Genomic DNA, 72,089 nt, shown 5'->3' on the forward strand with positions numbered 1-72,089 from the left:
TATCATTTGCTCTATAACAATGCTGAAAGGTAGGAACAATATGTGCTGTCACTCTCCACCCTTGAGGAATTTTAACATCTTTTAATTCTCCATTCCTCTTAAGTTCCGTGTGGCAGCCAATCCCATTATACTGTGTTACCTGTAGCGGCAATTCCACACAGGAATCAGGGAAAACTGACTAAAATTATTTTGAGTTGCTTGGCCTTAATAAATCAATCAATATCGGAATGGCCGGCGTGGAGCAGTGAGTGCCCTAGCCTACCAAAGTTTCAGTACTATTTTGCCTTGGAGGAAAATTAGCATCTTAGGTATTGATCGATGAGATGCTTTATCCAAGGTACTGAAATTATATCTGGGACTTCACAAATTAGTAGTTACAGTGGCAGCATACTAGTACCTAAAGCATTGAATTATGAAATGAAAATTAATCTCTACATTTACGACGACTTCATGCAAACAGTGTTTTCATTTGACAAGCTGATGAACATAAATGGCAAACCCTTGATCTATATGATTTAACAACAAGTAAATTTCTATATTGTGCCTTCATGATATCAGTATTTATCAGGTAATAGTTAAAAATCTTGCATAGTAGAGCAGAAACATTATGATTTGTTTAGAATGGCTTATGACCCTCACATTCAAACACTGCTTCATTTGCTTTGTTCTCATAAAACCATAAAAATTCATTTGTGCTGCTTGATGCCCATTAAAAAAAAAATGCCATATCATCCAGGAATGTAGAACAAGGATGCACAGCCAGCTCTGCCACTGGGGTTTCTGTCAAAGCAATACGGTCAATCTTGTTATTTATGGCTGAGTGAGAAATATAAGACTTTGCAGCTGGGAATGATTGTACTGTGGCTGTGAGTCAAGTGATAGTGCTGAACTGCAGTGATTCATCCATTTGACATCCAAATTGCCAATATCGAAGGAAAGAAATTAGTTTTTCAAGGCAGAAATGTTTCATCTGGAAGAGAAATTAGACATTACAAACTTACTCATCAAAATGTCCAGGCTTATAAGTCTGACTGTGGCATATTTTGAAGAAAACCGAAATTGTATGTTGTTAGTAAATTATGAGATAGAATTGCCACAAAGTCAAGGAATACATAGGATGCATAGGATGCTATGCATAAATAAAGATGTTAGAAACTAATTAAAGTTGAATAAGTACTGACACGCCCACACAATCCGAACTTATGAACTATAAAATGAACTTATGAAGTAAATCTGAAATGGACACGTTTCTTGTGAACAAAATGGAGTATGCAGTCAGGTGACCTTTCCTTTCCTGCCAATACACATAGAACTGAGCTAATTTTCATGTCTGGACAAGTCTTGGAGAAGTCATTAAAATACAAATGACCTTTCTGCACACATCCTGAGAAATCATTAAAATGCAAATGACCCTTTCTGTGGCTGCTTCTCTCCAACTGATTGGGTTGATAATACTTTCGAAGACTTTTTGACCGTAAAATCAAATTCCAAAGAATGTGCATGAAAAGCCCTACTTTATCAAGGTGAGATGAGGATGAATGACACCTGGACTCCATTGTATAACAATGGCCTCACCATCAGAAACCATTTATGAGGACACTGGAAAGAGAAACTGTGATCAGATGACAGAAACTAGATTTCTGATAAGGAGCTGTAATAAAGGTATATTCCCGGCAGATAAAGGAGATCCATTCATGCCTTCAAAGAGAAAGGACCTTGCCTAAGATTACCAGTTTTGAACTACTGGTAGGCAGAAATGGGAGTTGCCTTGAGCTCACTATCTGAGAAATTGTAACAAGACTTCGCCATTGACCATTGGCTGGAATATAACAAGAGCAGTCTGCAACACCACAACCTTCTTCCTGAACCTCCCAAGTCTTTCTTCAGTGAACGAGGGAAAAGATTACAAGCCTGCACCATTCCAAGTCTTCACCCTGGGGTAAAGCAAGTTTAACAGAGGATTCTTTACCAATCATCAGACTTGACACATCTCATCTTTATAATTTCTATCTTTTCTTGACTGTACGTGTATCTATATGAGTGTGAGAGTGGGTGTTGTGCATATTTCGGGTGTTGTGTAATAAGCATTTATCTTTCTTTTAAACTTAACGAAAAAATCTGTCATTTGTCTGTTCTTGACAATTAAAGCACCCAGGGGTTAAAAAACACCTTTTTGAAAAACACACTGTCTTCAGTGAGTTGAGAGGTGGAAAAGATGGGGAAACCATCTCTATCATCTCTGACTTATCCGTAACATTACTGCAAAACAATAACAAAAAAACTAAAAGTGAATATGAGAAAATAATAAAAAGAGATTAAGAGCAGGATAGAGAAAGCTAAGAGGGAGAATGAATTTTAAAATAAATGAATATCAAACAGAATATTAAAAGAGTAGACATAAATATATTAGAAAGACTTTTTAAAAATGATGTAGGACACTTAGAAGAGAGGATGATAAAAAAAATTATCATTTGTAATGACGATGAAAAAATGACATTTAATAAGAGTCTTTACGAAAGAGAAGGATGTAAGAGGAAATGAATTCTGAAGGGGTTGAGAGTGAGATGAGTGATATCATGACAGAAGAAAGGAAATTTTAGATACATTAGGTTAAAGGAAGATAAAGCACCAGGGCCTGATGAGATACATCCAAGGATCCTGAGGGAGATAAGGGAATTGTCAAATTCCTGGTTTCCCTGCTTAGGAAGGCCACCTTTCATTTTGATTTCCCAGTGCAAGCACTCTTTGAAAATTATCACTACTTAACAGTTGGTGATCAATTGCTCCGTTTCTCAATGAACACTATCAATTGCTTTGAAGATGATTGCAAGGTTTCTTTCTTCAAACCATCTGTTCACAATATCTCAAGTAGAATCAGTTCTGAATTACATTGAGAAACTAAGATGCCATGGTATTTGTTCAGGATATTTCTGAATTAATTTGGATTAATTTTTCAATACCAAATTAATAGGATTTTGCATGTTATTAACATAGTGAGCCATGTGAGCCGCAGGGAAGATGGCAGGATCATTGTACAACAAGCTCGCCACTGGTATCAGACCCACCGGCCGTCCATGTCTCCGCTTTAAAGACGTCTGCAAACGCGACATGAAATCCTGTGACATTGATCACAAGTCGTGGGAGTCAGTTGCCAGCGTTCGCCAGAGCTGGCGGGCAGCCATAAAGATGGGGTTAAAGTGTGGCGAGTCGAAGAGACTTAGTAGTTGGCAGGAAAAAAGACAGAGGCGCAAGGGGACAGCCAACTGTGTAACAACCCCGACAAACAAATTTCTCTGCAGCACCTGTGGAAGAGCCTGTCACTCTAGAATCGGCCTTTATAGCCACTCCAGGCGCTGCTTCACAAACCACTGACCACCTCCAGGCGCTTATCCATTGTCTCTCGAGATAAGGAAGCCAAAGAAGAAGAAGAAGAAGAAGACTTCAGTATACCACAGAGAGATAATATAAATGTTAATGCGTCATCAACATAGTTCATGCCACCAGGAGTGTTCAAGGGATATAGGGCTAAAAATTCAATTGCTCCGTTTTTCAGGCGTGTGCCGATTCCGGTGGAGGCAGACAGTATATAAATTTTGTGCTACCTCCATATTTGAATGATTGTGGCGTGCAGCCCAGTACGACCCGTGATGTTAGCTGACTGCATACACAACAGAAGGCCTAAGGGTGTGCAAGGCTGGCACATATTCCAGTTAGTCTCCATTTTGTAAAGGCAATCATTTCACTTAAAGAGAGGCTGCATTGCAGAACTGAAGGCTGCCAAAAAATCATATTTGAAGACTGAAGTTGAAGAAAAATGGAATACCAGCCCAGGGGCGAGGACTTCAAAATTCAGTGATGTCACACTGGAGACACTAGTCACAGAGGTGGACTCAAGGACAGATGCCATTTTTCTGTGGGATCTAGGAGGCTCTCACACAAGACCCCCCCCCACTAAAGAGAATGGGACAGGTGACAAAGGGGTAATTGCCCAGAGTCTGGGCCCGAGGACACAGCAACAGTGGCAGAAGAGGTTTAATGCCCTCACACACATGGCCAAAGTCATTGAATGTGTCTTCAGATCACCTCTCATACCCAACAGAACATCAACCTCTGCTCAGTGCACCATATCCCTATTACTCACCCAGCAATGCTCTCTAGCATTCGGGACTCATGCCTAACATTCACATATTCCACCTTACCCACATACACCTTGCAATAATGCCAGCCTCACACCCATTTCTATGTCCACATACATCCAGCTATTCAGCTATAACAAGAACACCACCCAAAAGCAGTGCCGCACAATCACGGACATACATACCATACTTCTACAGGAGAAGGTCATACATAACAGGAGGGATTCTCAGAGAACCAGTGAGGATCCACCACGACTCTATCCCTGAGCCTCAAGTAGGAGATGGTTCTTAGACTCATGGGGCTAGCCACAACAGAGCCCTATGGAATCCGATGTTGCCGAGGCCATTGAGGTTGAAAGCTGCAGATGGTGTGACCATGGACCTCCCCTCCTTCGCCTAACCCTCCCCTTCTGCTTTTATGCTTTCAGATACACAAGAGCTGCTCTCTGGCCAGCTGCAGCACATAGGAGGAAGAGGAAGAACAACCTCACGCCAATGATGTGGAGACAGCATCACTTGATCTGAAAGTCACAGATGGCAGCTCAGATAGCGGTACTGCACCTACCTTAGAGGGTAATATATAGTCACAACATGCATATGGCGAGTCACCTGTCATGCATGGGCTGCAGCCAGGTCAGAGGAAAAGGGTAGCTTGTGTGCCAGCTCCCTGGAGGGCGAGGTTGCTGATGAGTTCTGCTGCAGGGGTCCCAGATGAAGACTTCAGTAGGGTGGCCAACAAGAGGCTGATGAGCATACACACAGAGATGCTTGGTGCACAGATAGACCTGCCAGACAGCCTCCTGTAACTGTTAAGGAGCAGGGAGGAGTCTAGCTCCAACTTGGCACAGGGCAGCATGCAGAACTTGGAGCCCATCCCTTCCATCATGGAAAGGGTGGCCATCTCCATGACAGAACTAGAAGACCCAGCCATGATGCAGCGTCTGGTAACCAATGTTTCAGCTTCCATTGCAGAACAGACAGAAGCCACTCAATGTCTCAGTGCAGCAGTGGCAACTCAGAATGAGGTCATGTGATCCATGCTTGTTGCCAGGCAAGCAAAACTTGTTGCTGTACAGGATCAGACTGCTGCCACCATTGCTGCGGACCTCACTGCTCAAAAGGGCATGCAGGCTCTCACAGCAGTCCGGCAATGTGTGCTCAAATAGATTACTAGGCCTGAGGTGGTGCCACCACCTGGGAGTGCCAGTGGCTCCATGGAGCACAAACTTGCTGTCTTCTCTCAAGATGACAGTATTCGTCCTCCCACCACGAGGCCACTCCGCCTGTGCACTTGCTGTTGCCTCTCAGACAGCCAGCCTAGATTGCTGCCACCTCTAGAATGTAAGAGCAGGGAGGTTATGATGGATCTGTATAAAATGCTAGTTAGGCTACAGCTGGAGTACTGTATACAGTTCTGGTCGCCACATTATAGGAAGGATGTGATTGCACTGGAGAAGGTGCAGAGGAGATTCACCAGGATGTTGCCTGGGCTGGAGCATTTCAGCTATGAAGAGAGACTGAAAAGGCTAGGGTTGTTTTCCTTAGAGCAGAGAAGGCTGAGGGAGGACCTGATTGAGGTATACAAAATTATGAGGGGCATAGATAGGGTAGATAGGAAGAAACATTTTCCCCTAGCTGAGGTGTCAATAACTAGGGAGCATAGATTTAAGGTAAGGGGCAGGAGGTTTAGAGGGAATTTGAGGAAAAATGTTTCACCCAGAGGGTGGTTGGAATCTTGTAAACACTGCTTTAAAGGGTGTTAGAGGCAGGAACTGTCACAACATTTTAGAAGTATTTAGATGAGCACTTGGAATGCCAATTCATACAAGGCTATGGGTCAAGTGCTGAAATATGGGATTAGAACTGATTGGCTTGATGGTCGGCGCGGACACGGTGGGCCGAAGGGCCTGTTTCTGTGCTGTATAACTCTATGACTCTATGCCAAGGTTGTGCTGTCCAAAGCTGTGTCCTTAGGCCCAGAGCTACACAAGGACGTCCTGCAAGGCCATCTGCAATCTCCCCCAGTGAAAGCCAGCAGCTTTCCACCAGGTAGCACTATGTAGCTGGACAGGCAAATGCACATGTAAGAAAGGCACTAAGGGAATGTACAAGAGTGGGGAGTTCATTGTTGTTTGCATAATTAAATGTGTTTTTGGTTTAAGATTTTATGTAAAGGTTTCTGTTAGTGGCTTTCATTGTTGGATGGTGGCCAAGAGAGCATTGTGATGGGATGTAAGAGTGAGGAATGTTGGGTCCATGTTGTTCAGGGGAGGTTGTATCACTGAAAATGGAGCAGGATAATCTGCTCTCTGACAGTCTGTCCAGTTACAGGTCGTCCGGGATGTCTCCTCACTGCCTCTTCCTCTTCCTCCCTCTTCGCAGAGTTTTCCTCTCTGCATCCTCTGCTCCATTTCATGCTCATGTTGCAGACCAAGAGGCACTGCCACCACAGCTCCCATTCCTGGGTCAGGTATTACCCTGACTTTAAGTGCAAACTTTCAGAAACAAACTCCCAAAACACTCCAGAGTACTTGCAGACACTTTGCAATAGCAGATATTCTTCCAATTTACCCTAAGTGCAAGTAGAGTGCCTGGCCCTCTAAACAATGCTAGTGTGGGGCCTCTCTTGCAGATGACAGACTGATACATGGTGAGTGATGGATGATTTCGTTGAACGGACCCGTATAGTTCAAATTAGGAAAATGGACGTCACATCAGTTGGTAGGGCTGTGAGACATCAGCGTAGCACCAGTTCAGCTGCTTCTGGCACATGCAGGGGATGCCCATGTGATCGCCCTTCTCAAGAGGGCGCTACTTGGGTTATACCAGAAGTGGCTGGTGGCGCACCACACCCCCCTCCCCCTCCCCCAAGGTGGACAAACAGCTTCAGCAGTGCTACGCATATGAATGTCATGCCTACACTTTCTCCCCTTTTATTCACTATTATTCTGATTAGTATTCCCATTAAATATTCAACCAAGTTTAATTAAAATAAGCAATTTGGATGTGGCAGCAATCGCCCATTTGGCAGCACATTCGCCTCTGAGTCAGAAAGTTGTGATTAAGTCCCACTCCAGAGTTGAGCACGAAAATGTTGATTAACATTCAAGTGCTGTGGTGTTGTCTGTTGGATGAGATGGTAAATCAAGGTCCCATCTTCTCACTCAGGTAAATATAAGAGGTCCCATACCACTGTTTTGAAAAACAGATGGGGAGCTATCCCTTGTGTCCTGGCCAATATTTATCCCATAATCAACATCACTAAAACATTATCTGGTCATTATTGCATTGCTGTTTGTGGAGCTTGCTGTGTGAAAATTGGCTACCGGATTTCCCACATTACAACAGTGACTACACTTCAAGTACCTCATTGGCTGTAAAATGCTGTGGGACATCCTGAGGTTACGAAAGGTGCTATATAAATGCAAATCTTTCTTTTTGTAGATAATCAACAAATTCTATTTTTGAAACTGCATCAAAGAATTAGTCAGATGAACACAATAATGCTTGGTAATCAGAAATTATGTAAATATTAGGTAGGTCATGGTATTTGTAAAATAAGTTTCCAACTTGGAGGCTTTAAGCGTGAAATAGATTGTTGAACTTGGCAGACTTTGCTTGCCAAGCTCAAGCCGAGGAAGGAATTTTATGGAGGCGACAGGTGTCTCGGCCATCGGTTGGTGAGCCAGCAAGAGACTCGTCTTGCCTCCTTTGGGGAAGGCCATATACTGAAACAATTAGGTAATGAACAGGCCACCAGTGGGCCTTTCCTGGGATCAGGACGCTGGGGGCGGGAAGTCCCACACGCCAAAAGCTGCCAGCCAGTCAGAGGCAGGCAGCATTTTTGCTTGGCAGCGCCGCAGCGAAGGCGCTAGCTGCTGCCGGAACGACACCCCACCGAAGGCCTGTGGAGCGACCCAGGCCAGAGGTAAATGATGGTGGAGAGGGTTTCGCGGAGTGAGGGTCACGGGGGAAGGAAGTGTAGGGGGATCGGCAGCAAGGACAGGGGGATGGCTCTCAGCAGGCTCCCCCTTCCCGATGCCAGGTCCCTCAATCAGGCACCGAGTGCCTTTGAACAAGGGACACCCTTCCTCCCAGAAGCCGGCAACAACCCGCACAGGTTTGCATGTCGTGTTCCCCACATGGTGACAGGCCCGCCCTCTGCTGGGTTAATACCAGCAGTGGCGGGAAGAGGCCCTTAGTTGGGCATTAATTGCCCCTTGAGGGTCTCAATTGGCAGTAGAACAGGAAGGCTGTTCATGGGCCTTCCCACCACAAACTTAATTGGGGTGGAGGTGGGAAGGTGGTAGGGTCCCCACCTGCCACCATCCCGCCGGTTTAAATGCCTTCCCTATGTCCAAACTCCAAACTCCCCACAGGGGACAGCATAAAATGCTTCCCCAAATCTCATGAATTGAAAACCAGCCTCTTGAATCTTGTCTTAGTGGACTATATGCTAAAAGAGATTCTTTCTGTATCGCACACTTGTTACTGATAATTTCGCGGCAGAACGATCTTTTCATCAACTGGAAGTGCTTGCTTCTCTGGAACTCTATCACAGTGGGCACCGAATCCTGGATGTACAAGGACACATTCCCTTGCCCACTCTCCTCATAAAGCTTTCAAGCTGCTATCATTCCAAGTCTCAAAGTTGTAAGAATGTTGGCATCAATACTCTGACAAGAATATTTATCCATGTTATGAGACGAATCCTTAATCTTTTGTCTTAACTCCTTGTCAAGGAGCTCCTCTGGAGTTTATCACCCAATCAATACCTAAGAGTTAATGATGCCTAAATTTGGTCCGCCAATCTGCCTTACGTTAACCAGTTCAGATTATATTAGCATTCACAGTACCATCCTCCCATTGGGACCCACACAGGCTACTGAGCCAATGAATCAACACTTTCTTGCCAATTATCAAAGAGGTCAGACAACAAAGTCATGAAGTACAAATTGTTTATTAACTTTAGAAACAGAATTAGCAGCACTTGAACATTGAGTATACTGATAATTAGTAGATAGAGTTAATTGACAAAATAAATAATGGGTTATGAAGAGATTTCAGTTATGTTACAGTAATTTAGCATTAACTAGTTGCTGATTATAAATTTTCAGTTGAGATCAGAGGTTGATATAAATATGCTATGATTAATATAGGATTAGACTCCTTCGATAGCTTACAAAAGAATGATATTACATAGCCAGTCTATCGAATAGATTAAAGTCTATATTCTTGTAGTAACCAATGTTTCCAGAACTTCTATAATTTTGTCTTTATGAGATGGTGTGGATGCACTGGGTATCGCGCCGCCTTCTGGGAGGATGGTGTTAGCTTTCTGTAGAAGTGCCAGTGGCGCAAAGCTGGCCCATTTTACACCACACCCGATCTTCATTTCTATTTGGCTGCCAATTCACTATGGCACCATAACAAAAACAGAACGTGCTGGAAATACTCAGCAGGTCAGGCAGCATCTGTGGAGAGAGAACAGGTTCTGATGAAAGGCGACAGACCTGAATCATTAACTCTGCTTCTTTATTTCAGGTTTCCAGCATCTGCAGTATTTTGCTTTTATCACTATGATCCCATATCACGCTACTGTTCTCTGGCATGTGTGAACTACTTTATTTAAGAATATAGGTGCATTTGAATCTTAGCTAACCTGAACTGAGGAAACTTGAATATTCCCTAAATAAGAGGAGTGATGGAATCACTATCTAATCTAAACTGCTACTCTCATTAAATTCTTTTCAGTCTTTTGAAAGAGGTAAATGACATCTATTTAGTTACTTATCACATGTCTTAGGATGTCCCAAAGTGCTTTAACATTCAATGCATTATTTTGACGTGCAGACAATGGGAGTGGGATTTTTATTCCTTCGTGAGGGCAGGAAAGGGAGTGACTTAAACCCACCCCTCAGGTCGGCGTGCTGGTTTCCCAATGTAAAACCGGCAAGCTCCGAATTTAAAAGGTCAGGGCGGGAGCTGGAAGAGGAAATTTACCTGCTCCGTACAAATGGCCACTTAAGCCTGTTTACGAGCTTGTTGCCAACACATTAAAGGGACAGTTCAGGAGTTAAGGTGTGGGTTTGGCACACTGTCAGAACCACGGCAGACAGGAGGCAGTGATGCAATGGGGAGCAAGCTGCAGCAGCGGGACAGAAGCAAGAGTTTGAAGGCTCTCATTCACAGGCAACCAGTTGTGCTCATTGGGAAGAATTATCTTTCATATAGGGTGGCACAGTGGCGCAGTGGTTAGCACCGCAGCCTCACAGCTCCAGCGACCCGGGTTCAATTCTGGGTACTGCCTGTGTGGAGTTTGCAAGTTCTCCCTGTGTCTGCGTGGGTTTTCTCCGGGTGCTCCGGTTTCCTCCCACAATCCAAAAGACTTGCAGGTTGGTAGGTAAATTGGCCATTATAAATTGCCCCTAGTATAGGTAGGTGGTAGGGAAAATATAGGGACAGGTGGGGATGTGGTAGAAATATGGGATTAGTGTAGGATTAGTATAAAATGGGTGGTTGATGGTCGGCATAGACTCGGTGGGCCGAAGGGCCTGTTTCAGTGCTGTATCTCTAAACTAATATCTCTGCCCCCTTGACAAGGGCATTTTGAGAGTTCAGGATAGGAGGTGGTGTTGGGGTGGAGATGGCTCCTTCTGCGAACAGGTCTCATGAGTTCATGAAGACTGCAAATTCCATTGCCAATGAAGAAAAGGCCTTAGATTGGTGTGCTGGAAATAGGTTTTGATTTATGGGGCACTGGCACCATTCCTGGGGAAAGTGGGAACTGTACCATTGGGACAGTCTTTCACCTGAACTGTGCTGGGACCAGTAGTCTGGTGAGTCATATAACTAGGTCGGTAGAGAAGGCTTTAAACTAAATAGTGGGGGCGAGGGATCAAATGAGAGAAGATGTGATAAGAAGAAGGCAAGAGAGCAAGATTGCAATAAAGGAATTAATAATCTGAGTGTGGCAGGAAGTGAAGATTGGAGGGAAGCAAAACTGGGAACAGGAAGTAGAAAAGTAGTAAACAAAATTAGAAGACAGACAAAGCAAGGGCAAGCATCGAATAGAAATCAGAATGCAGAATAATGTTTAAAACTCAAAGTTAAGAGCACTCTATCTGAATCCACACAGCATTAGTGATGAGGTAAATGATTTGAAGGCATATTTAGAGGTAAATGGGATAAAAGCAAAATACTGCAGATACTGGAAGTCTGAAATAAAAGCAGGAAGTACTGGAAATATTCAGCAGGTCTGGCAGCATCTGTGGAGAGAGAAACAGAGTTAATGTTTTAGGTTTGTGACCCTTCATCAGAACTGGCAAAGGTTAGAAAAGAATTAGGTTTTAAGCAAGTGAAGGGGGTGGGTGATGGAGTGGTGGTGAAGAGAACAAAAGGGATGATATGTGATAGGGCAGAGGGCAGGAGAGATTAAGTAACAAATATGTCATGGGACAAAGGCAAAGAGTGTGTTAATGCTTGTGGTGAAAGACAAAGCATTTGTCCAGAGAGAGTGTTAATGGCAGAATAATGGGCAGCTCTGAGCACATGAAAACCAGGCACATGGTTAAAAAAAATAAAAATAGAAAACAATTTTTAGAAGGCCAGTCATGCTCTGAAATGGTTGAACTCAAGGTTGAGTTTGCAAGGCTGTAGAGTGCCTAATCGAAAGATCAGGTTCTGCTCTTCAAGCTTGCGTTGATGTTCACTGGAACACTGCAGCAGGCCAAGGACAGAAATGTGGGCATGAGAGCAGGGGTGTGTGTGAAATGGCAAGCAACCGGAAGCTTGGGGTCATGCTTTCAGACTGAGTGGAGGTGTTCTGCAAAGCGGTCACCCAATCTATGTTTAGTCTCCCCAACATAGAAGTGACAGCATTGTTGCTACCCAGGTTAATAGGGCTGTTAAGAAGGCATATGGTGTGTTAGCCTTTATTAGTAGGGGGATCGAGTTTCAGAGCCACGGGGTCATGATGCAGCTGTACAAAACTCTGGTGAGGCCGCACCTGGAGTATTGCGTGCAGTTCTGGTCACCGCATTATAGGAAGGATGTCGAAGCTTTGGAAAGGGTGCAGAGGAGATTTACTAGGATGTTGCCTGGTATGGAAGGAAGGTCTTACGAGGAAAGGCTGAGGGACTTGGGGTTGTTTTCGTTAGAGAGAAGGAGGAGGAGAGGTGACTTAATAGAGACATACAAGATAATCAGAGGGTTAGATAGGGTGGATAGTGAGAGTCTTTTTCCTCGGATGAGGATGGCAAACACGAGGGGACATAGCTTTAAGTTGAGGGGTGAAAGATATAGGACAGATGTCAGAGGTAGTTTCTTTACGCAGAGAGTAGTAGGGGCGTGGAACGCCCTGCCTGCAACAGTAGTAGACTCGCCAACTTTAAGGGCATTTAAGTGGTCATTGGATAGACATATGGATGTAAATGGAATAGTGTAGGTCAGATGATCGGCGCAACATCGAGGGCCGAAGGGCCTGTACTGCGCTGTAATATTCTAATTCTAATTCTAATTGTGAGTAGCGAATACAATATACTAAATTGAAGGAAGTACAAGTAAATTTCTGCTTCATCTGAAAGGAGTGTTTGGGGCCTTGGATGGTGAGGAAGGAGGATGTAAAAGGGCAGGTATTGCACCTCCTGGGATTGCATGGGAAGGTGCCGTGAGAAGGGGATGAGGTGTCGGGGGTAATGGAGGACTGGCCCACTGTGCTGCAGAGGGAACGATCCCTTTGGAATGCTGATAGGGGAGGGGAAGGGAAGATGTGTTTGGTGGTGGCATCACGCTGGAGGTCATGGAAATGGCGGAGGATGATCCTTTGGATGTGGAGGCTGGTAGGGTGGAAAGTGAGGACAAGTGGAACCCTGTTGAAGTTCTGGGAGGGAGGGGAAGGGGTGAGGGCAGAAGTGCAGAAATGGGTCGGATATGGTTGAGGGCCCTGTCAACCACAGTGGGGGGGGGAATCCCTGGTTGAGGAAAAAGGAAAACATACCAGAAGCATGAGTCTAGAACAGAATCACAGAATAAGGGGTCGGCCATTTAATACTGAAATGAGGAGGAATTTCTTCACTCGGAGGGTGGTGAATCTTTGGAATTCTCTACTCCAGAGGGCTGTGGAACTCAATCATTGAGCATGTTCAAGACAGAAATTGATGACTATCTGGATACAAATGACATCAAGGGATATGTGGATAGCGCAGGAAAGTGTGTTGAGGTAGATGATCAGCCATGATCTAATTGAATGGCGGAACAGGCTCGATGGGCTGAATGGCCTACTCCTGCTGCTATGTTCCTACGTTCCTATGTTTAGAGGAAATGGAATTATGCTTCTCCAAACTTGCTCTGACCAGCAATAAGGAGAAGTATGTACCTGAGCAGAGGCAGACCCCTGATCAGCTGGGGTGAAGGGTTGAGCCAGGAGGGGCAGGAAGGCTCCAGTCTCTCCAGGTTACACAATCTTCAGTAGTGCACTCCATCTCTCTGGCAACCCTCCTGCATCTCACCAATATGAAATGGAAACACACAAGTTAGCCTTAGTGCAGCATCTTTGCCCCTGCTTTATCGCTTAACATTTTGCTATTCTTTACATAAGAACCACCCAAGTGACCCGCAAAGTGACATTACTGATACAGTGGCCTCAGCTGATGGCCACTCCTACTAGCTGCTCCTCTTGTGGCTGTGGATGAGGTGGAGGCAGTCTTCTCGCTTGTGGCTGTTGGGAACAGAGATGCCCATTGTAATTGGCCTTGGTGTGGAGGTGCCAGGATGCGCCTCCAAAGGCTGCTGCACTGGCAATGCTGCAGAGGCAGCATCCATCACACAGCGTGACTCTACAGATGCTTCATCCATCGGAGGGGCCAGGGGGCTGATGATAACGATGGAGCCCATCTGGCTGGCACTCTTATCATCTGTCACCTCTTCAGCCCTTTCAGGGCACCCTTGATTGCTGGAGGGGATCACCAGCTAAGATACAGTTGGCATCCACTCCATGCTTCTCTGTGCCATTTGCACCACTGACCAGTCAATGCTACTGAGCCTGGCATGCATCCTGTGCATGCCAATGTGCTGCTCCCGCATCCACTCTGAGTGATGCTGCATATAGCTCTCACAGAGGTTGGCCACTCTCTCAATGGAGGTGCTCATACACTCAAAGCACTGACTCATTGTGGAGCCATGAGATGAATGGACTCCTCCATTCTCACCGTGACTCCACAGAGCCTCAGGTAACTCTGACATGTGGGCACACATCTCGCGCTGGCTCTCCAGGTACAGCTGCCAGTTTTGTGACTCCCAAAGCTCTGCATCTCTGCCCCGCCAAGCAGGGTTGCACCTATCCTCCATCCTCTGAACGAGACTAGCCACAGCCGAATCTGCCTCCTCCGCATCCTCCTGCTCCTCTGCTGCCTAAAATAAAGAGGTGATCACTTATGCATTGACAACTCGTTGCATGGGGAGCATTGGCATGCATCCCCTGAACCTGGAGATGTTGAGATGTTTTCACCCTGACTATGGCGGATTTCCATTTCTCCATCCCCAGCGTCCCTGTGGCTGGACACTTTGGCCACATCATGTGCCAGCTCCTCAAAGCACAACAGCGCTGTAAGCTGGTGCACCTGCTGTCCATGCATGCCCTCGCCTTCCCTCTGGCGTTCAACTCCCATTTGGCCTGCCAGGTGAAGAAAAATGTCATTCGTACAATGCGTCTCTCCCTTACCACTGACTGCTTTCAATTGCATATGCTGCTGCACTCTGCACTCCAGCCTCTTGTCCCACAGCACTCGGGTTCTGACGTATGCTTATGGGTCATCAAGGCTGCTGAGCACACATCTCTCCCATGGTTAGGAGAACTCTATCCGGCCTCAGGAAGCTGCTCTGTTTTGAGGTTTGGTGACTGCTGACCTGGAGGCATGCCATCTGAGTCTATCTTTGAACTCACCTTTCCAGACATGAGAAAGTCATGGAAACGTTTTGTGCACTGCACCCAGTTGCTCCTCACCACTCTTCCATTGCTGACCTTATGTGCCACCTCCAGCCATGCCCTCTTGGTTAGTCTAGCAGGCTTTCTGTTGACACCGGCAGAGAACAGGATGTTTCGGCACTCAGTCATTGCCTCCCGCAGCACCTCCAGCGAGTCATCAGAAAAACAGGAGAATACCCTGCCATGGGGGCCCTCCCTACCCACTGCCCTCCGCTCAGCTCCTCTTTCCATTTTTTGGAGGAACAACAGCCTCAGCAATGGTTGCCACCCACCCTATAAATCGGGTCTGCTGTTGCCTAAGTCATGCCTCCTTCCGGCTTCCGCCTCTGCTAATTGGGTGGCAAATCCAACTCTGGGCCAATTAAGTGATTTGCAAATTAAACTTGCAAAATGTGTGTGTTGCCATAGCAGTGTGGGGTCAGGACACGGAAGTCATTGCAACATCCGGGTTCCGACCCCAGAATTGAAATTCCGCACTGGATATCAGCAGAAAAGTCCAGGCTGCTTCTAGGCTTTTTAAGCTCCCCGTTTAATGAACTTTAAAATGCTGTATAGCAGGGGTTCCACAGTTCCCTAAGGGTCTACATGAAGATTTCAAGGGTCTGTCAGTGGCTCCGTGTCTTCACCACTCAAGCGCATAGAGTTTTACCTTCCAGCCCCAAGTCTCAGATCAAAACCAGCACAGTATCACTTTAGTCCCTGGCCCCAGCCTTACATAGGATATGAGGAACCGAAAACTGCCGCTTGGACTCATGGTCATCGGTCCGGTGATATGTTGACAAGGAGACGGCATCCAGTCTCAGCAGACATATTCTGCTCAACTTGTTAGTAATGGATAAATGCGAGAGCCAGTACGGCCCTCAAAACCATTGGACTTATCAGCTCCAATGACAGTCTACCAATCACACAGTGACAGTGTACTGAATAAGTAATCCAGAAGCCCAGGCTAATGCCCTGGAACGTGGGTTCAAATCACTCCATGGCAGCTGGTGGAATTTAAAATCAATTAATAAAAAAAAAATCTGGATTGAAAGCCAGTCTCGGTAATGGTGGCATGAAACTGTCACGGATTGCCATAAAAGAAACCCATCTAGTTCACTAATGTCCTTAAGGGAAGGAAATCTTCCGTCTTTACCTGGTCTGGCCTACATGTGACTGCAAATCCACAGCAATGTGGTTTACTCTTAACTGCCCTCTGAAATCGCCTAGCAAACCACTCAGTTGTCAGGGGCAATTAGGGATGGGCAACAATGCTGGCCTTGCCAGCAGCGCCCACATCCCATGAAAGAATTAAAAAAACAAATTGACAGTCTACCAACCACACAGCGACAGTGCACTAACCGCACAGTGATAGTGTACTAAGCACTCACTGACAGTATACCAACCAAACAGTGACAGTGTACTGACCACACAGTGACAATCTACTCACCACACATTGGCAGTCTACTCACAACAGAGTGACAGTCTACCAACAACACAGTGACAGTCTACCACCATACAGTGACAGTCTACTCACCACACATTGACAGTCTACTCACAACAGAGTGACAGTCTACTCACCACACAGTGACAGTGTACCAACCACACAGTGACAGTCTACTCACCACATAGTGAAAGTCTACTCACCACACAATGACAGTCTACCAATCACACAGTGACAGTGTACTGACCACAGAGTGACAGTCTACCAACCACACAGCGACAGTGTACTAACCGCACAGTGAAAGTGTACTAAGCACTCAATGACAGTATACCAACCAAACAGTGACAGTCTACTCACCACACATTGACAGTCTACTCACCACACAATGACAGTCTACTCACCACAGAGTGACAATCTACCAATCACACAGTGACAGTCTACTCACCACATAGTGTCAGTCTACTCACCACACAGTGACAGTCTACTCACCACAGAGTGACAGTCTACCAATCACACAGTGACAGTGTACCGACCACAGAGTGACAGTCTACCAACCGCACAGTAACAGTGTACTGACCACACAGTGACAGTCTGCTAACCAAACAGAGACAGTCTACTAACCACACAGAGACAGTCTACCAACCACACAGTGATTGTCACCACGTGGTTTGTACACTATGTATGAACAACATACTGACAATCTACCAATCTACCAAACTCCTACTGACAGTTGACTAACCTCATAGTGACAGTCTATAAGTCACACAGTGACAGGACTAAAGTGGACAGATTTTTAAAAAACGGTTGCTTATTCACTCTTTATATATATATATATATATATAAATATATTAATATATAGGCGGGATGGAAATTACATTGTCAAGGGTTCGTTCACTGTAGAGTTTGTGGTTGTAAATTAAAATGTCAAAAATAAAAATAAAAATGTGAAAAAAAATCACGCAATGACAATATATCGACCACATATTGACAGTCCACCAACTTCTATTAACCTAGGCAACACTAATTTAAGCATAACTGAGCCAGGATGAACATTGACCGTGACATGCATGTGTGCATGTTGAACTCCTGACAGAATAGTTGCTCAGCACCAGCAATAAGTTTCACATTAAGTAAATAAATCAAAATAATAACTATATGTAAAAACAGAAAGTGATGGAAATACTCAGCAGGTCAGGCCACATCTGGGGAAAGAGAGGCAGAGTTAACGTTTGACCTGAAACGTTAACTCTGCTTCTCCCTTCGTAGATGCTGCTTGACCTGCTGAGTATTTCCAGCACTTTCTGATTTTATTTCAGATTTCCAGCATCTGCAATATTTAGCTTTTATAATAAATATATATGTTCAATTGTATAATTACTTTTTAGACAGTAAAAATACTTGAGTTACAGGGGGTCCGTGGAATATTTATAACCTGAGAAGGGGTGTCTCAGAACCAAAACAGTTGAGAACCCCTGCTGTACAGGGTGGAAACGGGTCTGTGGGGTACTTCTAGTATCCGTAATTAAAGCAAAATACTGCACATGCTGGAAATCTGAAATGAAAACAAGAAATGCTGGAAATACTCAGCAGGTCTGGCAGCATCTGTGGAGAGAGAAGCAGAGTTCTTCTCTTTCTTCTCTCTCTCCACAGATGCTGCCAGACCTGCAGAGTATTTCCAGCATTTCTTGTTTTTATTTCTGGTATCTGCAAGTTCTGCCTGACTTGATGGCAGTGAAATAGGTCAATCCGCATAAGGTAGAAATTTTCAGTCAGCTGCTAAAACCAGGTTTGACCTAAATGTGATGAGGCTGTGTCACAGCTGATTCTGAATCTGCTAATGGCAACTGTTATTAGGAGTTCTGCAATGTGCCAGCGGAGAGAGGGTTGACATATGCAGGAGTGTCTTCAAAAAGCGGCAGACCATCTTCTAGGGCTGTCAGCTATACTGCAGAGTGTGTGCAATCCTCCACTAACTTTGTCTGATGGTCTCTGAAGTGAAAGTGGCACAGAGGTTGGTGTTAAGGGGGAAGAATTGGTTTTCATGCCCTAACAGGAATTTTCTGGTAGTGTTCCAGATGGCAACCCCTTAGAGGTCATTTCATTTTATAGTTTCTGACATTTTTTGTGCAACAACACAAAAAATTACAACACAGTGCCACACTGTAATTATTATAAGCTGTCATATCTAATTCCAACTATACTTAAAGCCATAATTGATGTTGACACCAGTGTTTTTTAGCACATTGTGATAGTTTGTCTGGCTCATTGATGTTGACACAAAAATAATGTATTTTACCTGAATCCTGACTGCCTGTGGTCTTGTATGACATCACACAGGAGTCTCTAGGTTTACAAAATGCCATAAAGCCCTCAAATCTTCAAAGCAATGGATTGTTGTTACAATTTGAAAAATATATATTTTCCTGCATGATTGTTGCAACAAAGTGTATCAAACAAGCTATCTGGTCAAGAAAAATATTAAAGAGAATGAAGGAGGTAAAGCAAGCAACAACTCGCATTCTTTGTGGTAATTCCAAAAAGGAAAAGTTTCTTCTGCTAGGTATCATTCCAATTTTGAATTTTTTTCTAGCTCCGATAAAAATACCATCTGCAGATCATGCTTCCTAAACAATTATAAATGATTCAACTGCATTCCCTAAATGTATGTATAAGTACTTACTATCTCTTCCATTGTAGTAACAGTCCTTAAAAACCTATAGAGCAGTGCTGACCTACCTCCCTTCATCCGTGGACCCTCCCCTATGTGGTTCTGGGTCTCTATTATGACTGTCAGCATTGGCATGTCAAAGAAACTTGGGGCCAACTTTGCACTTTGGGGGCAGGAAACAGGAGCCGGCTATGTTTCTGGGTCCCGCACCTGCCCCAGGGGGAAACAGTCCCACATTGGAATTTTGACCAGGGTGCCTCGTTAATTGCTGTGGAGACAGGTTGCCTGACCAATTAAGGCCGATGGGAGGAGCAGTGAGAGGGCTTCCAGCCTCAAAGGAGCTGGAGGGTCAGTGAGAGGGCTTCCAGCCTCAAAGGAGCTGGAGGGTCAGTGAGAGGGCTTCCAGCCTCAAAAAGAGCTGGAGGGTCAGTGAGAGGGCTTCCAGCCTCAAAGGAGCTGGAGGGTCAGTGAGAGGGCTTCCAGCCTCAAAAGAGCTGGAGGGTCAGTGAGAGGGCTTCCAGCCTCAAAGGAGCACAAAGCTGCATTAAAAGTTAAGTAAATGAGAGGGCACTTCAACGGGAATGTGTCCTCTCAGCTACTTTTTAAAATATTTAATTTAAAACCAGAAAAAAACAGCCAGGCCACCACTGTGAGGTGGAGAGGGTTGGGGGGTGGAAATCCCTCTATAGGGTGGCCTTTGGCTGCACCTCTACCCAGGCAGGCATAGAGGGCCTATAGGCCTGCCTGAAGTGCTGGCATCCTGGCCTGCTGCTGGCTGCCCTCCTTTAGGCAGCTAAACTATATCCTTTTGTGGCGAGAAACTGGAGGCTGACTGGAAAATTCCATGTGGATTCGGGGCCAATGCCGCCCACCCCCATGAGGAGGGCAGGCAATTAGGCTCATTAAGAGCCTTGTTAAGGGTAAGGAATGGAGGTTGACTGGGATTTCCCGATGTGAAGGGCTGCCGTTTAACTGCCTGGAGGCAGCCACCCAGCAGCAGGCTGTGGTGCCAGCATTCTAGGCAGGCCTACAGGCCCTCCCTGCCTGCCTAGTTGAGAGTGCAGCCATTGGCCATCTTATAGAGGGATTCTCTCCATCACCCCCACCCCCTGCTCCACCTGCATCCCCCTCCCCTCACCCCCACCGCCAAGAGGTGGACTGGCTGCTTTTTCAGGTTTTAATTAAAATGTTAAAGAAGTGGCTGAGAGGGCACTTTCCTGTTGAAGCGCCCTCTCAGTTACTTACCATTTACGGCAGCCAGGTGCTCCTCTGAAGCTGGATGGCCACTGATTGGTCCTCCAGCATCAAATGCCTGCCCACCTGCCTTAGTTGGACAAGGAACCTATCTCCATACCAATTAACAGGGTACCTGGTCAAAAGTTCAATGAGTAACAGGTTTCCCCCCAGGCTCAGGACCTGGAAACAGACCCAGCTCCAGTTTCCTGCCCCCAAAGTGAAAATTCAGCCCAAAGGCTCTGATCTTGAATGGGAACGGTTTTCTGAGCAGGGGTTGCTGTGCTTACTGTGGAGCTTTAACTCCACAGCATGCCTCATTCCTTTCCTAGCAGGTTTCCCTGCCCAGAAACTATCCTGATTGGTAGGCTCCGTGTTGGGTAGGGAACACTCTGGAGGAGGCCGCATGCCAGTACCAGGTAGGAAGCCTGCTGCTGGGACAGAAGCATGTGGGAGGTTGGGGGGGTTGATATGAATCTTGGGGGTTGGGGAAGGGCCCAATCCTGAGGGGGTTTCAGTGATATTGGAGGGTGGAGGCATTGGTGATCCTGGGAGGGATATTGGTAATCCTGAGCTGGAGGAGCATTTACAATTTTGGAAGGGTGTGAAGCAGGCAAGCTTGTTGGGCCGTGGGGATGTTCTCCTGTTCCTCCTGGCACACAAGCATTGCTGGAAAAGCATGCACATTTTCCACGCTGCAGCAACCCCCCCACCCCCCCTCCCACCACCCTGCCCCTTCAGCTTCCTGGTTTCCTGAGGCCTAGAAACATGGCCGACCAGGGTTAAATCTGGAAGGCAGATAAAATATGAGCCAGATAGCCTCATTATAATATTGAAATGACCAACTTGCCTCCTATGAGTGTGTTGGTTGCCTGATACCATCTCCCATCTTCCCTTCAGTCCAAGTTCCATTGAATACAGAAGGAGGCGGGTTGGGGTTGAGTTTGAAATTTTTAAAACTTTCAAATCGTGCCCAACACAAAGCCACCTGTTTTTTTTTGGGGGGTGGGGGGTTGGTTAAATTTTCCCCTGAAACCAAACCCCATGTTTCAGCATTCTCGAGTGTGGCCTTCAGAAAATATATCAATTTGGATTGTGTCCTTTGACAAAAAGTTAGTGGCGATACTGCTTTATGGAATGCTTGAAGGCAGCCCTTCAGAAACATCAACAGGTATAAGGCAGGATGTCGGGGAGCTAGCTTATTTTGCTTTAAGCCTCTGATGATCAGGAGCAATCCTAAATTCTACTGGATGCTTTGTGCCTGATTTTGACGCTGTGTAAGTGAATGAATCTTGAGTGTGTTGATATCGGGCACAAATCTGTATCTGTTTCTCACAATTATCCAATTTGACCATTTTTCTATGCTGGATATCATGACAAGGAGAGACCCAGACATTGAATTGCATTTAATATCAGTTATACACTGGCAGCATGACAATGGTCAGGATGTATGTTTGAGTAGGACTTCTTGATGTACAGTTGAAGAGGTCAGTTATGTAAAAGACAGAGGTAACTAACACAATGAGAAAAGGAGAACCTTGAAGGTAGAATAACCTTTCCCAAAAGGCCCCCTGAATAACCGTCAGATGAGTTACTGCCCTGTAAATTAAGTATCATTTAATAAATTGATATAAGCAGGCAATTCCTTTTTTACTTTATAAGTACAGTGCTTTGATGTCCTTAATTAAAATTGTAAGCAAAATTGTTTTGTATTGAAGGTAATAGTGCTAAAATATTGACCTGGCCCAGGGTCTCAGGAGTAACAGATAGTGTGCTGAAAGTATGCCAAACACCATTGATTTGTTTCATTATTGAAGAACAGGGAGTACGTTTGGAGCACAAAAGTAAATATTTGAGGATTTTTACATCTTTGGCAGACATATTTCAAATAATTTTCCTGTCTTGCCAATTGACATATGAGACATTTGGCAAATATTTCAGTCAATAAGTTTTGTTTGAGGATGATAATCTTGATTAAGATTTGAATTGCAGAAACTAGGAGTATTTCATGACAAAACATCCAGTAACAGAACATTAAACCAGCTCAGAAAAATAATTTAAAAAAATCCATAAACAGGATCCCACTTCTCACCTCAATAAAAATACAGTATGGACCTTAGTACAGGAGTTAGGACCTTGGCTGTGTCTCCTGAAAATCTATCCTGTATATTAAAAGTTGTGACTTGCAACAACTTAAGACATTTGGATTCCCTCATCGAATTATGCCAACAGCAATTAAACATGTAAACTTGTCAATTTAATAACAATGTTTCAAGCCTGAGTTTTTAGATCTGAATCAATCATGTATTGTATAATCGGACTTTTTACAGCAAGTCTATAGGCAGAAAATTGTATAACAGAAAGCAACTATCATGTTTATATATAGCAAGAATTTATGGATATATTTCAAAATCTCATCTCACAAAAATATATAAATTTTGTTCTGTTTGTTAAAAATTATTCTGTATTTTAGATATTTGGAGGAAGAATTCCTCTAGGGACTACATGTTAATAATGTGAATCACAAGCTAAGTTTAAATAAAGAGGGTCACTGACATAAAACATTAACTCTGCTTCTCTCTCCACAGATGCTGCCATACCTGCTGAGTATTTCCCACATTTCTTGTTTATATTTCAGATTTCCAGCATCTTCAGTATTTTGCTTTTATTTAATAAAGAGGTTCTTTAGTCATTTGATCTCATCTCTCCAGAATACCAAGATCACAAGAAAGATTTGCCAAGTTTTGGATGATTTTTTTGTATGATATTGCTAGAAATAGCAAACATATGAAACCTTCCTGCAATGTTTACAACAACAAAACTTGCATTTATATAGCGCCTTTAATGTAGTAAAACATGGCAAAGCACTTCACAAGAGCGCTACCAAGCAAAATTTGACACAAAGCCACAGAGGGGATGTATTAGGACAGAAAACCAAAAGTTTGGTCAAAGACGTAGATTTTAAGTAGTGTCTTCAAGGAAGAAAGAGAGGTGGAGAGGTTGAGGGAGGGACTTCCAGAGCTAAGGATCAGGGCAGCTGAAGGCACAGTGCCAGAATTGGAAGAGTGCAAAGATCTCAGGGCTTGTGCATCAGGAGGAAGTTACAGAAATCGGGAGGGGCGAGGCCAAAGAAGGATTTGAAGACAAGGATGAGAATTTTAAAATTGAGGGGTTGTTTAGGTCAGCAAGCACAGGGGTGCTGGGTGAATAGAATTTGTTGGCAGTTAAAATGCAGGCAACAGAACTTTGGATGAGCACAAGTTTGTGTTGTTATGAAGGCAGGATTTGCATTTAAATGCGAGGGTGGGAACAGAGGCGGGAAGATGCTTAAACTCGCCCCTTGGGTTGGTCTGGTGAATGCGAAACCGAAACACTGAAAGTTTAACTGTCTCTGAGGAGAGCGGGAAGAGGCAACCCACCCGAAATGTATAAATGGCCATTTAAGGTTGTTAACAAGGTTGTTATCAGTTTGTTAAGGGCCAGTCTGAAATTTTCTTACTAATGCACGGGACCCAGAATCACAGAATCACAGAATAATACAGTGCAGAAGAGGCCCTTCGGCCCATCGAGTCTGCACCGATGCATTAAAGACACCTGACCTGTCTACCGAATCCCATTTGCCAGCACTTGGCCCATAGCCTTGAATGTTATGACGTGCCAAGTGCTCATCCAGGTACTTTTTAAGGGATGTCAGGCAACCCGCCTCTACCACCCTCCCAGGCAGTGCATTCCAGACCGTCACCACCCTCTGGGTAAAAGAGTTCTTCCTCAAATCCCCCTTAAACCTCCTGCCCCTCACCTTAAACTTGTGTCCCCTTGTAACTGACCCTTCAGCTAAGGGGAACAGCTGCTCCCTATCCACCCTGTCCATGCCCCTCATAATCTTGTACACCTCGATCAGGTCACCCCTCAGTCTTCTCTGCTCCAGCGAAAACAACCCAAGCCTATCCAACCTCTCTTCACAGCATAAATGTACCATCCCAGGCACCATCCTGGTGAATCGCCTCTGCACTCCCTCCAGTGCAATCACATCCTTCCTATAATGTGGCGACCAGAATTTCACACAGTACTCCAGCTGTGGTCTTACCAACGATCGATACAACTCCAACATGACCTCCCTGCTTTTGTAATCTATGCCTCGATTGATAAAGGCAAGTGTCTCATATGCCTTTTTCATCACCCTATTAACCTGCCCTTCTGCCTTCAGAGATCTATGGACAAACACGCCAAGGTCCCTTTGTTCCTCGGAACTTCCCAGTGTCAGACCATTCATTGAATACTTCCGTGTCACATTACTTCTTCCAAAATGTATCACCTCACACTTTTCAGGATTAAATTCCATCTGCCACTTTTCTACCCATTTGACCATCCCGTCTATATCTTCCTGTAACCCAAGACACTCAACCTCACTGTTAACCACGCGGCCAATCTTTGTGTCATCCGCGAACTTACTGATCCTACCCCCCACATAGTCATCTATGTCATTTATAAAAATGACAAACAATAGGGGACCCAGCACAGATCCCTGTGGTACGCCACTGGACACTGGCTTCCAGTCACTAAAACAGCAATCTGTCATCACTCTCTGTCTCCTACAGCTAAGCCAATTTTGAATCCACCTTATCAAGTTACCCTGTATCCCATGTGCATTTGCTTTCTTGATAAGTCTCCCATGTGGGACCTTGTCAAAGGCTTTGCTGAAATCCATGTAAACTACATCAACTGCACTACCCTCATCTACACACCTGGTCACATGCTCAAAAAATTCAATCAAATTTGTTAGGCATGACCTCCCTCTGACAAAGCCATGCTGACTATTCCTAATCAAATTTTGCCTCTCCAAGTGGAGATAGATTCTCTCCTTCAGAATTTTCTCCAATAGTTTCCTTACCACTGACATAAGACTCACTGGTCTGGAGTTCCCTGGCTTATCTCTACAACCTTTCTTAAATAGTGGGACCACATTAGCTGTTCTCCAGTCCTCTGGCACCTCCCCCGTGGCCAGAGAGGAATTAAAAATTTGGGTCAGAGCCCCTCGCCTCCCACAGCATCCTGGGACACAAATCATCCGGACCTGGAGATTTGTCCACTTTTAAGCCTGCCAAAACCTCCAATACCTTGTCACTCCCTATGACAATTTGCTCAAGAACCTCAGAGTCTCTCTCTCTGAGTTCCATATCTACATGCTCATTCTCTTGGGTGAAGACAGATGTGAAGTATTATTTCAACACCCTACCAATGTCCTCTGGCTCCACCCACAGATTTCCCCCTTAGTCCCTAATGGGTCCTACCCATGCAGGGTCTCAACAAAGACAAGAAGGAGGAGGCGGTGACACAGCAGGGAGCAAGTCGGGATGGTGGGATAGCAGAAAAGACACCATTAAAGAGGGAAGGCTCAGAGAAGGCCCTCATTCACAGGCAACCAGTTGTGCAGCGTCAGGAGAATTATCTGTAATATCTCTTCACTCTGGACAAGTCCATTTTGCAGGGGGTGGCTTGGTGGGGGGGGGGTGTAAAGGGGGGGATTCAGGAAGACTCGACATTCCAATTGAAAGGAAGGAAGGACATAACAGGAAAAAGGGTTAAGTGACTGCAACATAAGATTGACTAGCAATGAGGAGCAACATCTGCAGGAGCAGGCAGACCCCTGAGCAACTGGGATGCAGGGGTCAGGAATGAGGGGTATGAAGGCAATATCCTCAGCAGATGGTTTACCATGAAAGGAAAAGCTATCTGGACATGTTGGAGCATTAGTGGCGCAGAAGGCTGTGCTTGTCCAGGCAGATGGTTGCTGACTTGTATGCCCTTGTTGAGAGTCATATGAGGGTTTGCAGGAACCATCACCATGGCCTTCCCATGGCTAAAAAGTAACAGTGGCCTTGCACTTTTTTTGCAACTGGTTCCTTCCAAGGAGTGGCAGCAGACAGTGGTGGCATCCTGCAGGCAGCAGCACATCATTGTATCATAGAGGTGACAGATGCTTTGGTCGAGAGCACAGGGGATTACATTGAATTCCACATGGATAGCAGCACTCAAGCTCGAAGGGCAGTGGGATTTCTCTCCTTCACTGATTCCTTCAGGTGCAGTGGATCATCAGTTGCAGCCATGTGGCCATCAAGGCACTGACTGACCAGCCATGGAGATTTCTCAATAGGAAGAGATTGGTTCGCTAAACGTTCAGCCGGTATGTGACCACAGCAAGTGCTTTATGCACACTATCCTAGAAGCTGCCATGACACCTTCATCCTCCAGCATTCACAAGTGCCGCAACTGTTAATACAGCCATTGGAAATCCATGGATGGCTGATCCGGATAAGAGTTATGTTGTGTGAAGATAGCTGATGACTCCGGTGTGTTACCCCACCATGGAGGCTGAGACGCTGCAACCAATGCCACCTGAGAACAAGGGTCATCATTGAGCATAAAAGCAAAATACTGCGGATGCTGGAAATCTGAAACAAAAACAAGAAATGCTGGATTCACTCAGCAGGTCTGGCAGCATCTGTGGAAAGAGAAGCAGAGTTAACGTTTCGGGTCAGTGACCCTTCTTCGGAACTGACAAATATTAGAAAAGTCACAGATTATAAACAGGTGAGGTGGGGGTTGGGCAAGAGATAACAAAGGAGAAGGTGCAGGTTGGACCAGGCCACATAGCTGACCAAAAGGTCACGGAGCAAAGGCAAACAATATGTTAATGGTGTGTTGAAAGACAAAGCATTAGTACAGATTAGGTGTGAATATACTGAATATTGAACAGCAGCAAGTGCAAACCTGAAGAAAAACAACCTGAAAAAAACAGTGAGTAAGCAAACTGAACAAACTAAGATGAAATGAAATAAATGCAAAAAAAGATTGTAAAAAATGTAAAAAGGAATGTAAAAAAAAAGGAAGTAAAAATGACTAAAAATGAAAGTAAAGTGGGGGGCTGTCATGCTCTGAAATTATTGAACTCAATGTTCAGTCCGGCAGGCTGTAGTGTGCCTAATCGGTAGATGAGATGCTGTTCCTCGAGCTTGCGTTGATGTTCACTGGAACACTGCAGCAATCCCAGGACAGAGATGTGAGCATGAGAGCAGGGGGGAGTGTTGAAATGGCAAGCAACCGGAAGCTCAGGGTCCTGCTTGCGGACTGAGCGGAGATGTTCCGCAAAGCGGTCACCCAGTCTGCGCTTGGTCTCCCCAATGTAGAGGAGACCACACTGTGAGCAGCGAATACAGTATACTACATTGAAAGAAGTACAAGTAAATCGCTGCTTCACCTGAAAGGAGTGTTTGGGGCCTGGGATAGTGAGGAGAGAGGAGGTAAATGGGCAGGTATTACACCTCCTGCGATTGCAAGGGAAGGTGCCCTGGGACGGGGACGAGGTGGTGGGGGTAATGGAGGAGTGGACCAGGGTGTCGCGGAGGGAACGATCCCTTCGGAATGCTGACAGGGGAAGGGAGGGGAAGATGCGACTGGTAGTGGCATCACGCTGGAGGTGGCGAAAATGGCGGAGGATGATCCTTTGGATATGGAGGCTGGTGGGATGAAAAGTGAGGACAAGGGGAACCCTGTCACGGTTCTGGGAGGGAGGGGAAGGGGTGAGGGTAGAGTTGCGGGGAATGGGTCGGACACGGTTGAGGGCCCTGTCAACCACAGTGGGGGGAAATCCTCGGTTGAGGAAAAAGGAGGTCGTATCAGAAGCACCGTCATGGAAGGTAGCATCATCAGAGCAGATGCGTCGGAGACGGAGAAACTGGGAGAATGGAATGGAGTCCTTACAGGAGGTAGGGTGTGAAGAAGTGTAGTCGAGGTAGCTAATTTCCACCCTTCTCTCACCTTTACATGGTCCATCTCTGACACTTCCCTTCCCTTCCTCGACTTCTCTGTCTCCATCTCTGGGGATAGGTTGTCTACCAATATCCATTATAAGCCCACTGACTCCCACAGCTACCTCGACTACAATTCTTCACACCCTACCTCCTGTAAGGACTCCATTCCATTCTCCCAATTTCTCCGTCTCCGACGCATCTGCTCTGATGATGCTACCTTCCATGACGGTGCTTCTGATACGACCTCCTTTTTCCTCAACCGAGGATTTCCCCCCACTGTGGTTGACAGGGCCCTCAACCGTGTCCGACCCATTCCCCGCACCTCTACCCTCACCCCTTCCCCTCCCTCCCAGAACCGTGACAGGGTTCCCCTTGTCTTCACTTTTCATCCCACCAGCCTCCATATCCAAAGGATCATCCTCCGCCATTTTCGCCACCTCCAGCGTGATGCCACTACCAGTCGCATCTTCCCCTCCCTTCCCCTGTCAGCATTCCGAAGGGATCGTTCCCTCCGCGACACCCTGGTCCACTCCTCCATTACCCCCACCACCTCGTCCCCGTCCCAGGGCACCTTCCCTTGCAATCGCAGGAGGTGTAATACCTGCCCATTTACCTCCTCTCTCCTCACTATCCCAGGCCCCAAACACTCCTTTCAGGTGAAGCAGCGATTTACTTGTACTTCTTTCAATGTAGTATACTGTATTCGCTGCTCACAGTGTGGTCTCCTCTACATTGGGGAGACCAAGCGCAGACTGGGTGACCGCTTTGCGGAACATCTCCGCTCAGTCCGCAAGCAGGACCCTGAGCTTCCGGTTGCTTGCCATTTCAACACTCCCCCCTGCTCTCATGCTCACATCTCTGTCCTGGGATTGCTGCAGTGTTCCAGTGAACATCAACGCAAGCTCGAGGAACAGCATCTCATCTACCGATTAGGCACACTACAGCCTGCCGGACTGAACATTGAGTTCAATAATTTCAGAGCATGACAGCCCCCCACTTTACTTTCATTTTTAGTCATTTTTACTTCCTTTTTTTTTACATTCCTTTTTACATTTTTTACAATCTTTTTTTGCATTTATTTCATTTCATCTTAGTTTGTTCAGTTTGCTTACTCACTGTTTTTTTCAGGTTGTTTTTCTTCAGGTTTGCACTTGCTGCTGTTCAATATTCAGTATATTCACACCTAATCTGTACTAATGCTTTGTCTTTCAACACACCATTAACATATTGTTTGCCTTTGCTCCGTGACCTTTTGGTCAGCTATGTGGCCTGGTCCAATCTGCACCTTCTCCTTTGTTATCTCTTGCCCAACCCCCACCTCACTTGTTTATAATCTGTGACTTTTCTAATATTTGTCAGTTCCGAAGAAGGGTCACTGACCTGAAACGTTAACTCTGCTTCTCTTTCCACAGATGCTGCCAGACCTGCTGAGTGAATCCAGCATTTCTTGTTTTTGTTTCATCATTGAGCATGCCTCGTGAAGATGAGGTTCAGGTGACTCTCTTCAGTTCACTCCCTCAAGGGTCTCATGCATTGTGGTGGTCTGCTGTGCTCTCCATAACATGGCCCTCCAGAGAGGTGTGAGCCTTGAAGAGGGAGAAACACTGGAACAACACAGCTCCTTGGAGGAGAAAGAAGGGGAGGAAGATGAGTAGGCTGAAGGAGAACAAGAGAGTGGTCCCAACGCTTTGCAGGGATGTCACCATGGTAGGTTCAGTAGGTGGAGCGCTCATTCAGGATAGCAGGGATGCTAGTGCCACTCTGATCCAGACAAGCTTCACTTGAGCAAGACTCAGTCTGCAGGACACTTGGAGAAGAGATTTTCCTTCATCTGAGTGAGAGCAAGCATCCATGAAGAACAATGGTACAAACACTGCAAGGCTCCAGAGTCTCCACCTGACATATTCTTCCCCAAAACACTCCTTTGCTTTGCTAACCCTTATTTCCCCTGTCCCCTGCCTTTTGCCATGATGAAACAAAAACTTATAATTCTGCCTTAAAGCAACAACATGCAAAGTGTTCTATCCAATGTTACCATCCCGTTAGAGACGAGGAACTTTCTGGAAAAGAAATTCAAACTCCTAGTTATGACTGAAAGAATTACACCACAGATTTCACATTTTAAACAAATGAACAAGAGTTAAACAAAGCAAAACACTACTAACTTAATACTACAGTTTGAAATCACTTATACTTTAAACTTAAAATCTTAACAGAACATGAAGATGTATACTTTAAACTCTAAATCTCAATAGAACACTTCCATTTGATTTTTACTTCCACCCCAATAGTTCCACTATACCTTACAGGATCTTGGCAGCTCATTCACTTCTCCTGGGACCAATACAAAATGTACCACAGCTCTTAGGAATTCACTTCGATTTCCTTAATTTCTCAGCAATCTTCCAAGGCACGAGATCTCCTGCAGATTCTCCCTCTACTATTCAGCTAGGCAACACTCTAACTCTCATTCAACACCACATGGATCTGAATTTCCCAAACTGAGCTTGGGCCTTACTCAAAACAGGAATACCCCTGGTTCCCGATGGCCCCCCCACTGCTCCTGAGTCCAGCTTCTCCCAAAACCAACAGCTTTCTGAGCCAACTGCCTATTTGTGAGCCAGCACAGACATAAAAACACCTGACCAACAGGCATACCCCTGTATTATCTATCTTCATAGCAATGTTATGCATGTGGGATCAGACCTACTGATTCCTGTGACAGGATGTTGCCTGGTATGGAGGGCGCTAGCTATGAAGAGAGGTTGAGTAGATTAGGATTATTTTCATTAGAAAGACGGAGGTTGAGGGGGGACCTGATTGAGGTGTACAAAATCATGAGAGGTATAGACAGGTTGGATAGCAAGAAGCTTTTTCCCAGAGTGGGGGATTCAATTACTAGGGGACACGAGTTCAAAGTGAAAGGGGAAAAGTTTAGGGGGGATATGCGTGGAAAGTTCTTTACGCAGAGGGTGGTGGCTGCCTGGAATGCGTTGCCAGCGGAGGTGGTAGACGCGGGCACAATAGCGTCTTTTAAGATGTATCTAGACAGATACATGAATGGGCAGGAAGTAAAGAGATACAGACCCTTAGAAAATAGGCGACAGGTTTAGATAGAGGATCTGGATCGGCGTAGGCTTGGAGGGCCGAAGGGCCTGTTCCTGTGCTGTAATTTTCTTTGTTCTTTGTTCTTTGACCCGCGACTGCCACTGCTTATGCTATGCTTGCTTACTAGTGCTGTTGGGCAGGGTTTAAACTTGTTTGGCAGGGAAATGGGAACCTGAGGGTAGACTCAGATAGGGCAAAATCAGAAATGGAAAACAGAGTGAGTGAGTCTGGAAGGCACAGGAAACAAAGAATATAAATAAAAAAAAGAGTTTGGCAGTGCTCAAGGAGTACTTCAATGCAAGGAGTATAGCAAATAAAGCAGCCCAAGCTGAGGACATGTGGCAGTATGATATTACAGAAACATGGCTTAAAGAGGGACAGGAATGGCAGCTCAACATTCCTGGTTACAGGGTTTTCAGACGAGATAGAGAGGGGGATAGAAAAGAAGCAGGTGGCAATTTTGGTTAGAGAAATAATTACAGCTGTGAGGAGGGATGCTATGTCAGAAGAATAATCAATTGAGGTCATATGGATTGAGCTTAGGAACAAAAAAGGGACAGTCACCCTTGAATAGTCAGAGGGCGATCGACGAGCAAATGTGTAAACAAATCTCTGAGAAGTGTAAAAACAATAGGGCAGTAATAGCAGGGGATTTTAACTATCCCAAAATTAACTGGGATAGTTTTAGTGTGAAAGGAATGGAGGGAACAATATTCTTAAGGTGCATTAAGGAGAACTTTTTGGTTAGAATGTAACAAGTCCACCAAGAGAAGGTGGGGTTTTTGACTTGGTTTTAGGTAATGAAGCTGGGCAGGTGGAAGGAGTGGCAGTGGGAGAGCAATTTGGTGGTAGTGATCATAATTCAGTTAGTTGTAATATAATTATGGAAAAGGACAGAGATAGAACAGGAGTTAAAGTTCTAATTTGGGTAAGGTCAATTTTACTAAGCTGAGAAGTGACTTAGCAAAAGTGGACTGGAAATAGCTACTTGAAGGTAAATCAGTGTCAGAGCAGTGGGAGGCATTCAAAGGGGAGATTCAGCGGCTTCAGAGTAAACATGTTCCCACAAAGAAAAAGGGTGAGGCGGCCAAATATAGCCTCCCCGGATGTTAAGGAACTTACAGGGTATGATCAGTCAGAAAAGGAAAGTTTATGTTAGACACCGAGAACTCAATACTACTGAAAGCTGAGAGGAGTATAGAAAGTGGAGGGGTAATATCAAATAAGAAATTAGGAAAGCAAAGAGAAGGCATGAAAGAATATTGGCAAATAAAATCAAGGTGAACCCAAAGATGTTTTATCAATACATTAAAAGTAAGACAATAACTAAGGAAAGAGTATCACCCATCAAAGACCAAAAAGGTAACCTATGTATGGAGGCAGAAGATCTGGGTATTGTTCTTAATGAATACTTTGTGTCTGTCTTCACAAAAGATGGGGACAATGCAGACATTGTTGTTAAGGAGGTGGAGTGTGAAATATTGGATGTGATAAACATAGGGAACGAGGAAGTATTAATGGGATTAGCCTCCTTGAAAGTGGATAAATCACCCAGGGCCAGATGAAATGCACCCTGACCATAATTTTCCAATCCTCACTGGATACAGGTGTTGTGCCAGAGGATTTGAGGTCTGTGAACATTGTATCTTTGTTTAAACAGGGAGCAAGGGATAGACCGAATAATTACAGGCCAGTCAGTCTAACCTCGGTAATGGATAAATTATTGGAATCAATTCTGAGAGGCAGAATACTCAAGAATAGTCAGCATGGATTTGTTAAGGGAAGGTCATGTCTGACTAACTTGATTGAATTTTTTGAGGAAGTAATAAGGAAGATTGATGAGGGTAGTGCAGTTGATGTGGTTTACATGGATTTTAGCAAGATTTTTGACAAGGTCCCACATGGCAAACAGGTTAAAAAAATAAAACCCATGGGATCCAGAGAAATATAGCAAGCTGGATACAAAATTGGCTTGGTGCCAGGAAACAAAGGGTAATTGTTGACTGGTGTTTTTGCGCCTTGAAGGCTGTTTCCAGTGGGGTTCCGCAGAGCTCAGTATTATGTCCCCTGCTTTTTGTGGCATATATTAACAATTTGGACATAAATGTAGGGGGAATGATCAAGAAGTTTGCAGATGACACAAAAATTGGCTGTATGGTTGATAGCGAGGAGGATAGTTGAAGATTGCAGGAAGATATCAATGGACTGGTCAGATGGGCAGAAAAGTGACAAATGGAATTGAACCCAGAGAAGTCTGAGGTGATGCATTTGGGGAGGTCAAACAAGGCAAAGGAATACAGTATAAATGGGAGAATGCTGAGAGGTGTAGAGGAAGTGAGGGACTTTGGAATGAATGTTCACAGATCCCTGTAGGTCGCAGGACAGGTCAATATGGTGGTTAAGAAGGCATATGAATCCTTTCCTTTATTAGTCAAGTCATAGAATATAAGAGTAGGGAGGTTATGCTGGAACTATATAAAACATTAGTTAGGCCCCAACTTGAGTACTGTTTGCAGTTTTGGTCATCTTATTACAAAAAAGATGCAATTAAACTACAGAGGGTACAGAGGAGATTTACAAAGATGTTGCCAGGACTGGAAAAATGCACCTATGAGGAAAGATTGGATTGGCTGGGGTTGTTCTCCTTAGACCAGAGAAGGTTGAAAGGAGATTTGATTGAGATGTACAAAATTGTGAGGGGCCTGGATAGAGTGGATGTGAAGAGCCTATTTACCTTAGCAGAGGGGTCAGTGACTAGGGAGCATAGATTTAAAGTGATTGGTAGAAGATTTAGAGGGGAGATAAGGAAAACATTTTTAACTCAGTGGGAGGTGGGGATCTGGAACTCACTGCCTGAAAGGGTAGTAGAAGCATCTCATTTAAAAGGTGCCTGGATGTGCACCTGAAGTGTTGTAACCTGCAGGGCTACGGATCAAATGCTGGAAGATGGGATTAGGCTGTTATTTTTTTTAATCGGCTGGCGCAGACACAATGGGCCAAGTGGCCTCTTGCTGTGGCGTAAACTTTCTATGATTCTAATTGGATGGCGAACACGACTCTGAGCCAATTAAGTATGTAAAAAAAAGCTCACATATCCACAACACACCAGGTCTAGCAGACATTTCAATAATGTCCAATTGCATCTCTACATTTTAGATTTTGTTTTACATGACTTTCTACATGTGAGGATCAACATTATTCCCTTAATGGCCATTACTGATCAGGTGTGGGATCAGGACCTGGAAATAAAAGTGACATTGGAGTCCCGACCCTGAATTTGAAATCCCGCCCAAGGTCACTAACACATATGAAACCTTTTCTTGCAATGTTTGCCATCTCACTTCCAGAGTACCATTGGGGGTAATTTTAACATGGGGATTTTAAACTAACTCTAACTCACACCTCCAGCTTATTGTCTGTTGAAAATGAAAATCATTGCCATTGTCTCCTTAGGGAAAAAGAGAAAGATGAGACAAGATCAGGCACAAGGGACTTGCATGTGAATCTTGCTAATTATTTGGGGATTTACAAGATGAAAGAAGTTTAGATAAATTTAAATGACTTTGTTTAATCAGAAATATTGCTTAATCACAGAGTCAGAAAACTGTAGTTCATATTTAACTATGGTACTTCTTTGCTTGTTGAGTGGTGCTGCTGTAGGTGCACAAGTTATAAATCCCTGTGAAATTTAAGTTACTATATATATAAAGAATAAGGAAAAAAAAGAAAAACTTTCTTTATACAGTACATTTCACACCCTCAGGATGTCCCAAAGCTGTCACAGCCAATCTTTTGAAGTGTAGTCACTGTTGTAATGTAGGAAACATTGCACCCAATGTGTGCATAGCAAGGTCCCACAAACAGCAATGAAATAACTAATCAGATCATCTGCTTGCGGGATAAATGTTGGCCAGGACACTGGGAGAATTTCCCTACTCTTCGTTGAAAAGTGCCTATGGGATCTTTTTACATCCACCTGAAAGAGCAGATGGGAACTCAGTTTAACATCTCACCCAAAAGACAGCACCTCCAGTACTGCACTGAAGTGTCAGCCTATGTGGAGTGTGGCTTGAACCATCTGACTCAGAAGCAAGAGTGCTATCACTGTGCCAAGGTTGACACACAAGCATTACTAATACGTTTCGCATCATTGGGCTGAATTTGTTCTCTTGTCTGAGGCGGGTTCGGTGGCATGGGGAGGGTGGAGAATCTCCACGGCGCCATCCACCGCAAAACCTGGTGCCGTATCGCAGTGTGCCGATTCTGTCAGAGGCAGTGAAGTACTGTGGCAGTACTGACGCCCTAATGCAACAGCATCGTAATTTAGATGTTTGACATGCTGCTTTAAATCTAATTCACTGCAATATAACCTACGTTCCTCAATTTTGTGGTTGAGGTACAGCATTCACGTGCCTTTAATTTAAAAAGTTGGCACCACCGAGGCACGAGTCCTCTGTGCCGTGAAAGAGAAGATAGCCTAACCATAGCAGCACGGGGGAAGTGGAATTTACAGTGGCCAGTGCTGCTATACTGAGTGTCCAAGAGGCTTGTGTGTGAATGAGGGGAGCTTTGCAAGGGCTTGTTTGCAAATAGGGGGAACTCTGCAAGGGGCTTGTGTGTGAATGGGGGGAGCTCTGCAAAGGGGCTTGTGTGTGAATGAGGGGAGCTCTGCAAAGGGGCTTGTGTGTGAATGAGGGGAGCTCTGCAAGGGGCTTGTGTGTGAATGAGGGGAGCTCTGCAAAGGGCTTGTGTGTGAATGAGGGGAGCTTTGCAAGGGCTTGTTTGCAAATAGGGGGAACTCTGCAAGGGGCTTGTGTGTGAATGAGGGGAGCTTTGAAAGAGGCTTGTGAGTGAATGTGGGGAGCTCTGCAAAGGGGCTTGTGTGTGAATGAGGGGAGCTTTGCAAGGGGCTTGTGTGTGAATGAGGGGAGCTCTGAAAGGGCTTGTTTGCAAATAGGGAGAACTCTGCAAGGGCTTGTATGTGAATGGGGGTAACTTGGGGCCACGCTTACTCGGGCATCTGACAGGGGGGCTGATTGCTGAGTTACGAATTTTTGGAAGAACACAGACATGTTGCTTCAATGAGCTTCTGTTGAATGCACAGAGACAGTGAAAGTAGTCCTGGCAGGCTTTTAAAGATGGTGCTAGCACTGCTCCGACATCAGGTGACGCTGTGAACGGTGTCTCCATTGCTGCCCCCACCACGTGACTGGGGGGGACGGCTACTGTCATTATGCAAAATGGCTGCCTGCCACATAATCACTGTGGCATGGCCACTCACATCACAAGTGGGACCACTGGCATTTTGCGCACAGCCCATTGTGTCAGGCTGCATTTTTCTGTTTTTAAAACAATCAATTTACAGTACCATAGCATGTCTTTAGAACAAATGTCAATGCTTATATTTTGTGAGGTTATTAAAATACCAATGTGCTGGGAGAGCTCACTTCTCCTTTTGACCTTCGAATTAAACTGTGAAGATTAGAGTACGCAATTCTTTTGTTCATTATTTTAATGGAGGTGGAAAAATAAATGGGTTAATATTTTCATTAAAATAATGGATTTGTATAAGAATGCATTAGGGACTGTATACTAATCTTAGCATAACGTAAATTCAGAACCTTTTACTGGGATGGTATTGGGACACATAAATACACAATCTAAGTAATTTAGCAAATCTTGATTAATTTAGTAGCCACCATTTTACAGATTTATCAGTATGCAGTACTTTTTAAAGATATAGTCACATCAAGTTTGATACCACCTGTCATTATAAGACTGCAAGATCGCTATCACTAATACAAAAAAAAACTGAAAATCTGAAATAAAAACAGAAAATGCTGGAAATACTCCACATCAGGCAGCATCTGTGGAGAGAGAGACAGAGGCTGAATTTTCCGGCAGGCATCAGGACCCCGACCTCAGGACCATATATGGGTCCTGAGCCCGAAGCTGTCCCAGTACCGTCCACCTGCAAGATCTTCCCAGAGGCAGCGAGTTATCAGGCTGCCTCTGGGAGCCCTGTTTAATTAGGGATGGCAGAAGGGCTGTTCAGGCGGGAGGACCAATCAGATCGCCCGAGGCTGTGGGCGGCTGGCAGCCCCACCGCGACAGGTGGGCGCAGCCAATGGTGGTGTAAGACCACAAGGGCACCTCAAAATGGAGGTGCCCTCTGAAGACTTCTAAAATTGTTAAAATTAAGTGTGGTCACAGCTGCCAGGCCATCAGAGTGGAGGGGCAGCCCCACCATATGATGGCCTATGTAGCCTGATGATCACTGCGGCTGCAGTGGAGGGGGGAGGGGAAGTTGGAGGAATTAAAGGAGGCATTGATGGCTACTGGGCCTGTCAGCGGGAGGCTGCCTTCAATGAGCTGGCAGCCTCCAGAGACACTGGTGGGCCAATCCAATGGTGGGAAAGTACCAGCGTCATTACAAAATGGCCCCTAAGTGGGGCCTTAATTTTCTTAATTGGTTGCCTGCCTCTGTGGAGTGGGCAGCTGGCCCTGGTCCCAGCCTGCCCCTGGGAAAGTCTCCTGGAGGTGGGAATGTGTCAGGGAGCCATTACCTGGCAACTCCCCACTAGGTTCCGAACAGGGAAATGAAGGCAATTGGTGGAGGGAAATGGTGGAAAAGGGCTGAAGATTAAAGGTTTTAAACTTTGGGGAAAAGTAGAGATTGTGAGATTAGTTTTTTTGCGGGGAGAGGGCAATTAATAAATTGATTAGTCATGGGGGGTGGGAGAGGGGATTGAAACTTTGAATAAATTTTTAACTTTAATTTTCTCTCCGCTATAACTTTAAAAATTTAAATGATTCGTAAGGGCCTGAAGCCCTTTAAAAATGGTGCCAGCGCCTGTGCGGTGGCGCCGGATGCCGTTGCCGAGAACAGAGCGCACTCCCCCTCTACATCATCGGGGGCGGGCCGACCTCCCCAGCCATGTAAATGAGCCACCGCGCCAAATATCGCGGCGGCTCCGCAGAGCACTTCTCGCGCATGAGCCACGCCATTTTTAAAGCTCACTGGCGAGCTGGAAAAATTCAGCCCTCAGTGTTGAGTCCAGTAGGCTGCAAAATGCCTAGTCAAAAGATGAGGTGATTTTTCTGAAGCTTATATTGAGTTTAATTGGAACAATGTGTCAGGGTTGAGATAGATTGGGAGGGGCAATGGAAGCATAGCCTTGCTGGAACTCTATCCCAATGGTGGGAATCCCAGCTGACTTGTTTTAATATAAAATATTTTAAATACAAAAGACCCCATCCCATTTATTGCTATTAAAATGTATTCTAATAGCAGCAGGTTGACTGTGTTAGTACAATCTTTAGAAACACTAATGATTAATCGTTTAATTTAACAATTTAATTGAGCCCATTTAGCATTGACCTCAGCTGAGTGTCACAAGTAGAAACATTTCTGTCGCATCCTCTTTGTACTATTCCTTTGCATATTATAGTGACAAATGTGGAAAAATTATGGAAAATCTTTTATGATCTTACAAGAAGCAAGAGTATTTCTCACAAACTATTCATTATGGCAGAAATTAATGTGTCTCATCTTCATACAAAGATGTAAACAATTTTGCATTGAAAATAATGGACTGAAATTTATGGTGCCGCCGCCAATTACAACATAAACAATGACGGCCCGTTCATGGAGCCGCTGCAATATTAACCATGGTGGCTCATTTAAATGGCCGGGTGTACTGCCCCTCCAGTGATGTCGGGGGGACGGGCAATTCATCCCTGGCAATGGCGTCAGCAACCTTTGCGCAGGTGCTGATGCCATTTTTAAAGGGTTGCGAGTTCTTCCATGCAATTTAAATTTTTAAAGAGAGATGTCGCAAAAAATTTTTTAAACATTTAATTTGCCCCTCTCCCACCCCCCAATAACCATTCAGTGCATTACTTGCCTTCTCCCCCTCAAAACACATCCCCTGCCCACTTGACCTTCCCCCACAAAGCTCATGAACTATAAACTTTACCCCTTCCCACCATCCCCTACACCAATGAAATCATTTTGACGTCGCTCCCCAGCCGCCCACCCCCCACACTGAAAAACCTATCTGCTCCCCCCTCCCCACCAGTGTTCCGCCTCGGATCCCCGGACAGGGACCTGAAGGTGCGGGAATGCCGGCATTGGCATCAATATCGCAGTGGGACCGAAGGCGCAGGCGAGAAGGTAATTATTGCCTTTATTTAAATTTATTTAAATATGTAAATTTTGCTCCTGTGGCCAAATGGCAGGGGGGTCGTCACAAGGGGTGGTCTGTAAAATTCAACCCAATGAGTCACTAGATGTGGCTGTAATTATTTGCAATATAATTGATTATTCATCACACAAAATCCAGATATAAGAGCTGATTTCCTGATGTCGTACTTGGGACTGCCCTCCCTCCCCACCCCCTGCACCCCCACCTTCGATCACATAATGCCATGGAATCAGAAAGACGGATCTCAGAAGGAAAGAAGGAAGGTGCTTTTCACTTTCTGAAGCACTGGCACTTCAGACAGCACAAAATTATATAAATGCATTATAGTCGGTCCCACAATTAACTCCCCATGCTGTTCTGCAATGCAGTTCCTCATTTTTGAATATCTATTTAAAATAGACCCTGGGAGGCTTGCAAACTGTTCAAACTAGAACAGCAATATTTAAAGCCAACCTGCAAGATATTTGAGAGTGGCATTTTTGACTGTTGTTTTTGACTTCATAAATTTATCTTTGCCCATTTGAGCTGGTACATTTATTTATCTATTTCCTTTTGCTCGTTTTCTGCATTTTGTTACTCCTTTGATGAACATCACCAAAAGCAATATTCTTACTGCTACTACTTCCTGGCCCATCAGATATCCAGAGCCCACCCTTAGCTAGCCCAGAGGTTATGTGATACAACTCAAACACTGTTACTTGGGCATGTCAGAAGGTGCTGTCACTATCTATGATTCAAAAGAGGTGGTCACTGGGCTGTGCCAAATATTGAACATGACTTCAAGACTACTTCCAAGAGAGGGACAGCCCTGCCTCTTGTGGTCAAAGTTACCACTTCCTTGAACCTTTAGCTACCAACTCATTTCAAGTGGTGAGATTTTCCAGATCAATCAGAAGCCAGTACAGCACTGCTTCAAGTTAGTCACTGAACACATTTGTCAGTTTCCCAATAGAAAAGCGAAAACAACTGGAGAGGGTCCAGCACTTCCACCTAGCAGCTGCTTTCCTTGAAGAGATTTCTGAGAGTGATTGATAATCACACAAACGCTTTGCCTTATCCCTTTTGCTAACAGACTCTAATTTATTGTGCATGCATTTCATTGGCGATCAAGCGAGTACACATGAGCATATATCTTGTATACATAAAACTGGTTTGTAGAAAATATCCGAGTAAGATAATTTACTATTTTTCTCTGTTACCTGTATGTTGTTTTATATCATTAACAACGTTACCCAGATACACACTTCCACTAATACACCTAGCAGTTCTTGAATTTAAAATATATTATGCCGTCAATTCAATTAGATTGTAATTTCATTATTGTTCTCAATAGTTTCACATTTCTATTGTACATTGTGTAACTGTGTAAATGATTATCTGAAATGGACTTCCTCACAGGCTGCTGCATATTAATGATTGAAATGAATAAATTTCTGAAATTTCACACTTGTCTTGGTCAACATTTATTCACACACATGAACATACAAACATGTGAAAATGTTAAGCTGGAAAAGATCAACTGTTCCACCAAGCCTGCCCTATCCTTTTACTGTCTGAAGCCTGGTTGACCATCCCCTACCCACCAGCCTGATTAACCGCCACCCCCTTCCAACAGCAGTCATGTAATGATCTGGAGAGGTAAAAGAAAGATAAAAACCCAAAGCCAATTATCAGAAAATAAGTCTGGAAAATTCCTCTCCAATTCCTTTAGGCAATCAAAACAAATCAGGAGACTACGTTGACCATGCTTATATTACCTGGCATTTTACATAAGATGCGTGCAACACAGCCAGGACTGGTTCAGCTCTCTTTTGAAGCTTTGCTGAAAGTCAGCAGTCACTGCACAAGATGGCAACTTGTTCCATAGGTCTACAATCCTTCGAGAAAAGAAGAACCCTCTAACATCTAACCTAGTCCTAACTTTGCACAATTTGTACACATGATTCCATCTTCCCCAATCTATCAAGTTGAAATAAACTCATTAGGAATACAATCTAGCCCTTTAACTATGTTATATACCTCTAATAAATCACCCCAGAGTCTGTATATCTATAAAGAGAATCGACCCAGCTGTTTAAGCCCATCTGAGTAGCTCAGGTTGTTTAAGCTGTGAATCAACCTTGGCCCTTCTTTGAAACTTTTCCAAACTATCTGTAACACCAAACATTTGAGGGAACCAAAACTAGACAAAGGATTCTAAATGTGGTCTAATCAAGGACAAAATAGTGTGCTATGTTTTATATTAAATAGCCTTGCAAATACAACCTAATACCCTGCTTGCTATTGGTTATGGTTTCTCTGTATTGGCCATGAACCTTGAGAGAATTATGAACTACAATGCGAAGATCCTTTTCTCTCTCAACCAAAATGCATAACACTGCACTGATCCAGATTTCTGGTGTCAGCTGTGGTTCAATTGGTAACTCTCTTGTCTCCGAATCTGAGGGAGTGCTGCACTGTCAGAGATGGGGTCTTTCAAACAGGATGTTAAACCAAGGTCCCATCAACCTTCTCAGGTAGTCGTAAAAAAATTCTCATGGCACTCTTTGAAGATGAGCAAGGGATTTTCCCTAGTATCCTGGCCAATATTTGACCATCAACTAATATAGCCAAAGCAGAATATTTGATAATTGCTATTTGTGGGATCTTGCTGAATGCTAATTGGTTTCCGGGTTTCTTACATTACAACAGTAACTACACTTCAAAAAGAATGCCATTGGCTGTAAAGTGCTTTTGGGATGTCTTGAGGTTGTGAAAGGCACTATATAAATACAAGATTTTCTTTTCTCTTTTAGAAATTCCATTTTCCAAAGTTTTGCCCATTATCCAAGTGCAACTACATCTCCTTGCAGAAATTTGTTCTAATCCACAGTCCTGACTTTGCACAAATGTTTTTATTATACCCAACACTTATATCTTAATCATAAAGTTAGTGAAAAACAATGACCCAATGCAGCTTATTCTTAAATTGAGTGTAGCAACTTTCATTGCTTTCTCAATCTTCTACCTTGGAGGGAAACCTATTGTGAAGAACCTTATCAAAGGCTATTTGAAAATCCATGTTGACAATGTCTACTCAACTATTTTAATAAGAACATAAGAAATAATAGCAGGAGTAGGCGAAATTGCCCTTCAAGGCTGTTCTGCTATTTAATAAGATCATGGCTGATCCTCAACCTTAACACTACTTTCCTGCCCGATCTCTATATACCTTGATTCCCTTAGAGTTCAAAAATCTATCACTCTCAGCCTTGAATATACTCAATGATTGAACAGCCAAAGTACTCTGGGGTAGAAAATTTCAAAGATTCATAAGCTCGGAATGACATAATTTCTCCTCATCTCAGTCTGAAATGCCCATCCTCTTAACCTGAGGCTATGCTCCCGAGTTCTTGACTAGTCTGAGGGAAACAGCCTCTCAACATTTACCCTGTCAAACCCTCTCAACATCTTATATGTTTCAATGAGAACACGTCTCATTCTTCTAAACTTCATTCTTCTTAATCTATCCTCATAGGATAACCCTCTCATCCCAGGAATCAATCTAGTGAACTTTCATTGCACCTCCTCTAAGGCAAGTATATTCTTCCTTAGGTATGGAGACCAAAACAATACACAGTACTTAAGGAACTGGATTTTGTTGACGTCCTGATGTTGGGATCCATGGCAGAAGGGTTTGGGGGTGGGGGTTGGTGGGGATGCCAGAAGATTGTACTGGTAGCGGCCACCAGGGAGCCTGACACCGGGACTGCCAAGCCTGATCTTCCCAGTGGCGGAGAGGGTCCGTAACAGCCGCCCCCTGCCGCTGGGCGATGGGACCCGACTTTGAATATGTAAATTAAGAAAATAAACACGCTTAAATTAAATTGTCAGCGATCGTACCTGCTGCCTGGAATCTTCTGAGTGGCAGCTGGCACTCGCGTGCCTTCACTTCCCTGTCCAGGGTAAGCTGGCGCCACCAAGGTGGGGAAAGGGGATACTTAGGATTTTCAGTGTAGTGGGGTGGGGGGGAGCACGGAGTCAAACGTGCATTAATAATGTAGGGGAGGGGGCGAAGGGGTGACCTCTGCACTTTGAACAGCTTGCTGAGGGGGTAAGGTCAAGTCTTGCATGTATGTCTTTTGCGGGGTGGGGGGGGTGGGGAGAGGGCAACTATTATCTGTAAGTGTTTTTGGGGGGGAAGGGGAAATATTTTTTATTGCAGTGTACTGGGGGTGTACAGTTTTAAATATTTAAATTTAGTGGCAGGTCTGGCTGCCCTTTAAAAATGGCACCAGTGCCTGCGCACAGGCAGCTGATGCCATTGCCAGCGTCACAGAGCCTGCCTCCACCAAGTGATTCTCCCAGCAGCGGGAGAACCCATAGCCCTGTTCAAATGCAGAAGACTTCCTTACTCTTGTTCTCTGATCCCCTTGCAATAAAGGGCAACATACCTTTTGTCTTCCTAATTGCTTGGTGTACCTGCATGTTAACTTTCTGTATCTCTTATATAAGAACACCCAAATCCCTCTGAGCACATTTAATAATTTCTACCATTTAAAAAATATTCTGCTTTTCTGTACTTGCTACTAAAGTGAATAACTTCACCATTCCCAACATTATACTCTTTCTACCACCTTCGTGTCCACTCACCTAAGCTGTCTATATCCCTTTGCAGGCTGTTTGAGTCCTCCTCATATCTAATTTTGTATCATCAGCAAACTTGAATACATTACACTCAGTCCCTTCATCTAAGTCTATCGATAGTAATATAATATTTATGATATTTACAATTATGTATTATGATATTTACAATTTTCTTACCTACAGTGTAATCTATTTATCTAAATCATCTACAGGAGTGAAGTCTGATGCAAAGTAATCATTTAACACCACTGCCATGTTGGGAGTCCTTTTGAACTTGTCCTAAGGTGACTTTTAAAGTCCTAATTGAGTCTTTAATAGCCCTCTGACTCCTAACATAGCTAAAAATGCTTTTGTTATTTCTGCCACAATTGACTACTATCTCCTTCTCCATTAATCTCTTAGCTGTTGCTCTTCTGATATCTACTTTTGTTTCCCTTAATTGCATATGATATTTGTCTCCAATCTCCTGTTAATTAAGTTCTTTTAATCTGCAAAAGTATTTTTGTTTAAATCTAATTTCGCCTTGCATATATCTAGTTAGCCATTTTGGTTTGGTATTGTTATGTGTCCTTTTTTAATCCCTTGGGATGTAATGGCACAGTCTTCTGAGTGATTGGGGTAACTAAGCATCAAGAACAGGTGAGTTTGAGTTGGGTAAGAACTTAGAATTTTAAAAACTTTAAACCCGACTCCAACGCGCCTCAAAACCACCCATTTCCAGTTTTACCAGAGGCAGGACAGGGGCAGGTAACCAATCCACTCCTAGGAGGGGGGGTCAGTCAGTAATAGCTTTTAAGCAGAGTGTGTGCTTCCATTTTGAGAGGATTTTTATTTGTAACCCATTTTGCCGCCTGGCAGTTATGGAGGCGAGAAAGGTCAGATCCATAAGGAAAGTGCATTTACAACATTACTTGTGGGCCAGGAGGAGAACTGCATGGTTCTAGTTTAATTGTGCAATAGATTGCATTCGTCTGCATTGAGTTTCATTTGACAATGTTCAGCTGAGTGCAAGTCTTGTTGCACTCTCTGGCCTAAATTTTATGGGCCCCCATGAGATGGGTTCAGAGGTGGGGGGGGAGCCCATAGAATTACGATGGGAGGCAGAGGACAACGCTAATTTGTCAGGGGCGGGATAAGCCGAAGATGGTCTTCCCGCCCTGTATCCAATTGAGGCCCTTAAAGTGGTCTATTAACAGCCATTTAAGGGCCTCTTCCGGCTGCCACTGGGATTTAACCAATTTAACCAGCAATGGTGGGGGGGTGAGGCTCCACCAAGCAATCTGTGGCCCATTGAGGGCCCCCACTGGGAAAACCTGCAACTTCCTGAACCAGTTGTTCATAACGTTGGTTAGGCCGCATTTGGAGTACTGTGTGCAGTTCTGGCCGCCGCACTACGGGAAAGATGTGATTAAGCTGGAGATGGTGCAGAAAAGATTCACAAGGAATCTGGTTTGGAGGGCTTGAGTTATAAAGAGAGATTGGATAGGCTGGGTCTGTTTTCCCTGGAGTGAAGGAGGCTGAGAGGGGACATGATAGAGGTATATAAAATTATGAGAGGCATAGATAGGGTAGATAGCCAGAGTCTGTTTCCCATGGTAGGGGTGACTAAAACTAGAGGGCATAGATTTAAGGTGAGAGGGAGGAGGTTTAAAGGGGATCAAAGGGGTAAATTTTTCACACAAAGAATAGTGGTTATCTGGAATGAGCTGCCTGAAGAGGTGGTGGAGGCAGGAACAGTAGCAACATTTAGGTGGCAGCTGGACAGGTACTTGAATGAGCAAGGCACAGAGGGATATGGAATTAATGCAGGCAGGCGGGATTAGTATAGATAGGCATTATGGTCGGCATGAACGCGGTGGGCCGAAGGGCCTGTTTCTATGCTGTACAACTCTATGACTCTATGACTCTATGACACCCTCCCACTGCTTTAAACGCCCACCCTTCCCCTCCCCTCGCCAGGGCCCGCCTCACTTACCTTAGGTCTGGGCTCCAGTGCTGGGCCTGGGTCCAAGGGCTCTTGCACTACTGGCAATGGTCAGTACTCCCATTGGAACTGCCGATACTGCTGAGCTGCTAGCCCTGTGACTAGTTGGCAGCTGTTGGAGGCAGGATCCCTGTCTTTAAAGGGCTGTTAATTGGCCCGCCGCTGTAGAATTGCTCTGGGGGGTGGGGGGTGGTGGGGGGGGATGGTGGAGAGGTGATGAAGGCTGCAGGTGGCCGAGGCTGGTGGGATTCCCCCTGCCTTTTAGCCCTGGCAATGGGGGGCCCTGCCATGGGCACAAAATTCAGCACTCTTTGTTTCAACCTGGGCTGATCAAGATTGTAATAGTGCAACATGAAATAGGACATAATGCTCTAGGCTTGTTGATAGCTTCAGCTACTTCCTCCTCTATTAATCCATCACATCAGTGCTGTTCTCCTGGTAAGGAGGCCTTGATGATTCACATTACAGGCTACAGGCATCACCATAGATTTCATCAGTTCTTGAATATCATTTAAAATTGTAACTTGAACTTGTCTCTCCTACCTGTGAATCCAGTACTGATGCTGTTGAGCAGACTGCTGTTACATATTTGCTTATAAGATTAGTAGCAGAAATTCTGATCCCGCATGAGATGGCACTGCTTCATTACACTAAATATCTTGGCAAGCTAAAGAACACCAATGATTTGTTAAATTGTTCAGTTTCCAGCACTGTATATTTTTCTTCATTCTCTGCAGTGCCACAAAGTGGATATATCTCATTCTTTCCCAACCAGTAAATTGAAGCTCACTTGCTTTGTCACACTCATTATCAATCACATTGTCATTCATGTACACCTGAAGAGCTATCTGGCCTCTCCTGAGTGAGTTCAGCAATTCAGTAAGCTTTCTCCACCGCCCCCCCGCCCCACTCCTCCACACCACCGCCCACCACCCCCACCCCCCCACCCCCCATTTTCTGACTCCAGGGTACTTCAAGCCGCTCTTATTTTGAATTGAATTGCCCTGATACTGTGAATGTTTTAATTTATTCCGAACTCGTGCCATGATCCTTTTTACTTCACAGTAGCAGATCTGAAGCAGAGAATGAAAAGGTCCTGAGGTTGAATGAAATCACATTGCACTTGAATTTCACAGCAGTCATCAACCTGTCAGTCTATTCCTATAAGCTAACCAAATACTATAATTAAATCGTCATGTAAAAACAGTCCCAAAATACACAGTATTTGAACAATGTGAAAAGACTGGGATTTCAGTTATTCTAAGAAATGCATGATAAATTTGCTTATTATTCTTGTAGATGTTAGGTTGATAAAGAAAAAAGTTGTTCTTAGAATGTGCCAAGCATATTCAGTTATTCTGAAATGATGCACTTATCAATAATGGAAACCTTTCAATGATTAATTACATCTAATACAACTCTGTTTATCATAACATTTATTTTATAGTTGGTTATTATTTGCAGACATTTCAGAACCAAGTCATTTGATATTATTTCTAAACAATTCACCCTATTTTTATGTTGTATATTAAATGCTGGAATTGCACCATCTCCTTTGTTCTAAAATCTGTACTGCCCAAAACATTAGCAATGTTGCCAGTGAACTGCATAAACCTGCATATAATTATTACAGGTATCATAGATATCACATGCTTAATGCACTGTTAAAATAGCCAAGAGGGGAATTTGATATAAAAATGTTTAGCTCTTGCACCATAGTTGCTCATAGTTGTTTCCAGGCTTTGGCTTTTTTTTTTCAGAGGACGATCTGCAAAATATTTTGACGCCTAGAATTACAGACAAAACTGAGGGAGCAGAGAGAACCCTCAGAGTTCTCTTCATTGTGCTACGAAAGCTTTAGAGTTAATCAAGAAATCCTAAGACTTCAATTGCTGATCTTTTTCTCAGAGAAATCACTTCCCCTTTTGATCTTCAGCAGGAACTAAAGTGAAACACCCATTGTTATCCCCATTATTGAATCTTTTGTTTTTAAAGAGCCACTGTATCAGTAGCACAAGACAGCTATTTTGATGGAGGGTTCACAAAATAGTACTTATTTATTTCTACTGATGCTAAATAAAAACCACCCCTCCACCTTGCTGTAGTTAATACAAAACCTTGGTAATCAATTCAAATAAACTGGCAAAGAATGAAGTAGTACAAAATATTCAAATATACTTCCTGTATGGGTCACCAATATACCATGACAAATATCAAAATTACTATATCACATTTAAATAAAACTGAAATGACATTTTCTCCCACTAAAATTGAATTTGATGTGAGAAAATGAAGAAAGCTTCCCAAATCTCCGAAGTGAGCTGAAAGTAATTACAATGGCTATAATAACCAAAGTAAATTACATTGTTCTGCTGTGTGTTCAGCAACTGGTTTAATCAGCAAAAAAATTCCTCGGTTGTTGCAAAGGGACAGAAGCACGAGAGCCCAGAGACCATGCAGCCCTTTGGAAATATACTTTTCCTTGGATGAGACTATCAGGGAACAGCTGCAGTGCCAGCAACGTTGCAAACACACATGACACAAAAATACAAGACTGGCTCCTTTAAGTATTTTCCTGAACCTACCAGCATACAATTGATCATACACCTTGAGCAGTGGGGGGACGGGGAGGTGGAGAACATTGTGTGACAGCAGCCTGTGAAGGGTTACTTCCTGCTGTGGAGTGCCAATATTGGGTAGGGAAGGGGAATAGATAATGGTGGTGGCAAAACAGTTGAGGCCAAATTAGAGAGAGTGAGCTGGGTGGCCCTACTGATAGATAAAGACCACCGAAGCAAAAGAAAGCTTTTTGTTTCTGAATTAGGCCTGCTCTTTGGCCTTGTTGGGACTGGATGCTTGGTGGCCATGCCCCAGTAGTATTATGGAGAGGCCCCTAACATAAGTATTTTTAGAGAACCTAACAAGCCTTGCACACAGTTTGTGACTAGACTCACAGCAGACTCCATACTGGCTGGCCATATTGAGCTGCACTGAGCCCACTGGGTGCATCAAACACCTCAGGCCTCCTCACCTGATAACATGAGGAGCTGGCACAACTACAGTGCTTTTTTAACACCCACCCTTGCATGATAAGCCTTTTTTAAATTCATTCATGGGATGTGAGCATTGCTAGCAAGGCTTGCATTTATTGCCCATCACTAATTGCCCTTTTAGAAGGTGACAATGAGCAGCATTCTTGAACCACAGCAGTCTGTGTGGTGTGGGTACACCCACAGTGCTGTTAGGTAGGGAATTCAAGGATCTTGACCCAACAATGATGAAGGAATGGTGATATAGTTCAAAGTCAGGATGATGTGTGACTTGGAGGGATGTTTCAGATGGTGGTGTTCCCATGCATCTGCTTCCCTTGTTCTCCTAGATGGTCGAGGTTGCATCTTTGGAAGGTGCTGTTGAAGACGCCTTGGGAAGTTATTGTAGTCCATCTTTTAGTTGATACACACTGCAACTATGGTGCACCAATGGTGGAGGAAGTGAATGTTTAAGGCGATGGAGAGGGTGCCAATCAACCAGGCTACTTTGTTGTGGATGATGGTGAGCTCCTTGAATGTTATTGGAGTTGCATTCCTCCAGACAAGTGAAGAGTATTCCATCATACTCCTGACTTGTGCCTTACAGATGGTGGACAGGCTTTGGGGAGTCAGGAGGTGAGTTACTCGCAACAAAATATCCAGCCTCTGACCTGCGCTTGTAGCCACGGTATTTATATGACTGGTCTAGTTAATTTTCTGATCAATGGTGACCCCCAGGATGTTGATAGTGGGGGATTCAGCAACAGTAATATCATTGAATGTCAAGTGGAGGTGGTTAGATTCTCTCTTGTTGGAGATGGTCATTTCCTGACACTTGTGTGGCATGAATGTTACTTGCCATTTATCAGCTCAAGCCTGAATGTTGTCCAGGCTACACATGGACATGGACTGCTTTCTTATCTGAGGAGTTGCGAATGGAGCTGAATGCTGTGCAATCATCAGTGAACATCTTCACTTCTGATCTTAGTTTTACTATTTTTTTTATTCATTCCTTGGATATGAGTGTTGCTGGAAAGGCCAGCATTTATTGCTTATCTGCAATTGCCCGTGAGAAGATGGTGGTGAGCCACCTTCTTGAAACACCACAGTCCATGTGGTGTAGGGACACCCACAGTGCTTTATATTCTGCAGCAGTTTGATACAATTGAGTGGCTTGCTATGCCATTTCAGAGGGCAATTATGAGTCAACCAAATTATGATGGAGGGAAGGTCATTGATGAAGCAGCTGAAGATGTTTGAGCCTAGAACATTACCCTGAGGAACTCCTGCAGCAATGTCTTGGGGCTGAGGCGATCGGCCTTCAACAACCACAGCCATCTTCCTTTGTGCTAGGTACGACTCTTAATATCTGCAGTGTATATTATCACAGTAAAATAGAGGATTTCTTGTCTGTTATCTGCAAAACAGTCACAAATAAAACCTTATAAATCTAGTAGTTTCAAAGCTATAAGCTCCAAGCTTTGGAACCCCCCAATGCCAACCTCCAAAAATGCCATCCTTAAAATGCACACACACCTGCTCCCACCCTAACAGGCTTTAAAAGTCTATCCCTTTGAAAACCACTAACTCCTATGTTAAGAGGGTTCCAATGTACTGAGAGAGTGTGAATGTGTTTTGTTTTCAGTGTCTAAATTGTACAAGAAAAGCATTTAGCATAATCATGATGCTAGACATTGCTACTGGATAAAAAAAATTAAAAACAGTGCAACATGTTGTAGTGGACAGCATTCTTTTAAAATATATAATTGTGATTATTGGGTGTATACATTCTGACGCGTGTGTATAATTTTAGTCTAACCCACCCATCGAGAAAGTAATGAATCGGGTGCAACCCTGCCCGATTTTACTCTCTATTGAAGCTAACAGATTAGTATTGGGTGTTCCACCCGATCCTTTAGGTTTCCTACCTACGAATTAGGTTAATATTGCTCCCCATGGTATTTCATAATTAATTGTCAAAACCATTACAGTCACAGACCTGAATTTATTGAAATGAATAGTTTCAAACCTGTATTATATTTTGGTTTGCTCCTCTCCATTGAACTTGTGGTGTTACAACTGTTCAGAAACCAATTTGTTAAAAATCAGATTCTTTGAAAAAAAGATGTTCAGTGACTTTTCTTAGCTTGCTGCAGTATGTCACACAAAATCAATATTTTACCTACATGATAATGTCAATGAACACAAAATTCTCAGTTTGTATGTTTAGTTTAGTTTAGAGATACAGCACTGAAACAGGCCCTTCGGCCCACCAAGTCTGTGCCGACCATCAACCACCCATTTATACTAATCCTACACTAATCCCATATCCCCACCTGTCCCTATATTTCCCGACCACCTACCTATACTAGGGGCAATTTATAATGGCCAATTAACCTATCAACCTGCAAGTCTTTGGCATGTGGGAGGAAACCGGAGCACCCGGAGGAAACCCACGCAGACACAGGGAGAACTTGCAACTATATCTGTGGTATGATTCCTGCAGACTGTTGGCATAGTGGAATGTAAAGTTTAGCCTCAAGTATATTATAGTCACTACTTTCTGTCCAGCACAGAATATAATAGTGAGCCTTGGCACTGAATCATGCTGTAATTACTGCAGAAGGGTCAATGGTCGTTGGCATTAATTGCATTACTAAGTTTATTGTCATTCTGAGCTGCAGAGAGTTTTAGAAGTGCTAATAACTGTATGTTATGACATTATTTTAAATTCTCTGCCACATCTTTTGTCATGGAAAAGTTCAGTCATAATGTTAAAACTTCAACCAATATGTTCTGTTAATGATGACTAACTGCAATACAGTATTGTTGGAGTACATTGTTGCTTAAGGCGTGATTTTAATGCAACCCTCAAGGCAGAATCCGGACAGATATGACTGTAAAAATTGGACAGGTGTTTTTATCTACCGATGTCTCACATGGATCCCACTCTCTTCAATTTTAACCTGCTCTTCTGAGCAGGCGGAAAGGACACCTGCCTGAAGCTGACAAGGTCCTTGTTTAAATATGCAGATTAGGATCCAATTACATAATCGGGCCTCAACTGCAATTTTAACTGCGATCCTGAGCAAAGGCGCCAGGTGTAGACAGTGGTAGGAGGATATGGGATCAGAAAAGGGCATTTAAGGTAATTCTTTTTACTTTCCTTGTGGGATCAGGTGGGGCAGGAGTGCTCCACGGGCCCCTCAGGAAAGATTAGACCTCCCCGGCCCCATGCTGCCCTCCCTTTCCCCTTGCAACCAATCTTCTTGCCAGAGAGCCTCTCTTTGGTGTTGACAAGCACCCTCCTGTTGTCCAACTTTTGCTTCTGCTGATTCCCACCAGTTTCAGGTTGGCAGCGAACCATCAGCAGGCAGCTGAAGCCCAGGCCTCACGTTACTGTGGTCAGGGTGCGGACAGGGCTGGGGGGGAGTAGGGTTGTTTGGAGCTCACCCAACCCCTGCCCAAATCCTGCCCCGAGTTAAAAACCAAGCATTAGTTTATTTCTTCATTACAACTCTACTGTGAATCATTATGAACTTATCTAAAGGTTTTGAACCTTTAACTTGCACACTATTGGCTGAATTTAATAGTTGCAGTGGAGGCCCCGATAGTGAGTTGAAAAGCCGGTGGGGGGCAACCCCACCGCGGCCATTTTCGGGTGTCCCGGCATGATTGCATGGCCATCAGGCAGTTAACTGCCTGCCTTCGGGGCTCCCATCCCTTTAAGGATGAAGGTCCCACCTCGAAGAGCTGCAAGCCAATCAGAGGGCCGGCAGTTCTTCAGTCCTAGCAGTGCCACTGGGAGTGATGGCCATTGCTGGTACTGCAGATGGCCAGGAGCAGCCAGCTTGGAGGACACTCTGGAATAAAAGTAAGTGAGATCTGTGGGAGGGGTTGGGGGGTTGAAGTGGCAGAGGAGAGTTGGGGAGTGATTGTTAAGGGCAGGGGGAGGGGGATTTCTGAAGGTGGAACCCTTGCCACAAGGGGGGCCCTCCATGGACCACAGGGTTCCGAACTAGAAGGGCCCCAACCCCAGCCCATAAGGAGGCCACCAGCGGTGTGTGGCCTTCCGCTGCTGGTAGAATACCAGTGATGGCGAATGAGGCCCTTAAGTGGCCCTTAATTGGTCACTTAAGGCCCTCAATTGACCTCTGAGTGGGAAGGCGTTCCCCACCCCTGGTAAAATTCCATGGAAGACAACGGGCACTCCACCCCGACCTTCCCTCCTCTTTTTATGCCACCCCACCTGCCTCCCAGCCTGTCCCTAGAGGGCTAGTAAAATCTAGCCCTGTAGCTGCAGTTTATGGTCAAAGAATTGTAGGTGAAATTCATCCATCATACTGCCTTCATAAAAATGTTTGGCAAACCTATCTTCACATGTTTGCACATTTTGCTCGATGTCTTCATGACAAAAAATACAGTCTCTCAGCAATTTTTTGAAATAACATTGCCAAACACCTTTTAATGCAGGATCCTTCTAGTATCATTTGCTCCAAGTTTTAATTGTGTGCACCAGAGTCTGAAGGAACGCACATTATTTAGTCAACAGTATGACTGAAATAAACACACGCTTTAAAATTATATTGGAACTTTTAAATTTGTTTGTAATAGTTCAGCTCTCAAGCTGTTTCTGATGTATGGCATTAACGGTTGGTCATTTTATCCATGAATATTTGATTGATTTTAGCAATCCAGGATATTGCGAGAATAATGGAAACCTCCTGAGACCAGTTTGAGAGGTTGGAATAATATGAGGTTCAAGCAATTTATATTGATCATAATAAAATTAAACAGAATTCAAGAATATCAGGCTGTGGGGTCATAAGCTGAAGCACCAACATGTTGCAACACAGTAATGACAGATGCATGTTTGATTCCTCTATACCTTCTTCTTCTTCTTTGGCCTCCTTGTCTCGAGAGACAATGGGTAAGTACCTGGAGGTGGTCAGTGGTTTGTGAAGCAGCGCCTGGAGTGGCTATAAAGGCCAATTCTAGAGTGACAGACTCTACCACAGGCGCTGCAGATAAAATTGGTTGTTGGGGCTGTTACACAGTTGGCTCTCCCCTTGCATTTCTGTCTTTTTTCCAGCCAACAGCTAAGTCTCTTCGACTCGCCACTCTTTAGCCCCGCCTTTATGGCTGTCCGCCAGCTCTGGCGATCACTGGCAACTGAACTCCCATGACTTGTTATCAATATCACAGGACATCATCTTCCATGCGGCTTACACGGCCAAACCATCTCAAGCCCCGCTGACTCAGTAGGGTGTATAAGCTGGGAATGTTGGCCGCATCGAGGACTTCTGCATTGGAGATACGGTCCTGCCACCTGATGCCAAGGATTCTCCAGAGGCAGCGAAGATGGAACGAATTGAGACGTCACTCTTGGCTGACATATGTTGTCCAGGCCTTGCTGCCGTAGAGCAAGGTACTGAGGACGCAGGCTTGATACACTCGGACTTTTGTGTTCCGTGTCAGTGCGCCATTTTCCCACACTCTCTTGGCCAGTCTGGACATAGCAGTGGAAGCCTTTTCCATGCACTTGTTGATTTCTGCATCAAGAGACAGATTACTGGTGATAGTTGAGCCTGGGTAGGTGAACTCTTGAACCACTTCCAGAGCATGGTTGCCGATATTGATGGATGGGGCATTTCTGATGTCCTGTCCCATGATGTTAGTTTTCTTGAGGCTGATAGTTAGGCCAAATTTGTTGCAGGCAGCTGCAATCCTGTCGATGAGTCTCTGCAGACACTCTTCTGTGTGGGATGTTAATGCAGCATCGTCAGCAAAGAGGAGTTCCCTGATGAGGATTTTCCGTACTTTGGTCTTCGCTCTTAGACGGGCAAGGTTGAACAACCTGCCATCTGATCTTGTATGGAGGAAAATTCCTTTTTCTGAAGACTTGAACGAATGTGAGAACAGCAGGGAGAAGAAGATCCCAAACAGTGTAGGTATGAGAACACAGTCCTGTTTCATGCCACTCAGGATAGGAAAGGGGTCTGATGAGGCACCGCAATGCTGAATTGTGCCTTTCATATTGTCATGGAATGAGGTGATGATACTTAGTTGCTTTGATGGACGTCCGATTGTTGCTAGTAGTCTGAAGAGACCACGTCTGCTGACGAGGTCAAAGGCTTTGGTGAGATCTATGAAAGCAATGTAGAGGGGCATCTGTTGTTCACGGCATTTCTCCTGTAGCTGGCGAAGGGAGAACAGCATGTCAATGGTGGATCTCTCTGCTCGAAAGCCACACTGTGCCTCAGGGTAGATACACTCAGCCAGCTTCTGGAGCCTGTTTAAAACAACTCGAGCGAAGACTTTCTCCACTATGCTGAGCAGGGAGATTCCACGGTAGTTGTTGCAGTCACCGCGGTCACCCTTGTTCTTGTTGAGGGTGATGATATTGGCATCGCGCATGTCCTGTGGTACTGCTCCCTCATCCCAGCACAGGCAAAGCAGTTCATGGCGTGCTGAGAGTATAGCAGGCTTGGCACTCTTGATTATTTCAGGGGTAATGCCTTCCTTCCCAGGGGCTTTTCCGCTGGCTAGAGAATCAATGGCATCACTGAGTTCCAATTTTGTTGGCTGTTCGTCCAGTTCATCCATGACTTGCAGAGACTGGGCGGTCTCAGTGACAACATTTTCCCCGGAGTACAGTTCTAGGTAGTGCTCCACCCAGCGGTCCATTCTCTTACGTTGGTCAGTGATCGTGTCCCCTGATTTAGACTTGAGGGGGGCGCGATCTTCTTGATGGTTGGCCCAAAAGCTCTCTTGATGCCATCATACATTCCTGTGATGTTTCCGGTGTCGGAGGCCAGCTGAATATGACTGCATAGGTGTTGCCAGTAGTCATTTGCACAGCGCCTGGCTGTTCTTTGTGCAGTACTTCTGGCTACTTTAAGTGGGATGGATGTTAATTTGCTGGGGGCTTTCTTGTAGTTCAACAGTGCAGTGCATTTAGTGGCTATGACAGGTTCCAGCTCTTCAAAGTGAGATTGAAACCAGTCTGCATTCTGCTTCTCACATTTGCCATAGGTGGTCATTGCTGAGTCATAGATGGTGACTCTGATGTGGGCCCACTTGGTCTCTGCATCCCCTGTAGGAATATTTTGAAGGGCTTTTTCAAGTGAATTTAGAAACTTATGTAACAGCTGTGGATAAGAAATTCTGTTAGTGTTGATGTGCGGGCGGCCCTTCGGCTTGGAGTGATGCCACTTCTTTGGTTTGAGTGTAACCTTGCTGCACACCGGTGTCGCAGTCCGCACTGTGGAAACTGCGTGTGATTTGGACACTGTTTAAAGAGGCTCGCCTTGTGACGATGAGGTCCAGCTGGTGCCAACGATGTGATCTTGGGTGTCTCCATGAAACCTGGTGACAGGGTATAGTGTGAAAGAATGAGTTGGTGATGCAGAGGTTGTGATAGGTACACAACTCCAGCAGTCTCTGTCCATTCTCATTCATCCTTTCAATGCCATAGCGCCCAAGGCAGGAGGGCCATGAGTCATGGTCAGCCCCAACCCTGGCGTTAAAGTCCCCCAGCAGGAACAAATGTTTGGTATTTGAAATGCTACTAATGATATTATGGAGTCCCTTGTAGAACTGGTCTTTAACTTCAAGTGGGGAGCAGAGTCTTGGAGCATAGATAGCGAATAAGTGTACTGGACCAGAGGCGGTGAGCAGTCGGATGGACAGTATGCGTTTCGAGCCATTTGAAGGTGGCTCTATCATGCTGAGCAAAGAGTTTCTGATGGCGAAGCCCACTCCATGCTGTCTTAGTTCTTCAGGATCCCTACCCTGCCAGAAGAAGGTGTAGTCTTGCTTTCTTAGAGATCCGCTCGCAAGTGCTGAAGTGCTGCACTGTCCACATTGAGTCTACTGAGCTCGTTGTTAATGATGGCGGTCTTCCAAGAATCATTGATTTGTGTAAGGTCTTCCGACAGGCCTCTATACCAATGAACCAGCAATCTGAGCCATGCTGAAACAGGCTTATGGGAGGGCTGAGGCCTTCAATCGAAAACTTTGATGAAGGCATTAAAAATCGCAAAAGACAATTCAAAAGTTACATTTTATATGTCATTGTGAAATATATATACTTTTGGGATTTTGCTTAAACCCTTATCTTGGACATTAAAAATTATAGTTCTGTTTTTAGAAATGTTAATGTGATGTCTGAAAAGAAAATTCAGAAAAAGTTGAAAAAATCAGTCGGAAACCAACAGCCAGATTTTCGAAATTGAGGAGCACACTGCACAATTAGAGTGATAAGGCAAGACCACCAATAAATATGGACATAGGAATTTATATGACAAAAATTTGACTCAGAAAGTGTGACAAAAATGTGACAACAAAAGGTTAAATGACACAGACAGGAAGTCCGCACAGATGTAAGACTATTAATATATTATAATGTTCTCTGAAAAATTCAGCACATGTTGACCTGAAATTATTCTTGCTTACTCTTGTGAAATGTGTTTGAATTGTTTCCTTTACAATGACAAACAAAAACAACTTATATTTATATAGTGCCTTTAACATAATACAACATCCCAAGGTGCTTCACAGGAGCATTATAAAACAAGATATGACACCAAGCCACATAAGGAGATATTAGGTCACATCATCAAAAGCTTGGTCAAATAGATAGGTTTTAGGGAGTGTCTTAAGGGAGGAAAGAGAGGTGGAGAGGTGTATGGAGAGTATTGAAGAGCTTCGGGCCCAGGCAGCTGAAGGTGCAGCCACCAACAGTGAAGGGATTAAAATCAGGGATCTTCAAATGGCCAGAATTAGAGAAGTGCGGATATCTTGGAGGGTTGTGGTGTTGGAGGAGATTGCAGATAGGGGTGAGGTGGTGGAGGGATTTGAAAACAAGGATGAGAATTTTAAAATCAAGATGTTGCTTGAAAGGAGTGAGCATAGGTGAACGGGACTTGGTCCCAGTTAAGACACGGGCAGCTGAATTTTGGCTGACCTCAAGTTTACGGAGGGTAGATCGTGGGAGACCAGCTAGGAGTGCATTGGAATAGTCAAGTCTAGAGATAATGGAAACATGAAACAGGGTTTCAGCAGCAGATGAGCTGCGATGGGGCAAAGTCAGGTGATGTTACGGAGGTGGAATTAGGCAGTGTTAGTGATGGCGCGAATATGATGTGACTCCAAAGTTGTGAATAGACTGGCTTAATCACAGACTGTTGACAGGGTGAGGGGTGGAGTCAGTAGCTAGGAAATGGAGTTCTGAAAATGATAGCTTCAGTCTTCCCAATATTTAATTGGAGAAAATTTCTGCTCATCCGGTACTGGATGTCGGATAAGCAGTCTGATAGTTTAGGAACAGTGAAGGAAATGAGAGAGGTCCGTGGTGAGGCAGAACGGGCTGTCGTCAGCGTCCATGCGAATACTAATGCTGTGCTTTCGGATAATCTCAGCAAGGGGCAGGTGAGAAATAGGAGGGGGGTCAAGGATAGATTCTTGGGGGACACCAGAGGTAACAGTGCAGGAACAGGAGAAGAAGCATTAAGGGTAGGCGATGGCATTGGGGTATTGTCATTGGACTAGTAACCCAGAGACCCAGGGTATATTTCTGGGGACATGGGTTCGAATCCCACCACAGCAGAAGGTGGAATTTGAATGTAATTAATAAATCTGGAATAAAAAGCTAGTCTAATGATGGCAATGAAACCATTGTCGATTGTTGTAAAAACCCATCTGGTTCACTAATGTCCTTCAGGGAAGGAAATCCGCTGTCCTTACCTGGTCTGGCCTACATGTGACTCCAGACCCACAGCAATGTGGTTAACTCTTACATGCCCTCTGAAATGGCCTAGCAAGCCACTCAGTTGTACCTAACCACTACGAAGTCAATAAAAAGGAATGAAACCGGACGGACCACCCGGCATCGACCGAGGCACTGGAAACGACAAAGGCAAACCCAGCCCTGTTGACCCTGCAAAGTCCTCCTTACTAACATCTGGGGGCTTGTGCCAAAGTTGGGAGAGCTGTCCCACAGACTAGTCAAGCAACAGCCTGACATAGTCATACTCACGGAATCATACCTTACAGACAATGTCCCAGACACTGCCATCACCATCCCCGGGTATGTCCTGTCCCACCGGCAGGACAGACCCACCGGAGGTGGTGGCACAGTGGTATACAGTAGGGAGGGAGTTGCCCTGGGAGTCGTTATCAATGACCATCTCCAACAAGAGAGAATCTAAACATCTCCCCTTGACATTCAACGGCATTACCATCGCTGAATCCCCCACTATCAACATCCTAGGGGGTGTTGACCAGAAACTGAACTGGAGTAGCTATATAAATACCGTGGCTACAAGAGCAGGTCAGAGGCTAGGAATCCTGAGGCGTGTAACTCACCTCCTGACTCCCCAAAGCCTGTCCACCATCTACAAGGCACAAGTCAGGAGTGTGATGGAATACTCTCCACTTGCCTGGATTGGTGCAGCTCCAACAACACTCAAGAAGCTCGACACCATCCAGGACAAAGCAGCCCGCTTGATTGGCACATCTACAAACTTTCACTCCCTCCACCACCGACGCATAGTGGCAGCAGTGTGTACCATCTACAAGATGCACTGCAGCAATGCACCAAGGCTCCTTAGACAGCACCTTCCAAACCCGCGACCTCTACCAACTAGAAGGACAAGGGCAGTAAATACATGGGAACACCACCACCTGCAAGTTCCCCTCCAAGTCACACACCATCCTGACTTGGAACTATATCGCCGTTCCTCACTGTCGCTGGGTCAAAATCCTGGAACTCCCCTTCCGAACAGCACTGTGGGTATACCTACCCCAAATGGACTGCAGCAGTTCAAGAAGGCAGCTCACCACCACCTTCTCAAGGGCAATTAGGGATGGGCAATAAATGCTGGCCTGGCCAGTGACACCCACATCCCATGAATGAATTTTTTAAAAAGTGATTCTCTGGCTATGATTAGATAGACAAGAATTAAACCAGGTGAGAGCAGCTCCACCCAGCTGGATAACAGTGCAGAGGCATTGGAGGAGGATGGTGTAGTCAACCACGTCAAAAGCTGCAGCCAGGTCGAGAAGGAGGAGGAAGGAAAGTTTACCTCTGTCACAGTCTCGTAGGATGTTATTTGTGACTTTGAGAAGAGCTGTTTCGGTACTGTGGCAGGGGCAGAAACTTGATTGGAGGGATTCAAACATGGAAAGATGGGAATGACCTTGGGAGGCAACAACATGTTTAAGGATTTTGGAGAGGAAAGGGAAGTTGGAGATGGAGCATTACTTTGCTAGGATAGTGGTGTCAAAGGTTGTATTTTGAGGAGGGGGGTGATTATGGCAGATCTAAAGGCGAGAGGGATAACACGTGAATAGAGAGAACCGTTAACAATATCGGCTAACCTGGGGATCAGGAGAAGAAGTTGGATGGCCAGCAGTTTAGTGGGAATAGGTTTAAGGGAACGAGGTGGGGGATCTCATGGACAAGATAAGATCAGAGAGGGCGTGAGGGGAGATAGGAGAGAAACTCAAGAAAAATTCGAGTTCAGGGCTAGGGCGGGGGGAGCATTACAGGAAGTTTGGCCAGGTGGGCTAGTAGAAAGGAAGAATGTGGCAGAGGCAGCTGATTGGATGGTCTCGGAATTAGTGACAAAGAAGTTAATGAGCTCCTCACACTTATTGTTGGAGGTAAGGTTGGAGGGGGCAGGGGAGAGGTGTTTAAGATGACAGTTTGCAGTGCAGAAAAGAAGCTGGGGGTTATCTTTCCATTCCAGGATGATCCTGGATTAGTGAGCAATTTTAGCAGATGAGAGCATAACCCGATAGAGTTTTAAGCTGTCCAGCCAGATCTGGCGGTAGATGGCTAAACCAGTTGTCCACCATATCCTTTCAAGTCTGTATCCCATGGATTTAAGGGAGCAGAGATGAGAGCCATACCAGGGGGAACAGAGTGAGACAGTAATGGTTTTATTGGGGACTAGGACATCAAAGGTGGCAGATGAGCAAATCAGTAGCTGCAGAAATGCTGTGGCAAATGGAGGGCCAGAGGCTTGACAGTTGGGATTTTCAAAATGCAGTTGTAAGTGAATTGGTGGATAGTTTTTTCCAGGGACAGACAAAGAGGAGGTAGGGTTTGGGTGTGAAAGGGGGATGTATTTAGTTAGTTACATACTTTGATTTCATATTCAACACTATAGTTTTAGAAGTGAGTGATGCAAGGCAATGATCAGAGATGGACTTGGCTATAATTGAAACGCCGGGGCTAGAAAGATCTCATGAGGTGGCAAGGTCAAGGGGTGGCAGTGAATATTGGTTGGGGTTTACAATTTACACTTGGCTGTAATATTATCATAGCAGGTGTCGAAGTATCAGGACTGCAATTTCTGGGATTCAGACTCTGACTATTTCAAAAGTTTACTAAATAGCTAATTTTATTCCAATTTTCCGGTGCCACTCCTGTGCCCAGTTAACTGTGAACAAATATCTCCTGCAGCTCTCCCTCCTTCTACCCTAATTTCTATAAGTATTCTTGGATCTAATACATTTGTTCATTGTGCCTTATGAATATTCAAATAGTGTTGTTTTCCATTCATTGTTCATTACTAATCTCCATTATCTCCATGAATTCAGTTGTAATCCAGCCCCTCTAATTGCTACCAACATCTTGTACAGTGAAGAGGTGAGGAAGTCACTTAAAAGTTGCACCATGCTGTCTCTCCTGTACTTGTTCTGCCTGTTTTGAATTGAATTAAAAAGCTTTACTTGCAATCTTCATGGCATTCTAAAGGCACTCTTCAAGTCATTTGATAGATTTGGGGTATCTCTGCAATCCAGTCCAGGTAGGGTATATTGGATTATGTAGTTTGATGCAAGATGCGTAATTTTACTATTTGTATAGGACTCCTGATTAATGCCCTGGAGGAGGAAGAGATAGGTGAAACAGGCAGGTTGAGCTGGCAGCCACATTAGGAAAAGATTGGTCTTTGCCAGCTTTGAGACATCTATGAGCAGAGTTCATAAATGATAATTATCATTCCTGTAAAATTAGTCTTATCATCATGCTCCCTATTTTTCAAACATATCTCTGTGAAGAAAACCTGTTATGCCAAAGGAGGATTTTTCTAATTCATCGATTGGAAACCTACATTAAACTTAAAAAAGGAAAGCTGCAATATTACATTCAACTTTTACAAGGCGTTGCCACAGCTGAAAAGAATGGCAGCTCCAATTTGCATTTGAACACCTTTCACATTCCAAGGCATCAGAAGGAGACGCATGTCTGATTAGCCTTTGTCCAGCACAATGGCTTGCCCAATTGATTGAACTAGAGTCATAGAGTTATACAGCACAGAAACAGGCCCGTTGGCCCATCGTGTCTGTGCCAGCCATCAAACACCTATCTATTCTAATCCCATTTTCCAGCACTTGGCCCATAGCCTTGTATGCTATGGCGTTTCAAGTGCTACCTGAGATTGCTTTCATTAGCAAGATATTCAAAGCTATCTTGAGGCATTCGTGAGTAGAGACGTTCCTCCGGGTGGTAAACAATAACACTACCACCTGAGAGAGGTTTTGAGTTTTAGACTTTGGACCTCATTAAAAACAAAGGGGATTGACAGAACCATGTGACCATCTCCCTAGGCTGTGTAAAACTGGGAGCTTTGTTACACACAGGAGACAAGCCAAAGACTCAATCTGTGCAAAAGCCAGAAGGGGTGTGTGTGTCTCTCTCTCTCTCTCCAGAAGATCTCGTGTGGGGTATGCGAAGCATAGCTACAGGCTGCTAGATCCAAGACAAAGACACCGGGAAGGACACTCTCTGTTCAACTGTCTCCAAGAATAACTATCAACCCAGAACTTCAGGATCATAACTTCAGCCAGAAGACAATGGAATCACCCAACCCACAGACTGTATATTAATTTTTACTTATTCTGGACTCTAATCCAAACCAAACTATTTCTTATTACTCTGTACTCTATTTGTGTGTATGATTCTCGTGTGCGTGTTTGAGTGAAAGTGTAGCATAATTTTATTATTTTATCTCGATCGGGTTTAGTTTTTTTGAAGTACAATAAACTCACCTCTTTCTTGTTTAAACTCAAGGAAACCTGTCCGATTGATTCTTTACAATCACAACAAAGGAAAGAGATAAAATACTCACTGAAGTGGTAAGCACAACCACTGTTTTAAAAGAGAATAAACCCTTTTTGCAGTCAAACCAGGAGGAGGACAAGAGGGGAGCCTTGTGACCCCTCCTCATCTGATTGTAATAACTCATATGTTGACACTTATTTGTTCTCCATAAGAGCCAAGGGTCCCACGTTGGAAACATACTGTAACTCTTTCAGGTATTCCTCCACTTTGTCCCACATGAATCTTCACATATACAGTAAGTACTAACAATTCTTCAATCAAGAGTAATATATGTGCTGTTTATCTTGTCTCCACTTGGGGCCTGATATTGAGTGCACTTTCAAACTTAGGTTCCTACTTCTCCTTAATACTCTCAGCGGTAGAATTTTTTTTTTATTCGTTCATGGGACGTGGATTCTGAATTGGTTCTGAAGTGGCTGGCTGGTATTTTCCAGGAGGAGCCATTGGAGTCTGAGGGATCTACTGTAGACTCTGTCTTGACTGGTGCTGCAAGGACAGTCTGGCCCTGACTACTTTCTAACAGATGTGCAGGCATCTGAGCTGGCTACCGAGAGCATGCACACATGGTGCAGTTCTGAGAGACAGTTACGGATGCACACACCTTCAACGACACTGGTACAGGGCTTTGGCACTACTTGAACAGTGATCCACAGTAAAGCAAACTGAATGGTACCAACCAAATTATTGAAGCCATGACAAACAGTCTTCTGTAGCCTGTTGCCCAAGGCATCAATGGCAGCAGTTGCAACTGCCATGATGTCTGGTTTTAGTTCCACTGGTTTTGGGCTTCAGCTGTAGATCACTGTAGAGCTTCCTTGCATTCCAGGATCAACTGCATAGCTGTGAATGCATGCAATCGTGGTACTATAGATGTGGTAGTGGACTCCTCGGTTAAGCCACCACATTCTCAAATACTGTCCTTAATGCCTGGACATGTTTGAAGCTGCACACAGTCTTCTTTTAAATGCCAGACTCCTGAGATCTAGTTCCGAGACCTCTTTATCCTGATTCTTTAGTCAATAACAACAACAACTTGTATTTATTTAGAGTCATTTACGGCACAGAAGGAGGCCATTTGGCTCACTGAGTCCTTGTCAGTGCCTTTAACATAATAAAACATCCCAGGTTGCTTCAGAGGAGCGTTATAAAACAAATTTGATACTGAACCACATAGAAGATGTTAGGGCAGGTGACCAAAAACTTAAGTCAAAGTTTTAAGGAGTGCCTTAAAGTAGAAAAGAGTGATAGAGAGGTAGAGATATTTAGGGAGAGAATTCCAGAGTTTAGAGCCTAGGCAGCTGAAGGCATGCCAACCAATGGTGGAGCGATTAAAATCAGGGATGCTCAAGAGGCTAAAATTAGAGAACTGCAGCTATCTCACAGGGTTGTGGGACTGGAGGAGATTACAGAGATGGGGAGGCCATGGAGGGATTTGAAATCAAGGATGAGAATTTTAAAATTGAGATGTTGTTTAACTGGGGGCCAATACAGTCAGCGAATTCAGGATTGTTAGGTGAACGACTCTGAACACTCCCCTCAGACCTAGTACCTACTGTTTCTTTCCCTCAATCACCCCCAGTAGTTGTCACTGGGTCCTTGGGTGGGAGATAGTCAATGGTGGTATAGATGAAGAGGTGCTGGCAGATCAGAAATGAGGCACAAGGTTCCTAATGCTCCTTTTGTTCAGCTTATTGTTATGACACGACCACAAGGGCAGGAAAAGAAGACACGTAAGCAATGGTGGGTAAGCTGTGCAATGGCCACATGTCTTTCAGCATATAAGCTGAAACATATGAACTGAAGAATTCACAATGCATTATGATGGCAGGTTTTCCCTGCTGCAAGATTGGAAGAGCCATGAGAAGTTGAACCTCTGGACTAACTTGCAGCTGGCACTTTTATGCTTATTTCTCCAACTCCCATTGCTTCTCCCCTATGCCTGCCAAAGAATTCCAGAGCTTCTTTCTCATAAGGGATAAGAGATTGACGACTGAAGATTCCACTGCCCATGGATGTTTTGGTTGGTGACTGTGAGCCACTTATTCCTTGCAGAAGATAGTTAAGCCTGAAGGCCCTCTGCTTGCCATCTTATGGAATGCATCACAGGTCTAAAAAAGCATTCCTTAAGGAGGGTGATAACAGGTGCAAGAAACAAGTGACTACATATCACGTAGACTGCCACTCTGTGGTAAGCTATGAGTGAAGGAACACCTGCAGGGGAAAAAAGGGTGTGTAAAGGTTGCATGGAACTTTATGGACGTTCCAGCTGTTCACCTGAAGCAGGGCAAAGTGGTCAGAAATCTGAAATATGCTTTTCACAAGATGTTATTCCCTCCTCTTATGTTGGTAACCTGGTGATGCATTAAACTTCCATTGGGTGTTATTAGCCAGGGCAACCTCCTTTCACTGGGCCTGCACCCCATGCTTTTGTTTGGGCTCCTTCCCCTTGATCCCAAATATCTGCTTTGTTCTGAATAATAAAACCTCCACAGGTAAGTCGGAAAACTTGGAGGTTCTGAGCTTTGCTATTGCATTGTCAGACATGCTCCCTATGCTCTCAGTAGTCCGATTTCTTACTACCAGATAAGCTACTGCAGTCACTTAAATACTGTAGCAGCACTGAATTTTTTCAACACTGGCTCCCACCCTTCCCCGATGGAGATGATCTTCCAAAAGAGAAAGATTTGCATTTATAACGCACCTTTCATGACCTCCGGATGTTCCAAAGTGCTTTATAACCAATGGAGTAATTTTGAAGTCTGGTCACTGTTGCAATGTAGGAAATGTGGCAGCCAATTTACGCACAGCTTGCTCTCACAAACTACAATATGATAATGACCAGATCATCTGGCTTAGGTTTTAGTTGAGGGATAAATATTTGCCATCCCATGCTCTTCTTCAAATAGTGCTGTGAGATCCTTTATGCCCATCTGAGATTGTTGTGAGCAAGGTTGTCTACCTTTGTGGATGATGCAAAGTTGCAGGGTAAAGCAGAATAAAAAAGCAGAATACAAAATAAATGAATAATAGAAGGTGCTTAGACTTTACAGTTTGAGGGAATTATCTGTCTCCAGTTTTTAGCAGATCAACTCAAATACTAAAATGATGGAATTTCCCAATGTATTATCTTGTGCTATTGAGTTGTCAAGAATAACTGAACTCATATTATTTAAGGTAATTCTAACAAATTATGAACTTTAAAAGTCTTTTTTTTAATTACTACTGTTTTTCCCTCTATTCTATTTTTCTTCTATTCAGTTTCCCTTCTGCAATATTCTGCATTTTAAAATTAAATTTATGTTTTTATGCTTTTTATGCTTAAGCACATTTCCATTTTCTTGGGACTCTAAAATCCTAGCAATCATTCTATTACTCAGACCCACATCTTCAAAAACTGGTCAAAATATCAGTTTTTTCAGTCAGTTGACTGGCAGAACATTGAAGTTTAACCATGCCATTTTATTTGGTGACCCAATTAAACCGATGTTCTTTTCAGCCTTGATGTGAGATTTAAGTCATGCTAAGCATTTGACAAGATAATTTGTCAGTGACCCAGGAAGCTTAATGTTATCGGGCTGGATTTTAAAGCCCCTCCGCCGTTGGGAATGGTGGCGGGGGGGGGGGCAGTGAAGATCGGTACGACGGAGGACCGCTAATGACCCCGACAGCGACAGACCCATACCAATCGTGGCAGCGGTGGCGAGGCCTCGTGGCGGCTGCCCCACCGCTCGGCGATGGGACCACAATTTCCATATGAAAAATAATTTACATACCTGATTTAATGAAGGATCCGTCGCCTCTTTAATCGCTGCACCATCTTTATTTGGGCGGTGAAAATGCCGCGCCTCCAAATCCCCGTTCAGGAAAACGAGGCACGACACCTGTGGGGAGGTGGGAGAAGGTTTCTTTCTCTGTGCAGGAGGGGGGAGCAGGGTGACAATGCTGCGGATTGGTCGGGGGGGGGTGCGGGTGATGGGAAGGGGTAAAGATCAAAGGTGCTGAACTTTGGTGGGGGGGGCGAAGGTCAAATTTTCAATAAAGGAATTCTGGGGGAAAGGGGCAGGAATGTTGTGAAATGCCATTGTTGTGGGGGGGGGGGGTGCGAAATGCATGGAAATCTCACTTCATTCTTTTTTGTGAAACTTTAACTAACCTGGCCAATTAAATTTTAAATGTATATTGAGGGCTGTGAGCCCTTTAAAACTGGCACCGGCACCTGTGCATTGGTGCTGGACGCTATTGCCACGTCATCGCAGGTGGCGGGCGCTGTGGCCATGCAAATGAACAGCCGCATTTGAAATCGTGGGGGTTCCGTGACGTGGTGCCCGTAACGCATTTTTTTTACATCCGCCATCTACTTCGGTGGCGGAGTCTTAAAATGCAGCCCATCTTGTCAGTACTGCTGGTTGGGTTAATATAGAGGCATCTTTAAGCAATGCACATTGGTGCTAACAATGACAAAAATGATTAAGCAATGAAGGCAATACCGAATATTTCAATGGTTGCTAACAGGAATAGAGTTAGGTTGTGAGACCGTAGAAGAGATTCAAGTGGGCGGAAGGGAAACAAAGATGGTTCCAGTTTAAATCAATACCAGTTAAAGGAATACACTCTGTTCTGATTGAGAAAACAGGAGCTAAAGAAAGGGAACGAATTTTAAAATCATGAAGGAAATTGAGGTGAATGGAGAGAGCTGCATTGTGCAGACAGGAAAGGAAACCAGTAGGAAGGAAGGAAAGAAATAATACAACAAGCTACCCCAGACAGTGCTTGTGTACTTCCCAGCAGCTGGGATCAAAAGCAACATGGGTATGATGCTAAACTGAAGTGAAAATGTCAGCATTTATGTTAGCAGCATGAAAGGGTAAGACATAGAAGAGGAGTTCAAACAGTAGGAGCACTTGATTCCTAACCAGAGTCACAATATTGCCTATCAGTCAAGCTCAGTCACATTGATTTATTAGGATCTAGGCCAAGCCACTGGAGACAACACAGTGTTAAGATATAGTACTCTATTTCAATGAAAGAAAAACAAAGTCTCAAATTGATTGATCACAAAGGGACAGTGAAATATTGAAAGAAGCTTTGAAGACTGTCACATACAAAAGTCATTTTGATGAGTGTACATTTATTTCCGCATCACCTAACTGCGCAGGCAGATATTTTCTGTGCATTTTCTCTTATTTTCTTTCCCCACCACATCATATCCTGTGCAGTAATCATCTTTGATCCACAGGTTGTGACAATGCAACCCACAATGACTTCCCCTCTCCAATCTACGGTTTGGAATTTTAGCCTGCTCATTTGAGCAGGCAAGCAGGACCCCTGCCAAAAGGCAGCGAGGTCCAGTTTATTTAAATATGCAGATCAGACTTCAATTACTTCATTAGGACCTGGCTACAAGTTTAGCTGAAGTACCATGTGGAGAAGCTATTACGACTTCCCCATCAAGACAACCTGGTGGCAAGCAAAGCCAGAAATAAAAAACAGAAAGGTAAGTTTTTTTTATCTCCTTGTGGGCCAAGGGGAACAGAAGTGCTGCTTCTGGCTCAACAAGGAAACTGTAGGCCTCTCTATCTAAGCCTTCCTCTCTGCAACCACAAGCCCTCCCTCCCTTCCCCACTCCAAATCTCACTGTTGCAATTATTTCTTCAGGTCCTTGCCAGTGGTCTACTGCTGCCCAATAGCCACTCTCACCCACCTGCCAGCTAATATTTCCCACCAAACTCAGGTATGAGACTGGCGGTACCCATGCAGGTGAGGCTCAGGAAATAAAATCTCCTGGGCCGCATACTGGAGGTATTTACCATTGACCCCACTCGTATGACTCCCGCCGGGTGTTAAATAACTCTGGACTTTGGACTTTCCTCCGTTATTCTGTGGAGGCATTCTACTCCTGAAAATAAAGGGATTAAAGGTAATAGTCAGATTTAACTGCAATAACCATGCTTAAATTTTCAGAATAGCAGTGGAAAAGTCACTGGTATCTCACAATAAGTTATAATCACTATCATTATGAACATTTTGCAGAATCTTGTCCGTAATTCATGTCAGTGATGACATTGTGCTCCCAGTGGTGGATAATTACTTACTTGTGTCTTGCTCAGAACAATTCTATCTCTACCTCTGTATTCCAATAATTAACAACAGTCTATGATAATCATTTAAAGTTCACTGTTCATAGTTAGCACTGCCCACAATCTATATTGAAAAGCAAACAATAATTTACTATCATTATTATATTGATTCATGGGACTACAGCGATTACGTAACTCAACAAACACATGCCCAACCAATGCTTTGAGTTTATAGATTTCTCAGTGACCCAACAGCAAGCACTTACTGAACCTGCAGAATGTTTAGGAAAAGTCAGCAGTGTATATCAATACACCACATTAAGTCAGGGACTACACAGCATCCCAGGTTGTATTTCATTCTCTTTTCATTCATTTAAATTTGATCTACTAATTATCTGTGTACTCAATATAATGAGGCAGCTCTGAAGACAGCACAAGCACCAAGCTGAATGGCAGCCTCTTATTACAACAAAGAACAAATACATGTCACACCTTACACATTTGTAGCCTAGGCAATTGGACAGCCACTTAATTTCATTACTGAATCTAGCAGCATGCATATTTTTAAATGACAGTTTGCAAAAAAGTTGAGATGCACGTCCAAATAATTAATTTTCGGCATTTCATTTAGAGCATTCATAAACTAAATTAATTCTACAGTTATCTCCATCACTGCAGGAAAATAAAGAGTGTTAACCAATAAGAAAATGAGAAATGAGAGTGGGTAATTTTACCCATGATGGTTCCTGCAACAATGGAAAAAGTTTGAAGTAAGATTTCAGAAATCAGTCTTACTCAAACCTTGTGTGTCAAGGCTGATAAAAGCCATGTATAACGTTCCATAGAAGACTGAAAGCATCATCTTTGACCCTGCCACGAACTCTGTACCTTCATCAGAAAATTCATCCTCCTACTTTGCATTGTCTCAAGCAGAAACAAGCTGTTTGCAGCCTCAGCATCATGTTCAACCCTGAGGTCAGCTTCTGACCCCATGTCCTCTCCAGCCCAAGGACCCCCTGCTTCCAACTCCGCAACATTCCTTGTTGTCATCCCTACCTCAGCCTATCTGCTGCTGAAACTCTCATTCCTGTGTCACCTCCAGACATGGTCAATGCATTCCTGGCTGGCCTCCCTTCTTCAATGTTCCATAAATTTCAGCTGAGCTCAGTTAGAATCTCCTGGGCCTCACACCAGACTGAGGTCAGAATGGCTGCTGCCCACCTCGGTCCCCAGCTGTCTGATCCCTGCTCCAATTGAAAATCAGGGCTCAACTGTTTACAATAGATCTATATGGTATCTTTCAGGTAGATGTTAGTGTGGTATCGCAACTTTATCTGTGATTCTGAAGCTTGAAGCATTCAATGAGACCGTAGAACATTTATAGGAAGCATGTGTACTCCTCTTGGCTCCATAACATTTTTGAATGTTGCTGCCAGTCATGTTCAGCACCCATCCTGTGCTCATTCCCAGCACCCCTCAAAACCCACCACCACCCCCAGCGAGGTCTTATCTGAAGACCACTGTCAACAATGCATGCGGCTCAAATTGGATTGACATTAAGTAGCAAAACAGGTGCTAACAGCTCGCCGTACTTAGTAAAATGACACTCAAGACCAAATTTCAAGCTTGAAGCATGCCTTCTGTTATATCCTTGAAAGTGGGCCATAACAGAATTGCACCCCTTTAACCCTAAATCGGGAGGTGAATCGCATATCACAGTGATTATTTAAAGCTGTTCAAAGCAAATGCTTCAAAGCATTCACAGTATGATGCATGTTACCACACAAAATGTTGACGGCAGACGTCCACAAATGGGTAACAATCTTTGCTAATATGTTTAAAGCTCCTCAATTAAACATCCAATCTGTGAATCCAAAGAAAGCTCTGGAAAATACTGATATCAAGCTGTGTTCTCTCATGTCAAAGGCAATGTGATAAGACTAAATGTCTTGGGAAATTGTGATTGCTGCAGCACAAACGTGCCCATCAATTTGGGGGCATGGCACTGGAGCATTCTCAGCAAAATGGTCTTGGTTGCTCCAGGTACTCAGCACACCCAATATTTTTTGTTTTATTCGTTCATGGGATGTGGGCATCCCTAATTGTCCTTGGGAAGTTGGTGGCGAGTTGCCTTCTTGAACCGCTGCAGTCCTTGGGGTGTAGGTACGCCAACAGAGCTGTTAGGAAGGGAGTTCCAGGATTTTGACCCAGCCACCATGAAGTGAATATCAGCATCATAAAATAATGCCTCATAAGTTGAGTTTCATTTATTTATCTGGATTCCTTTATGGAGTATCCGGCACTTGAGAGATTGGCACCTGACATGTCATCTGGTTGTGCCTATTATTAGCAATGAAGATTAATTGATCTATTCTACTTACATTGATGGACAGGTTGACAGTGAAAATATGACAGGTGCATTTGTTCCATTTTATTGCTACTGAAAAGTGAGTTACTCCATGCACATGGAAGAAGTACACAGCACTGTATATTGTAAGATTAAGTCTCTCTTTGGCCTCCTTATCTCGAGAGACAATGGGTAAGTGCCTGGAGGTGGTCAGTGGTGTGTGGAGCAGCGCCTGGAGTGGCTATAAAGCCCAATTCTAGAGTGACTGGCTCTTCCACAGGTGCTGCAGAAAAATTTGTTTGTCGGGGCTGTTACACAGTTG

This window comes from Heterodontus francisci, chromosome 5, assembly GCF_036365525.1.
Source record: "Heterodontus francisci isolate sHetFra1 chromosome 5, sHetFra1.hap1, whole genome shotgun sequence".
Taxonomy (NCBI): domain Eukaryota; kingdom Metazoa; phylum Chordata; class Chondrichthyes; order Heterodontiformes; family Heterodontidae; genus Heterodontus; species Heterodontus francisci.